Here is a 72089-nt window from a genome sequence, read left to right as displayed (position 1 = left end):
TTTTACTTTAATCACACACAGGAGGCTGGTGTATACTCGAGCAGACAATTAACAGCTTAGAAGATCAGAAATTGTAAATTAAACTCATATTGTCATAAGGAAGCTAAGAAAAGATTTGCAAAAACAGTTGACTTCTCATGCTTAAGACAGCATACAATATCCATTTACATTCTGCCACGGTCATGTGGTGCTATTCAAATACTGTAACACATCAAGACACTGACACACATACACAGATTTTTGTGTAAGCCATATTCATTCACATTCGCAATGCTTACATTCACTCTAGGCTTTTTCAAATATATATAAGCAGTCTGTCATCCAAACACCCAAAATGCTCAGTTAACACATATCCACTCTCTAAATTTCAACTAATTTATATTATTTTTTTTTTTTGTAATTTCCAGATGGTAGATTTAAGAGAACTACACAAACTGTCTAAGAGCATACTTTAAAACCCATACTTTATATTTTTGTGGAAATGAAATGGACTTACTAACACGTGTAATATAGCTGCAGACACCTTGTTATTCACATGATAAAAAGAAATATGAGTCACTCATACCAGTTAATGGAAACATCTTATCTATTGATAGATACAAGCGAATTAAGGAACTTGTTTATTTGTAATATCAGATGCGGAGAACAAAAAAGGTTATTTTATTTTTTTTAGAGGCTGTGATCAACTCATTTATAAAATAAGGTAAGCTTGCAGGTTTGTATCATCATTTGATCATTTCTAAATAAAAAGATAACAATATGTAATTATGTACACATTGCAAACAGCCTTTGCTTCTTGGAGTTAATTTCAGATGAGTTGCAAAGGCTTCAACCAAGGAGTGATTCTGATCATGCATATTAACTCAATTAACAGCTCAATGAATATTTATGCAAAAGCATCCATAAATATACATGTGGTAAATGCAACATCTGTTGTATCCTATAAAGCAAACAATATGTTTTGATGAGATGACATAAGGTACATAGATATAATAGAATTAATATCATCGTCACTGATTTATATTGTCTTACTGTGCAGGCAACACTGAACAACCCATGTCTTATGTGTGACCTTCTAATGAAATGACAATACAACAGTGAGAAATGCTATTCTATCCGTGTATTACTCACCCTTTTCTATTTCTAGCTTTTACTGGAATATACTAAAAATCTCCAAGAGCATACAAATTAATCTGGACAAATTTGTGATTAAGGAATTTTATTTTCAATCAATGCCATTATGTTCTTTCTGAGAAAAACAGAAAATCATTCCGTTAAAATCTTTCATTTTCCTTCTTATTTATTTTCAAGTGCTATGTTTATACATTACATTCTTTAAATGGTGTTTATTGTACATAATTATAATATTGTAGATTAATGTAAAGGCTTGTATTTTCCATGTATTGCTAACATTTTATTTTTATTTAAGACATGTTTAACCCCTTCACTGCCAAGCGGTTTGCAGAGAAGCCATCCCCAGAACTTATTTTGGATGTTCAAGATAGTAATATTTAAATGTATTTCTCATTTCAGTATGCCTAGATAGCACATTATTTAATGGCTACAAAAAGATAGGAAAATATACTAGTAAGTATTACATTTATTCCTCATTGTACCTATCCATAAAAGTTGTGACAATACTTTGGTATCTATCGCCTGATATCATTGCTCCCTGTATTGTCAAAAATCTTGGAAAAATGTGTCCATACTCAACTATGTGAATATTATCCACGATCAAATTATCTGACCCCTGATCAATCAGGCTTTTGTCCAAGTCACTCAACTTTGACTGCTCTCTTAAAAGTTTGCAATGACATCCAAATTGGCATGGAACAAGGAGACTTAACTGGAGCTATTTTCCTTGATTTTGCCAAGGCCTTTGACACAGTAGACCGTGGCATTCTTTTGCAAAAACTTAAAAACTCAGGCATTGGTGATCGTCCGCTAACCTGGTTTCGATCGTATGTTTCAGACTGATTGCAATATGTGGCCAATTCTGATAGCGCTTCCCTCCTTCTTCCAGTCACGTGTGGTGTTCCCCAAGGCTCCATACTCGGGCCCCTGCTATTCACATTATTTATAAATGATCTACCTAACATCTGCGAATCCTCAACTGTACATATGTATGCAGACAACACTGTAATCTACGCTTGTAAACCCAAGCTGCAGCTTGAGGCTGTGCTCCAAAACAAATTCACAGAGGTAGAAAAGTGGAGAGTAGATAACAAACTCTTCCTAAACACTGACAAAACCATTTCAATGATCTTTGGAACTGTACCTAAATTACATAAACTACAAAATCAACAATTGTGTATCTGAAGAAATTCAAATAGCACACTGACAGCAGTCTGCTCTTAAATATCTAGGTATGTTACTAGACCCCAATCTATCCTTTGGCCTTCACATTGAAAATATCTCTTCAAAACTTTACCCAAAACTAGGTGCCCTGTATAGAAACAAATCCTGCCTAAGCCCTACAGTATAGAAACAGATACAACAAATGCTAATGCTGGTCATTGATTATGGGGATGTAGTGTATGCACCCGCACCAGAAACCCACCTGTGATGAACTACCCTTCGCCACTGGCTTCTGGAGGGGCCTGATTGCCAGCCTCCTGCCCCAAGACTATGGGCCCTGCAAAAAGACATGCTAAAAAGTAGCCTCCATGGGAAAATGTGCATCTTCCCTTCCCCCCCCCTTTTTCCTGTCCCAGGGACACTGCCAGACCAGTTTAAACTGGCTGCTTTGTCCCTCCTCAATCCCCCATCAGCCCTTGCTATTTTCTGACCCCACCCTTATTTGTACTATAGGGCACTTTTAACATTGGACATATTGAGCGCTCAGATCCAAGATATCTATGGATATGTTGGACATATAGGTTAAACATTGTATTAGAAGAGTTATGTATTGTTATATGGTTTTTGTAGCAGTTTTTGAAGAGATATTTCCTGTTCCTGGAGATAATTAAGTTACCACAGCCACTTATGCCAATTATCTCCAGGATAGAGGAGAAGATAGACCGGCCGCACAGCCTAAATCTGTGGGACTATTTTGGGCATGAAAACCATGCTTGCGCTCAGTACATTATCTGGGAGTGCCTAACTGTACAAGATTGGTTTGATTGGCTCTGTAACTTTGCGTAACTTTGTGTCCTGTGCTCAAAAAGGTCCACATGGGTGGTATCCTTGTGGGAAAACTTGTATAAAAGAGACAATAAACCCTCAGTTCATTCTGTTCTGCTTCACCCTCAATACGTAGCCTTGTCTTGTTATTGTAGGGAACTTCTGTATTCACACTGGGGACTGCTATATTTTGTATACTCCCCTGAGCTCTAATCACGTAGCTCTTTTAAGAGCTGTTCCTGATACATTCTCCTGGAAGAGAGGTCTTGATCCAGGGTGGAAGGAAGGTGGCGAGACTACAGTTAAGCTATGCCGGTTGTGGAGTCTGCGGTTATTGTGTTGTCAGGTGCAGTGCTTATGGACCTCGGTGTCAGCTAGGAAGCGTCCGTCAACAGAGGTGCCAAGTCGGGGTTCCAGGTGATCACACCACCATAATAAACTTTATACGTTATATAATTCATTCTGCCGCTTTGTACTAGAATGTACAATTACTTTACCCACCACTGTTACATGTTAAAAGAGTTAAACTGGCTGTCGCTGGAAACCCGACACACTCTTCATCTTTCCAGCCTTGTGCATAAAAGGGAAGCTCCCACCCTACCTGAGTAGAATGCTCACCCCGGCTGTTCCCACCTCCTATAACCTCCGATCCAGTACTAGCCTGATATTTAGCATACCGCAATACAAAAATAAAGTGACTCGATCCTCTTTTCCTACAGAGCACCGCAATTATGGAATAACCTCAGGAATCAAATCTCCATTTAATCTAAAATCTTTTAAGAGATCTATGGCAATATACTCCAGCACAGAATGCACCTGTCGTGGGTAAATATATTTATTACCTGTTATGTATTAAATTGTTTGTATATTGTATTTTTGTAATATTGTATCTTATTGTAATAATGCAATGTTTTGTGGACAAAGACCTGAAGACAAGAGAAATCTCAATGTATCCATCCTGGTAAAATATTTTATAAATAAATAAATATAATCTATAATCGTCTCACCTATTCAATGTCAAATATGTTCTCAGTTCTCAGTTGTGTGTGTTTGTATTTGTATACACGTGTATATAGAGCAGACATTAGGCTGTTAGAGTAGGACCTGGCAAAAATAGGGTACATTGATGTTGTGGCATGCAATGTATGGTCATATACTGTAACTAAACCCCATTGTGTTTGCCTAGATTAGGTGTTTAAAAAAATAAAATAAAAATGAATTAAATCTTTGAGCTTTGAAGTTGCTGTTTAGTGGATGAGTGAATGCGCTTGATCTTGTGTATTGTATAATTTGGCCCCAGCAGCACCCCATTTATGCATGTTCAGGTGAGTGCTGCCCCCAGGTGTTATATATATATATGTATATAACTGCAGAAGCATACAATAAGGATTGAGGGATACCATTAGTAGCAAATTGGTCGTGGTGTGCAAAAATCAATGAACAGGGTAGGCCTGGAAAAGAGGGCACATCTATTGAAAGATTAAAAAGGGAGAGGTGAGTGGATTTATAAAAATGTAGGCAGAACGTCAGGAGGAGGCTAGAAGGAGGGAGTAGATGTAGGCTGGTAACTCCTCCCACAATTTCAGGCATTCTGCCTTATATATCGGTATGGGATCAACTGCCAAGGCAAACAATAAGGATTGAGTGTGCCAAAACCAACAAACATGGTAGGACTGAAAAAGAGGGGGAAAATATTAAAACTACCTAAACTCATAACTACATAATAACAAAAGCCATTTATGGTGTAGGTGTAATTGTACTTAGCTTAATACTGTAACTATACATATTGCCAATACTTCCAGGTTGTTAGGAAGAAAGCATTGAGGAATTGAACATGTCAATATGTTAAATTAGTAAATTGAGACTAAACGTAGAAGATATGGAGCTATGCGAGCTATAAGAAAATTAACTGTTGGTTGTGAGCTGTGCTCCATACTAGTTGTTGTAAGGAGATGATGCTTCCTAGGGCTCATGTCTCTCTATATGTTCCTAATTTGGACCTGAAACTGATTATCGGAAAGTTTATAGACCACTAAAAACCCTTATTATTTGACTCCTTCCCTCTGCCATTCCTAGTGTTATAGCATCATTTACAGTCATACCTGAAAGAGAAAGAATATGTTAGTGGGAGCAACTGTATAACATTCCGGGTACTGGCTGACCTATGTTATGCTAAGTGGTGAAACAAATTAAGCTAATTTGGTGTCTTCAGAACCTAACTAATTGCCAAGTGGTGATGAAAGGCTATACCTGTGATGTGGCCCATTGGGTAGCTTTATGACAGGGTGTTGGCCTCTCAGTGAATATTAAAGAGACTCAAGAAAAGTTGGCCATGACAGGTGATTCCCTAACTGCTTTGCCAAGAGGGCAGTGGTTCAAGTCTCAAACTATGATTTGACCCAAGGGGTGAATTACCTCCGTAGATGAGGATGGTAGTTGACCTCACGGGACACTAGAAGCTGAAAATCTTCCTATGACCACCTAAGGAACTGTAACAGCCAGACCAAGCTAATGGTAATATTCTTATAGAGTAAGTGGCTGTTGTAACCAGGAAGGTAGTAGTTTAATGCGAGTCACTAGCGTGAAGACTTGAAAAACATAACTGCATACCTTATAGAATTAATGAAAGGAAGAGAACGAGAAGCTGATAGTAAGAGTAAGCGAATAGAAGTGGAATGCCAAAAAGAGTATAGTAATACAATAATCTAAACATGAACCAAAAGAGACAGCGGAAAGTGTAGTGTTCATAGCACAGTATAAATATATGAATGTTGTAAAAGCAGAAGAGTGATTGCTGGTAAGACATTTAAAGTAAGAACTATGATCCCAGAACACAAAATACTCTAGTGATACAGTTGTGCTCAAATGTTTGAAGTATATTGATTATATGAAGCCATTTATTATCACATAGTTGTTTGTCTCCTTTCTAAATCATAATGATAATAGGAATCACCCAAATTGCCATGATCAAAAGTTTGTATACCCTTGAATGTTTGGCCTTGTTTCAGACACAGGTTAAAATGGCAATTACAGGTTAAGTTCCCACACTTGTGACTTTTTAAATTTAAATTAGTGTTTGTGTATAAATAGTCAATAAGTGTATTAGCTCTCATGTGGATCCACTGAGCAGGCTAGATACTGAGCCATGGAGAGCAGAAAAGAACTGTAAAAAGACCTGCGTAACAAGGTAATGGAACTTTATAAAGATGGAAAAGAATATATAAAGATCTCCAATACTTGAAACTGCCAGTCAGTACTGTTCAATCATTTGTTAACAAGTGGAAAATTCAAGGATCTCTTGATACTAAGCCAAGATCAGGTAGACCAAGAAAGATTTCAGCCACAACTACCAGAAGAATTGTTCGGATACAAAGAAAAACCCACAGATAACCTCAGGAGAAATACAGGATGCTATGGAAAAAGATGGTGGGGTTGTTTCAAGGAGAAAAATACAATGATACACAAACAAAAATGAGCTGCAAGGTTGAGTTGGCAGAAAGAAGTCTTTACTGCACCAATGCCACAAAAAAGCCCGGTTACAATATGCCCAACAACACCTTGACATGCCTCACAGCTTCTGGCACACTGTAATTTGGAGTGACGATACCAAAATATATGGTCACAACCATAAGCACTATGTTTGGATAGGGGCCAACAAGGCCTATAGTTAAAAGAATACCATCACCACTGTGAATCATGTTGGTGGCTCACTGATCTTGTGAAAATTGATGGCAAGATGAATTCTCCAAGGGTATGCAAACTTTTGAGCACAACTGTATATATATATATATATATATATATATATATATATATATAAACATGAACCAATATACATACTTATATACTGTGAGAATTCTAATGGCGAGAACATAATATATATTATAAAATTGAAGAAGATCTGAGGGAAAAAGCAGAAAGATGACGTGAGGCTGAAACATGGCCCTGTGTTTACCAACAGAAAAACTGGTCAGATGAAATGACAGTATACTTAAAGTTGTTTAATCAACTGTGGCTAAATAAGAGCCATACATACATAATTATAAATGGCTGATGTTGAAATAAGAACACCATGCTTATATTATATAATGTTTACTTTCTAGTATTATTACTTGGCAATTTGTTGACATTTGTTGGATATTGTAAATCTAACTATGTATTACATCTTAAACCTATAATTTTTTAACGATAAGGAATATATATATATATATATATATATATATATATATATATATTTAAAGATAACTATTATAACGTAACAAATGCTTAACAATACTCGTCATTCTTGTGAATAAACCAATATACAGAGACTAACAGTGCTGGGTGTGTTAATATATTATAGCAGATACCACAGTGAAGTTTATAATATATAGTGTATGGTACTGCAGTAAGTTGTGAAGTATAGAAGTATAGAGTATTGCAGTATTGCATAGTAGCATAAGTCAATGCTGACCTTTAAGAATGCTCCCTTCTGTCTGACTCACTGGCACGTTACTTCACAGACAATGGTAACCACTCTTTGCCACATCACACGATCTGGCAAGCTCATAAGGCCATCGCACGGGGGGCTCCTCATACGGCAAGCGTCATACCTTCAACGTAAGTCGCAAGCTCAACTGTTAAACTGGCAAACAGAACTTTATGTCCTAACAGCCCAAAACCAGGTCCATCCGACCTATAAACTGCGGGAACAAATATTCCCTGTAAGCCGAAAACTCCTCCAAAATGCACTTCACAAAGTGGGGTACCCTCTGAAGAAACTTAAAGCGGCTCACTAAACCCAGGGGAACAGGGCCGGTAAATTATTGACACCCCGGCTAAAAAAGAAACAATGGGCACATAAGATAGCATATCTAAACTCCGATGGGGGGGAAATACTGACACCTACAGACATTAGCAATGAATTTGCAATCTACTATTCCAATCTCTACAATCTCCAAAACGATCCAAACACACACACGCCCTCGGACTCGGACATATCTGCATACTTAGACAAAATAACATTGCCCACTCTGACGACACTACAGCATGACACCCCGTCCCAGCCCATCACCCTGGAAGAGGTTATCTCTATGATAAAAACCTTGCCAAAAGGCCCCGGGCCCGGATGACTTCGCCAACTCTTACTACAGCAAATTCTGTGAAGTCCTCGCACCTCGACTAGCGGAAGTCTTTAACGAAGCCATACAAGCAGAGTCACTCCCTGACGAAATGTAATTGGCCCATATTATTAGCCTCCACCAAGCAGGGAAGCCACCGACATGCCCACAAAATGTTTAGACCGATATCACTCCTCAATACAGAATCCAAACTCCTAGCCAAACTCTTTATCCCCCATATTATACCCCCCCCCATATTATACACGATGACCAGGTGGGGTTTGTAATGGAACGCCAGGGTGCTGACAACTCCAGAAAGGTCCTCAGCATAATGCATAACCTCAAGACATTTAATGGAGAAGGGCTGCTGCTATCCCTAGATGCGAAGGAAACCTTTGGCTGCCTGGGAAGGAAGTTCTTGAAGGCAGTTCTACATAAGTTCAGGCACCCTGGGAGCTTCATCTCGGCGGTCAGGGCCTTGTACTCAGCACCAGCAGAGCGTGTTTTAAACTCTGGATTTGTCTATGAGAAATTTACCATTACTACTTGTACCAGACAGGGCTGCCCCTTGTCACCCCTACTCTATGTGATGGTGTTGGAACCGCTAGCAGTGACAGTCTGGGCGAACCCTTCCATTCATGGAGTGCACATAGGTAACAAAACATACACCCTGAACCTCTTCGCAGATGACCTACTATTGACATTGACACAGCCACATATCACACTACTTAACCTAATACAATGCATAAAGGGACTACAGACTCAACTTAACAAAAACACAGGCAATGGGGGTTGGCATCCCTGGGCGCCTTATGCAGACCCTAAGGACATCCGTTAACTTTGATTGGAGGAAAGACTTTGTAACCTTTTAAGGAATACAAATGAGAAAATTGACACACCTACTGTTTAAATATAACTATGAGAGACTATCACAGGAGATCAGCCAAACGCTCCAATCATGGGGAAAGGATTTTTTGTCCTGGCATGGACAAGTGGCACATTTAAAATGTCCCTACCTTACAATATCTGCTAAGAACTCTCCAGATCCCCATCCCTAAACAATATCTGGTGGCCTTACAAAAAGCCATTACATGATTTGTGTGGGTGAACCAAAAGCCAAGGGTCACAATTCACACACTTAAGAAGGGCTTCTTAAGTGTGTGAATTGTGACCCTTGGCTTTTGGGGGGGGAGGAATGTACTTTCCAGACATAAAATTGTATCATAAGGCCGACCTCCTCTCCACAGTGGCAACGACACACATAACCTATGAATCCCAATGGGTGGCCACTGAATCTTACAGGGCTCCCTGGAAATCATGGGCATGGGCCACCCGATGGGTCCTCTGGAAATCATGGGCATGGCCCACCCGATGGGCCCCTTGATGTGCAGCCCCAGCGATTTGCCGTGCAGGGCTGCAAAATATGATGGCTGGTATCCGGTTGCAATGGTCCGCAGGGCAGCTGGGCCCCCTGGAGTGATGGGCCCTAATGCAGCTGCAACCCCTATATATACGCCACTGACCCCAACTACCCACCCCTTACTTTTGGTACCCCTGCATACTGTTATAAAACAATAAAAAAAAAAAAAAAAAAAGAATGCTCCCTTCTGGGAGGGAGCATTTGCTAAGCACTGCCGGTGCTGTGTGTGGTGGGCTAAGGGGAAGCACAGCCACTAGAAAGGTTGTGCCAGCTCTGCCATCAGCAAAATCATTGCAAATAACATTTGATTGCAATTAACACAGTTAATTTGTAATGATTGCATTAGTGTATACATAATTGTGGGGTCTGGTCCAAACTCTGACATTCTTGTATACATCAGTGGCAACATGCAGGGGGTTAAAAAAAGGTGTCAGGAGAGGACGTAAACAACACACAGAGGTAAATCACAGTTCATGAGGTAGAAGGGAGAATAAATAAGTACGTACTACCTGTTCTTAATGGTGCCCAGCTTAAATAATAAAATAGATAGAGAAATAGGGAAATCATAACACAGACCGAAGTTAAGGATTACAGAAGTACACAATATTGAGAGACTAGCCAAGGTCAGGAAGTCAAGACAACTCAAATATCAGTAAACCGGGAACCAAAAATAGCTAAATAAACATACTCCAGGATAGGCTATGGATACCATGACAGGGCAAAGACTGGATCAAGAGGAGATTCTTAAATAGGCACACGGACACTCCAATTGGTTGGTATCATATATGTAACACCAGAACATGCAAAAACAGCATTGCACTGATGGGGATTGCATGTTTTTTAATGTGACTATTGGCAGAGTCAAAAAATTAGGCATGGCAGCAGTGTTCCACATCAGAAACAATGCTAGAATGGTTACAGGGAAGGTACCCAGGCTGTCAACACAGCAAATTATGGTGCCAGACGACCATCTAGTCCCCCTGGGCCCCTCACGCCTCCATAAATATAGCAAAATCTTACTGTATTCAAGCCAGAAGCTGTAACTCTGCATGCTGTTTGCCTAAAAAAAACAAGCAGTCTGCTGACATCATCAGAAGGGGTAGCCTGATCCAATCACAATGCTTCCCCATAGTATTGGCAGAGACTGACAAAGAGGCAGATCAGGGGCAGAGCCAGCATGATTAAAACACAGCCCTGGCCAATCAGCATCTCCTCATAGAGATGATTTGAATCAATTAATCTCTATGAGGAAAGTTCAATGTCTGCATTCAGAGGGTGGAGACACTGAATGTTGGGATGCATTTTAGGCAGCCATGACCCAGGAAGGATTTCTAACAGCTATCTGAGGAGTGGCCAGTGAAGTTATCACTAGGCTGTAATGTAAACACTGCATTTTTTTCTGAAAAGACAGTGTTTACAGCAAAAAGCCTGGAGGGAATGATTCTACTCACCAGAACAAATTTAATAAGCTGTAGTTGTTCTGGTGACTATAATGTCCCTTTAAATATACATGTAGAATTTTAATATATATATAAATATACATATATATGTATTTAAATTCTACATGTATACTTATATAATCATTTATGTAATTATACATATATCTATTTATGTATATTTGCGGTTATTTGTATTTGATATATAGATAGATATATATAGAATGTCATTCTAAGTGTATTTTGTTACCAATATATATATTAATAACAAAGTATAGTTAGAATGAAATTACATATGTATATATATTTAATTTCATTTTTTTAATGTTTTCTTTTTTTATTCATTATTGTAATTATACGTAGATATAAATATATATATATATATATACAGTGGTGTATTTTGGATTTGTGCTGCCCTAGGCAAGACTAAATTCGGGCACCCCCAAAATCTAAATTTGCCCCCCCAATTTGTGTCAAGGCTACTTTTTTGACTGACAGACACATGCCCTCATTGATACATGCACTGATATGCACTCACTGACAGATACACAGTCATTGGCACACACATACAGTCATTGGCACACACTGTTTAACCGACACACACTTTCACTAACAGACACACACTGACAGGCACACACTCTCAGCTACAAATAAAATAACACACACACACTCACAGGCACACCCATTCTCACTGAAAGACACATATTTTCACTCACTCACAGACACACACTGACAGCTACACTCACTCACTCACTGTAAGGCGGACAGCCCCAGAACATGAGGCAAACAAGGCATTTGTCTGGGAGCTTGGGCTTGCATTTTTTGGCGCCCCCCCCCTGAAAGTGCCGCCCTAGGCAAATGCCTTGTTTGCCTTGTGGTAAATACATCCCTGTATATATATATATATATAAATACTTCATTCCAAGTGTATTTTAATACTAATATATGTACTTATATTAATATTAAAATACACTACGAATGACATTACATATATAAGATATAGATATAGAGATATATATATATATATATAATAAAATAATGCTCTTGCACTCATGCTTTAATGATCGGGTGCTAGCAAGCCAAGGCTGTATTATCCATTCTTCCAAAAAGGTAGCTGCACTCACGGGTTTTAAAAGTCCAAAATGTATTAATAAATGTTAAAAAAGACGATCAACGTTTCAGTCCTGCATAGAGGACTTTCATCAGGTTCAAATACAAACATATAATGAACATTCATACTTTTATACATGACAATTTTAGCTAAATTGACTTACTCCAAGGTGAAACCTCCATCTAACTGGCGTTCTGCCGTGCCCTGTGCGCATGTGCGACTATGCTCCGCCCCCTTAGTGATGTCATAACGTGAAGACGATGCGTTCGTTTCCATAGCGACGCGGGTAACCACAGCATCGCTATGGGAATAATGAGAAACAAACATGCAGTGAAGCAGACAGGGACGGACTGACAGCTTTCTGGGCCCCCGGGCAAAATTACATCCTGGGCCCTTCAAAGACCAAATATTAACTATTAAATAGGACACTATAGTCACCAGAACGACTACAGCTTAATATAGTTGTTCTGGTATCCACAGCCAATCCTTGCAGGCTCTTTTATGTAAACACTGCCTTTTCAGAAAAAAAAATGACACCTTAGTTAAATAATAAAAAAAAATCCCCTATAAGTGGAAAACTTCCAAATTTATGATAAAAACACACACAGCACAAAAAATACGAAAACATTAAGAAAAACAACAACAAAATAAATAAACAAAAACAAACAAACCCCTGAGTTGTCTCACCAACATCTTACCCACACCTCTATAAACCCCTGTGTGCCTCTGCCCTGTCTCACCCCTACATATGTTTCTGCACTTTTAACCCATAGCTTGCTTACCTGCACCAGCTTGGGAGGATCTGCTGTGCCAGGCTCCTGTTCTCACTCTCCATCCACGCTGTGAGTGCTCCGTGTGAGAGGGGTGCAGGGGGTGTGATGTCACTTCCTGCCCCCTCCCATCCTCACACTGTGCACTGAGCACTAGCTGCAGGGAGAGAGCGAGAGGAGACCTGGCAGTGAGAGCAGGTAAGCTGCCAGGTCTCACACTGAGTGGGGGAATTAATTTGCTGAGCGATATGTTGCAGAGCCCCCCTGTATCATCCTGGGCCCCTGCAACCTTCCTTCTGACTGTGGAGATCAGAGATCAGAAGCATGGCTTTGCTGCCGGGCCCCTGACTGCCTCGGGCCCTCGGTCCATGACCGAACTGCCTGAGTGGTCAGTCCGCCCCTGGAAGCAGACCTATAAGGTCAAGAGCATGATAAAGTGACAGATCGTGAGGATGATATTAAGAGGATGAGATTAAGAATACCATGTGCAGCCATGTGGTATGCGTATTCCTGTGTGTAAATGAGATAGTGCAGACTGGTAATTTCTCATAAGCAATAATAAAGTGCACTATTAAAGTGACAGGCATCTAAGAAAAATAACAGGCATCTAAGAAAGATCTGTGCCTGTAAAATAGTGTTAGAAGTGATCATCAATACAGTGATCATAGGAAAGTGACATATAAAGTGCTAATAGTGATAAACAGTCAAAACTAACACATAATCCAAAAAGTGCTTAAAGTGCCATCATATATAAAGCATATCAATTAATCACTGATTATATGTACTATAAATGTATTAACCGGTATAAGTGCATATGGATTAAAAATATACATAACTATCACTATTAACTAAACACACACACACATATATATATATATATATATATATATATATATATATATATATATATATATATACACATATATATATATATATATATATATATATATATATATATATATATATATATATACATATATATATATATATATATATATATATATATACATATATATATATATATATATATATATATAAATATATAAATAATATAGCTATACACACATATCTATATACACACACAAACATTCTAAGATATACAATCCTTTCCATACTAGTGTTGTCTTATAAGTCATATGTTAGTCTGTTCAATTAAATACCACTTTATAATGTGGTGTGAACTATATGTACTATATCTCTAATTATATGCCATGCTAATTGCCATTATGTGTTGACATCAACAATAGTATATCGTATGTCTAGGAATATGTATCCTAAAAGAAATTAAATCCAAGCTGGAGCTCTAAAACTAAGACTATTATGCATATACTAAAATTCTATGCAGAAAATATATTTAAAGAAGTATTTATAAAAAAGTTTATAAAAAGGAGTGGAAGGAAATAGTTTCGTTCAAGCCTCTTGGGGACACTGTGTCTAATTCATAGATCCAAAAAGTCTCTCTATTTAACAACTTTCTCCGGTCTCCCGCTCTTCTTGATACAGGGACGTGGTCAATAGCTATAAACTTTAAGGTGGCTAATGGATGTTTCTGCTCTAAAAAGTGTTTAGAAAAAAACTGGTTTATCAGACGCCTCGTCTCTGTATGCCAGTCTAATGCTAGACCGATGACCTCTGATCCTCTCACACAGTGCTGTTTCCATCTTTCCAATATAGACAAGGCCACACGGGCATGTAAGCTTGTATATGACATGTGTGGTCTTACACGTGATAGTGCTTTTTATGGAATATTTCTTGTTAGTATGTGGATGTGAAAAAGTTCTCGATGGTGTCATGTGTCCACACGTTACGCATCCGAGACAGCGTACACTACCTCGGTGTCTGTATGGACCAAGAGATCTTTTAAATTCCTATTCCTCTTAAAGAAAATGTGAGGGTGTTCTTGGAAGACTTCAGGGAGGGTGTCATCTGCAGCCAAAATTCTCCAGTTTTTTTTCTGATGGCTGAGGAGATTTGAGTGATAGATTGGTGGAACTTGGTACGAAAATTTTTTTTTTGAAATGTCGCTGCCTCCCTGGGGGCTCGAAGAGTCCTAGCTTCCTCTAGAGCCTTGTCAAGGGTAGAGCGGTGGTATCCATGTTCCAAGAACTTTTCTGTCATTTCCAACAGTTATTCCTCATAACCCTTAGGTATTTGGGCTTTTGGGAGTGATTTTTTTTAGTGCTTGAGGGTGAGCAGTGTAGTAATGTATTACAATCAGTTGTTTTTGCTACATTTATATATATATATATAAGAGCCTAGAGAGACCCCCGGGACGGCCAATAGTCTCGGCAGTGGGTGGCCTATTAGAACCAATTGCAAAATATTTAGATTTTTTGTTCAAATCACCTGTCAATGGAATTCCTACGTGCATTAAGGATACTGCTACTCTAATAGGAGAACTGAAAAAAATTAAAAACTTAGAAGGAACAGTCACATTAATGACTTTAGACGTGTCTAGCCTCTATACGGTAATACCCCATGAAGGGGGAATAGAGGCTATGAGAGAGTTACTATCCGAGACAACACTTTATTCTGGACCACCAATTGAATATACCCTTGAGCTATTATCTCTGGCATTGAAGAATAACTATTTTAGATTCGAAACAAAGTGGTACCTACAAAGGGCTGGCACATCCATGGGGGCTGCTATGGCCCCCATGTATGCGAATGCCTATATGTACCAGTTTGAAAAGGAGCATATTCTCAACAGACAGCAAGATAAAATTATTAAATACTTTCGTTATATTGATGATATCTTAATTTTGTGGAAAGGAAGCACTCAACAAGCGATGGAATTTGTTGGAGATCTCAACAAGTTGCCAACTCCGATAAAAGTAACTTCGAATATCAGCAGTCATAGTATTCAATTCTTGGATTTGGAGATACTATATGACCAAGGAAATATAGAATATCAACTCTATACAAAACCAACAGATCGCAACACGTTACTCCATTACGAGAGTGCACATCCTAAACACGTGAAAAATTCCTTACCATTCTCGCAATTTTTAAGAGTAATGAGAAACAACTCTAAAGAATTCCAATGTGAGAAACAGCTACAGGAAATGTATGACAAGTTTCTACAGAGAGGGTATACTAATAAAGTGTTGAGCAAAGCACTGACTAAAGCAAGAGATCGAAGGGGGGAAACAGAAAAGAAAACTCAGGAGAAGAGTTATAGGATTCCATTCCCAATGACTCACAATTCAGCAACAACAAAAATTTGCCACTCGATAACCAAAAACTGGCACATTATAGAGAAAGACAAGAGTCTCCCCAAGGGTCTACACAATAAACCAATGTTCTCATACAGAAATAATAAGAACCTAAAAGATCTGTTGGTCCACACTGATCCAATCAAGAGCTACACTTCTACAAGTAAAAATGTGACAAATTATGGGTGTGTAAGATGCCTAGGCTGCGTGACTTGTGGACACCTGATACCCTGTAAGAGCTTCAACCATCCCCATACGGGTCAATCTTTTAAAATACAACATAGAATCAGTTGCCGCACAGAATATGTGATTTACAAGCTGTCATGCCCTTGCGGATTGAATTACGTAGGCAAGACGGAAACGGCCCTATGTGAAAGAATAAGAGGACATAGGTCCAGCATTAGACTGGCCTATAGGGATACAAAATCAGATAAACCAGTGGCACGACATTTCCTAGAGAAAAACCACCCGCTGTCATCACTTAAGTGTATAGCGATTGATCATCTTCCAATCTCCCGAAGAGGTGGTAACAGACAACAACAATTATTACAAAAAGAGACTTGGTGGATCCAGAAGTTGGGGACTTTGGCTCCCAATGGCCTAAATGAGAAACTTTCATATATGTCTTTTCTCTGATACGATATATGCTATAGACAGTCTAAATATGGGCTAGTTAGAGATAGCATATGGGAAGAGTATGGTAGAAGAATTGGGTGTTCCTTTATTTTAAATTTCACTAATTTTGGATGAATTCCAAGATTTTTTTAAATTTTTTTTTGAGAAATCAGATGTATTTCATTATAGTAATCTCGAGAGCTCCAGTTATGATGGGGAAGGAAATAGAAATCATGTTGCAATGTGCTCACTATGAGTAGTTTGTAGAGCACATAGAGAGAGCGCTTGACTCATACTCAAAATTATCCTTCTATTGTTTATTTTCTGAAAAGGGTAGGCACAAATGCGCAACATTGTATGCTCCTCTATAGGAGTTTGTAGTAAGTTCACATCAGAACGTATATTTTTGAACACTGTATATCTTTTTACAGATGATGCAGTATCACTTTGAAATTATGATATCAATATGCAAGCTTTTCCACTTTAAATTTTTGACAAAAAGTTTGGTACACTTACTTTTGTGGACACAGTAATATAGTAATGTCACACACTAGACTGATCACTTTTTCAGTGTTCTCTTTTTTTAGCAGTTATAAATAGTCTATATAGACCTTTTTCACTATATGTGGATTTAAATTTTCTGACTATACATATAATCAGATGGAGTTTGAGATACTATTGATAATTGTCTAATGTATTAATATGTCACTTTAACTATGGTCACTCTGTTTTCTGTCACTTTAAGGTTATTTATATACTTGACTTATGGAGGCTTTTATTCTTATTTAGGAGGATGGATTTATGTTCCCCCGGTAAGAGGGAGTTCATTTTTTTATTTTAAGCGCTCTCCTGCCTCCGTGCGAGTGGTAAGGTGCAGAGGAAGTTTTCATCTGCAAGTACGCATGCGCCCGACGTCCCCATGGTGATGGAGGACGCACGCGCCCGACGTCTCCATGGGGATGGAGGACGCGGGCGATCAGTAAGCAGAGATAGATTTCATTAAGCAATCGCGCATGCGCCCGACGTCTCCATGGTGATGGAGGACGCGGGCAATCAGAAAGTAATCTGAACGCGCGCTTAGATCTATTGAACCGCCCTGCACCCGCCCAGAAGCTCGGAGGATAGGTTGATTGATTCCTTGCAAACCTGAACTGTGAGTAAAGTTGATTACTTCCCTTATTTAATTCGATTGATTTTATTTGTATTTTGTATTCTGTCCTGATGAAAGTTCCCCAGAGGAACTGAAACGTTGACTACTGGAATAAAGAAATAACATTTCACTTTGGATAAATCCTGGGAGTGCTGATTTTTCCTTGTTTGTATCTATTCTGTGCAATCAAGCACCGGGTCCGTATTGATGTGAGTTGGAGTGCAAGGCATTTTTTTCTTTTTTTTATATATATATATATATATATATATATATATATATATATATATATATATATATATATATACACACACACATACACACACACACACACACACACTTTTAATTTATTTTACATGTTTAATAATTATTTTTTTTACACTTCCCACCAGCAAGAGGACTGTGACAGCCCAGATTACTCCCCTCCTGGCAGATCCACACCCAGCTTTAGGGGACCATGGGGCCTGATTTGCCGGGGAGGGCTGCCTGGGTTGTCAAGCAGTCCTCCCGAAGAGGATTGCGGCAGAGGTAAGTACCGCAGAGCTCCTGGAGGCTTAAGCCGTTACGGCGTTCTATGCTGCCCCAACGGCTTCAAATCCTATTATAATAGGGACAGCATAAAACGCTGTAACGGCATTAAGGGGTTAATTATGTTACACCTGTTGTGTGCTTTTAATGTATGTGTGAGTTTGAACTATTCCTGGAAAATGTATATGATTTGTATTATGAAATGAATGTTTTAGGAGCCAACATAATTCTCAGCTCCAAATGTCATATTATGCATTTACTTTTTATATTGGTTCTCTAGGTGGTCATAATGTGATCTTAGTGGACATTATGGCTACTTGCAATGTACTCCTTTACAGTATTAATACATACTGGTTGTCTACCTGTAAAAGGATTTTTTTTACTGCTACTAATTAACTGTACGTGTCTCCATTTTCCTCTATACGATGGGTTCAGGCTCACTACTTGCATTTTTTTAATATATTCTCATGACAATAGTTAAGTTTTAGAAGCAACAATACTAATAGCGTGCTGTTTTTACAATAGAATATGCACTTTATTTTTACATAGCACATTAACCAACCTAAAGACCATGCTTAATGGACTCATTACCTATTAATACATATTTTATTTTCAAACATACTGCCTCCTATCACAGCAATTATAATGTGTATTATGGAAAAAATTAAGTTTAATCAGTTAACTATTAAATTCAACACCATTTATTCTTCTCTTAGATTATATTTGTACCTTGTTATTTATAAGGTGTTGCCTATGTCTTCCAAAAAAATGTAAACTTGCTCTGAAGCAATTGCTCCTTATCTGATGAACTGACTCCACATACTGGGCAGCATTAATAATGGAAGTTTGCGCCCCTAATGTTTGCGAATTGTATACATCTATATCAGAGACTTGCCATATATATATAACCTGGAAGTTGTCCCCTATTTTTTCTCATTGTCTGAACTCAGTTCGGGATTACTCATAATCAGACCCCTATCTGGGCTGGAGTTTTGGAACTAAGGGGATCCTCACTGAGCTAGAAGGCCTACTCATGCTACACCCTCTTACCTAATGGAAAATGGTAAACTACACTTCTATTGGTTATAGATCACTTTAGGAGCTCCCTTGTGGTCCCCTGGGGCTTCTCAATGATTTCTAATTTTATAGTTTAACCACTCTATTTTCCTATTTGCATGCATTATTGGCTTCCTTGTATCATATGCCCTTTTCTTATTTTTAATCTCTTGATTTACTGTCAAACTAAGTCACGTAGGTTTCATTTTTTTTAAAATATATTTATTGCCCAGTGGTACATGAGAAATGCACCTTTACCATACTGAGAAATGCACCTTTCTAGTATTTGTTTGAAGATATTCCATTTATCCTTAGTGTGTAGGCCAGTCAATATTCTGCAAAGCTCCATATTGAAACTGGCCTTTTAAAAATTATATGTTTTAGTATACCCTATTTGCTTATGCTTTTTTTACTTTATTTTAAAAGACACCATATTGTGATCACTATTTCCCAAGTGCTTTCCTGCTTGAATATTCGTCAAAAGATAAAAATTGTTTGTTATAACCAAATTCAGACAAGCTTCCTTTCTAGTTGGTGCTTGTACCAGATATGACACTAAAGTGTAATTTAACAACACTTTAGTGTCATAATTAACAAAAAGCTTGATATATAAATACGGACAAAGAAATTGAAGTGAATTGAAGAGAAAGTTAAATAGTACTATAACACAGAAAAAAAGGGCAGATCTCCTAAACTAAATCTCAAAATCCTTAATAAATCTACACTATATGGTATTTAGGAAACTTCAGGAATTATAATACTGAACTGCAGGACATATAAGGACAAAGTAACTGGAACGAGGTAGCTACTAAAACATTGGTGAATAATTTGAAAGGGAAGAAGGGAAGAGAGAGTCGGTGGGAAGAAGCATCCCTGAGGGGAAAACTCAACCAGCAGACAAGAGTGAAATGGGCTATTAACCAGCTGGGTAAGAGCAGTAAAAGTTTGGCAGCCCTGAGTTGAAGATAAACAAACCCTTTGAGAAACGCAGCAGAGATCGTTGAAAGTGTATATATAAGCTATCAGACAAGTAAAAGTTATATTTTTACTATCTGTGTTTATCTTTAGATTATACTCTTTCCCTTATACAATTAGAAGGGAAGAGAATATACTGGCTGAAAATGAATAACGAGAGATTTATGCAGATTTGCTTAAAAGATATATAAGTTATATTTCCATTTCCAGCGGTATTTAAATTTATTTATTTTTTTAATCTCCTCAAAAGCTCTATCTATTTACTATATAGAGTAAAAAGCCAGACAAATAAATATGGAACAAGAAAATTGAAAATAATTGAAGAAGAGAAAGTGGAAAAATCATGTAATAAAGGATAAAGGGGCAGAGCTCATAAATTAACCTCAAAAACTCTTAATAAGTTCTCTGTCCGTGACAAGCAGGAAACGTAACGATGAAACAGAGTGAAAGAAAGGAGAAGAATATATAGCTTGGGTGCTGCTTCTAAGTGTGTGATTGGAGATATTCTGGAGAGTTTTACAGAAGCTTCACTTGTCTAAGAGTTTTCTTTTTTTTACTGTTACAGGTAAGATTCATCTATAGGAAAAGGTTACTGATTGCACAAGGTTTGATTTCCTGTTGGTCCAGTAATTGGTAAGGCATTTGATTTGATTAGCTAGGTACTTCCTATTGATTGTTGGTTAATTAGCTATTGTTTGCAAATAAGCATAGGCCTACCCAAGTGTTAAACATTCCTAGTGGGTGGTGATTTTAGGAGTTGTTGTCATTAGCTTGGCTAATATAGCTTGGGTGCTTAATCTGTGGTGTTTCTAAGTGTGTGATTGGAGATATTCTGCAGAGAAACTGGAGGTAATCTGAGGTATTCAAAAGGACAAAAACATTAAAAAAAATTAAGATTTGTTTGATTTCAATTATTCACCTCATTAAAATGGCAGACTTAGCTCAGTGTAATAGTTGTTATGCATTTGTTTCACGTTCCACTTTTTGGAGATTTGGATGCTGTCTAATCTGTAGACAATTCTCCATATTGTGGCAGGAGATTTCATTTTTGAAGTCTGAGATTTGTAAATTATCTGGTAAACAAACTCAGGCTGGAATTGCTGCAAAGCCACTGCCGCAGAGACGTACTAGGAATGACAAATGGATTACTGTAAGATCTGGTAGACTTAGAGTTGTGAATAAAAGGCATATTGCACAGTCTGTTGCTCTAAATAATTCATTTTCTGCACTTTCATAGTGTAATGGTGTTATGAAGACATTCTCAGGCACCAGGTGTAGTGGTGTTATGGAGACAGGCACTGAGGGTAGTGGTGTTGTGGAGACAGGCTCAGGCACTGAGGGTAGTGGCGCTGAGGGTAGTGGTGTTGTGGAGACAGGCTCAGGCACTGAGGGTAGTGGTGCTGAGGGTAGTGGTGTTGTGGAGACAGGCTCAGGCACTGAGGGTAGTGGTGCTGAGGGTAGTGGTGTTGTGGAGACAGGCTCAGGCACTGAGGATAGTGGTGCTAAGGGTAGTGGTGTTGTGGAGACAGGCTCAGGCACTGAGGGTAGTGGTGTTGTGGAGACAGGCTCAGGCACTGAGGGTAGTGGTGTTGTGGAGACAGGCTCAGGAACCAAGTGTAGTGGTGTTGTTGAGACAGGCTTGGAGACTATGTTGAGGCCTAATTGAAAGAGCCTGTCTCCATAACACCACTACACTCGGTGCCTAAACCTGTCTCCACAACACCACTACACACTGTGTCTGAGCCTGTCTCCATAACATCACTACACTCTGAAAGTGCTGAAAATGAATTATGTGAACAACAGAGTGTGCAATTTGCCTTTTATCCTCAACTCTAAGTCTACCAGATCCTACATTAATCCATTTGTCATTCCCACCCACAACTTTTTGAATTGCCTTGACTACCAATGGCAGAGGCCATTCTAACACTGCTTTCATCCTGTTTGGGTCAATTTGGGTCAACAACAGTTGTTGTTGTTGTTGTTGTTGGGGGATTCCATCATGAGGTGTGGAGATAGACAATGGTGGTCTTGTGAGATGTCTTCCCCGAGCTACTGCTCACAGAGACAGGAGACATATTTGTAATATTGTTAAGCAAGCAAAGCAGGAAGGGGAATTGGATGAACTTGTCCATGTAGGGACAAATGACTTCGCTTGCAGTGAGGTTTCAGAGGTTAAGGAATTTTTGATATATGCAGGTTGCTTCCACACTGTCATTCTCTGAAGTTCTGCCTGTGCATAAAACTCAGAACGACAGGTGGATGTGTATTAGGGACTTTAACTTGTGGCTTTGTGAATGGTGTCGGGAGGAAGGATTTGGTTTTATTTCTCATGGTAGCTCTGCTTGGAATGGAAATAAACTGTACAAAATAGATGGTTTGCTTCTTTCTGAAAAGGGAACAAATGTTCTCAGTGAGCAGTTCAGAGGTTTTGCTAGGATGTATTTAAACAAGGAGGGGGGGGGGCAAAAGGGTGATAAAACATCAATACAATTGCCAAAACAAGAACAGAAGGTGCCTGTAGCAAGTGTGTTAAAAATTGATAAGCTTACTGTCAAGTCTATAAATGCTCACAGTTTGGGGAATGAAATCAATGAACTTGTGACAATAATGGCAACTGATAATGTAGATTTGGTCGCTGTTACTGAGACATGGTATAATGAGATAAATGACTGGACATAACAATACCAGGGTACTCTTTATATAGGAAAGACAGGGAAGGCAAAAAAAATGGGGAGGGGTGGCCCTGTATGTGAAGGATAGCATAAAAGCTAGCCTAATAAAAGTTAGGCAAACACAGAATCTGTTTGGGTTACGTTAGAATATGGTAGTCACACAGTAACTCGTGTAGGTGTTATTTGTAGGCCCCCAGGACAAACAGAAGAGTTCGATACTCTACTAGTTGAGGAAATAGCTAAAATGGGGGAAGTTATCATCATGGGTGACTTTAATATTCCTGATGTGAATTGGAAAACAAAAATAGCTGCTTGTGCCAGGAGCACACATATTCTAAACTCCCTACTGGGATTGTCTCTAAAACAAGTAATTGAGGAGGCAACTAGTAAAGAGGCCATACTAGATTTAGTGTTAACAAATGGAGATTTGGTATCAGATATTACTGTAGGTGAAAGTTTAGGATCCAGTGATCATCAGTCAGTGTGGTTTAATATAAGAACAGTGACTGAGTCACACCACACAAAAACAAAAGTTTTAGACTTTAGAAAAACCAGACTTATGTGCGGACGTGCGGACGTACGCTCGCCGGGATGACGGAGTAGGAGGGGGAGCCCGCCATGCACTGCCGAGGAAGCCGCATCTGAAATGCCTCTCTCTGCCGTGTAAGTGAATGACTACATAAAGTGTCTCTCTCCCTAATTGATCGTCTACAGGAAGGTATGGCGGCGAAAGTTTGGTGGCAAAAGAAAAAGAAATACACACTACTTGGCTCAAAGTTCAAAACTATACGCTCAGGGTTCTGAGTGCTCCACTCCGAATTAATTAATTTTTTCTTCTCTACTCCGCAAGTTTACGGAAGTGTCGTTTGGAGAGAGCCACGTGTGTTTCCATACAAACGCCAGGAACAACATGGTGAAGTAGATTCCTCCACTTTATAACCTAATCCTTCACACTCTGGCTGTTTTTTTGCGGCACTAAGTGTAACCATACATTGTAAACTGGTGAAATTAAACAAAAATTTTAATTGGTGACATTTATATTCACGGGCCTTCATTTAGGCCAATTGTACAATATCTCTTATATATATAAATATATAAGTGGAATACAGGGGACAGTGGAATATAACTTGAATTTCACAAAAGAAACTAAAAGAAGGGAGAGAGAAAGAAGCAAAACAAAAGGAGAAGGAAAGAAAGGGGGGAGGGTAAAAAAGGGCAAGAAAAAGAGAAACAACGTAAAGCAAAGTGGCTCCAGTGATCTTGATTTAGTTGAGGCGCTCATATCTGTGCAAACAGGGCTTGAAGGCTAAAAGAAATAGAATACCTAATTATACCACACTAAATAGAAAGAATCAAGACAACACTAAAAAGAAAGAAAGAGGGAAGAGAAAGAAGGAAAAAAAGATAAAAAAAGAGATGGAAGCAGAGAGAGAGAGAAAGAAATAAGAGATAAGAAGAGAGAGTCCAATAAAGGAGGAAGAGAGGGGAGTAAGACCCAAAAGACAAGGGGGGGAAAGGGAGAAAGAAAGAAGAAGGAAAGAAAAGGAAAACAAAAGGGAAAGAAGGAAAGAAAAGAAAAAAAAGAGAAAAGAGAAAGGGGAGGTAGAAAAACTGGTGGTCGATCAAATTGTATACTCCACCCCATCTGAGATTGGACAAAAGTTTAACCAGTTCTATCAAGACTTGTACAATTTAAGGTTGTCCCCAGAAATAAAGGACATCAAGGGATATTTATCAAGCTCCCAAATTCCGAGAATCTCTTCCCAGGATCTGACCAATTTGAATAAAAAAATTTCTCCAGAAGAAGTGCAATTTCAAATTGATAGATGTCAGGGTACCTGTGGTCTCTACCTCCAAAAGAGGTAGAGACTTAGCTGTTCCACCATCCAGACGGTCTGATGACTCCCTTCCCCGCGGTCTATCCGGTCATGCAAGGCCGGCCGCGAGGGAGTGACTGCCTTTTACACCATCTAGGCAGGAAGTCATCATCAGGACACTCCCCCGGATCGACCTGTCAGTCAATTGCTGCAGGACCAATCAGGACATCTCGGAGGTGTGGTTACTGCTCTGAACAGGGTATTTAACAGAGCTTCCTTCATTAGCTCATTGCCCTGTCGTGGTTCTAGCTTGTTCTAGTCACTCAGTGCTTGTGTATTCTATTATCCCTTTTGGTTTTGACCCGGCTTGTTTACTTTACTCTGCTTATCTCTGTTACCCTTGATTCGGCTTGTCTCTCGCTTACCTGTCTTCTGTTACCCTCGACCTCGGCTTGTCTTTGACCATTCTATACGGTACTACTTACGTTAGTCCGGCCATTCTAAGGTCCGGTATACGTATCTGGCTACTGCTTGTACTCTGCGTGTTGGATCCCTGTCCCGATCCTGACATTACGACAGGGCCAATGGATCCTGCAAGTACAAACAGTCAGCTGGCTTCTCCTGATCCTAGGTTTGAAGCCATGGATCACAGAATGGATCAGATGGCGCTTGCGCTACAGGCTCTATTATCTCATGCCAATAACCCACCAGAGGAGATGCGTAATACCCCTGTTTCTCCTGTCAGTTTAGGTCTAGAGGTAGCCACAGTGGATGCTTCTTCTCGCATTACCCCCCCAGTACGCTATGGTGGGGCTCCTGAGAAGTGTCGTGGTTTTTTAAACCAAATTAGTATCCACTTTGAATTGCAACCCCGCTCTTATCCTACAGATAGGGCAAAGGTAGGATTTATTATCACCCTACTTATTGAGAAAGCTCTGAGATGGGCCAACCCACTATGGGAGAACGATAACCCATTAGTGTATAACTATAACGCATTTGTAGCTGCTTTTAGAAGAACAGTTGATCCTCCAGGTAGAAAGGTTAATGCAGCCAGATTACTGTTGCGCCTGAGACAGGAGAACCGAACACTGGTGGATTATGCACTAGAGTTCAGGTCTCTGGCGTCAGAAGTCAAGTGGAATGAGCAGGCGTATATGGATGTATTTTTGAATGGCCTATCTGAAGTAATCCTTGATGAGGTTGCTACCAGAGAACTCCCTGAGAATTTAGAAGATTTAATTTCGTTCATCTCTCGTATAGATGAACGTTTAAGAGAGAGACAGAGGAACCGGAGACCTTCTTTTAGGTTAGCCCCCGCTTTTCCAAGTCCTGACTCCACGGTATCTTTGCTTCCTGAACCTATGCAGATAGGTTATACCCGCCTCTCTGAGGAGGAAAGACAGTACAGGAGAAGAGAGGGTTTGTGTATGTATTGTGGAGCCAAGGGTCATTTACTCTCGAACTGTCTTAACCGTCCGGGAAACGCTCGCACCTAAGTCTCTCTAGAGGACAAGCCTTGGGTGTTTCTATTTTGTCCTCTACTCCTAATTATAAAGATCACAGGCTTCTGCTACCAGTTTCCTTAACTTGGGAGAAGGAAGTAGTAAGGGCTATGGCATTGATAGATTCCGGTGCTGCTGAGAATTTTATCGACCAAGCCTTTGCTATTAAGAACAATTTCCCATCCCAGCAAAGGGAGACACCCTTGGCCGTTGAGGCCATAGATGGTAGACCACTACTAGACCCTGTTATCTTTCGTGAAACCATACCCATTAGTTTAAATGTTGGTATCCTACACGTGGAGAATTTATCTCTTTTGCTCATTTCATCCCCTTCCGTTCCCATAGTTCTGGGGTACCCATGGTTGAAGAAACATAACCCTATTATCGATTGGGAGTTAGGGGAGATACTCTCGTGGGGCCAGGGTTGCCAGGATAGGTGTTTATGCAAGGTTTCTCCATTAGCTAATGTTAACATACTTGAGACTCCTATTCAGTCCACAGAAAGACAGATACCAGACCTTTACCTAGACTTAAAGGCAGTATTTGACAAGAAGAATGCCGATTCTTTGCCGCCACACAGGCCATTTGATTGTAAAATTAAGCTCCTACCTGGGACTATGCCTCCGAGGGGCCATGTATATCCGTTGTCTGTTCAGGAAAACTTGGTTCTAGAGGAGTATATTCGGGATAACTTAGAAAAGGGATTCATTAGGAGGTCTTCTTCCCCGGCCGGGGCTGGGTTCTTTTTCGTTAAGAAAAAGGATGGCACGCTAAGACCTTGTATCGATTACCGAGGCTTGAATAAAATAACTGTCAGAAATGCCTATCCTATTCCACTTATTACCGAGTTATTTGATCGTCTTAAGGGCTCCAAAATCTTCACCAAGTTAGATCTCAGAGGGGCATATAATTTGGTGAGAGTCCAGCAGGGACACGAGTGGATGACGGCGTTCAATACTCGGTACGGTCACTATGAATACACAGTTATGCCGTTTGGACTTTGCAATGCTCCTGCAGTATTTCAGGATCTGATTAATGAGGTACTTAGGGAGTTTCAACATGATTGTGTCATTGTCTACCTAGATGACATACTGATACACTCTAGGGAGATTGAAACTCACCATAGACAGGTCAGAGCGGTATTACAGAAACTTCTGCAACATGGTCTATACTGTAAATTGGAAAAATGCAGCTTTGATCAGTCTCAGATAGATTTTCTTGGTTACGTGATTTCTGGGGAAGGTTTTAAGATGGACCCTGACAAACTCCAGTCTATTTTAGATTGGCCATTACCTAAGGGACTCAAGGCTATTCAGAGGTTTATTGGTTTCTCCAATTATTATAGGCGCTTCATTAAGGGTTACTCGTCTATTATTGCGCCCATTACAATATGACCAAACAGGGGGCAGAAACTAAGACGTGGTCTCCTGAAGCTCTCGCTGCTTTCAAGAGGCTCAAAGAACTTTTTGCTTCTGCTCCAATATTAGTCCATCCTGATACGACTTTGCCGTTTCTACTCGAGGTCGATGCCTCTGAGACAGGAGTAGGTGCGGTTCTGTCACAAAGATTAGCGGTAGATAAACCATTACACCCGTGTGGTTTTTTTTCCAGGAAACTTTCTGGGGCTGAGAGCAGATATGACATCGGAGACAGGGAACTGTTAGCAGTCATTAAAGCCTTAAAGGAGTGGAGACATTTGTTGGAGGGGACCCTACACCCTATTACGATTTTGACAGACCACTTATCCTCTAGACAAGCTCGTTGGTCCTTATTCCTGACTCACTTCAATTATGTACTGACTTACAGACCTGGTTCTAAAAACTCTAAAGCCGATGCATTATCTCGCCAATATGAACCTTCTACTGTACCTGAACCAGTTCTTTCTTCTATAGTTCCGAAGTGCAATATCATTGCTAATACGAATCTCAGGATTCATTCTCCATTACTGGCCGAGATCATTAAGTTGCAACATCTCGCACCTAAACAGACCCCTGCGGGTCGTCATTTCATTCCTCCTGCTTTTCAACTGGAACTTTTACAGTGTTTACATAATAGCAAGATGGCGGGACATCCTGGTATTCGCAAAACTTACGCCTTGATCTCTAAGGACTTCTGGTGGTCTACTTTACGGAGGGATGTTGAGGAGTTCATCGCTGCATGTGAAGTTTGTACTAAAACCAAACAACCCCATACGCTTCCATGTGGACTCCTGCAACCCTTGGAGGTTCCAGAGAAACCATGGTCCTGTTTGGCCATGGACTTTATTGTCGATCTACCTATCTCTAAAAGACAGACTGTTATCCTCACCGTGGTTGACAGGTTTTCTAGGATGGCACACTTCATTCCCCTGCCTAAACTTCCGTCTTCTCCCGAATTGGCAGAGATATTCGCCAAGGAGATTTTTCGCCTACATGGGATACCCTCTCAAATTGTATCGGACAGAGGCTCCCAATTTGTTTCCCGCTTTTGGAGGTCCTTCTGCTCTCAACTTGGTATTAAATTAAACTTTTCTTCTGCCTATCATCCTCAGTCTAACGGAGCTGCTGAACGTACCAACCAGAAAATTGAACAATATTTACGATGCTTTGTTTCTGAACACCGGGATGATTGGGTCGGTTTGATTCCTTGGGCGGAGTTTGCACACAACAATCTCGTTTGCGATTCTACTCATTCAAGCCCCTTCTTCATGAATTATGGTTTTCATCCGTCTATTCTTCCTTCGGATTCTCCTTCCCAGGGGGTGCCGTCGGTTGATGTTCATCTTGCCAATTTGAGGAAGTTGTGGGATCAAACTCGACAAATCCTTGTGCACAACTCTATGTTGGTCAAGAAACACGCTGATAAACGTAGAAGGGCGGCTCCGGTCTTTGTTCCAGGTGATAGGGTATGGCTGAGCACGAGGAACATCCGTTTAAAAGTGCCCTCCATGAAGTTCGCTCCTCGGTATATTGGACCCTACAGGGTGCTGACCCGTATCAATCCGGTTGCGTATCGTTTAGCTCTTCCTAATACCTTACGCATTCCGAACTCGTTTCACGTTTCATTGCTGAAACCACTCATATGTAACAGATTTTCCTCCACAATAGCCCCTCCTCGCTCCGTTCAGGTGGAGGGTCAGGAGGAGTATGAGGTTAACTCTATTATTGATTCTCGAATCTCCCGGGGGAGAGTACAATATCTGGTTGATTGGAAGGGATATGGTCCTGAGGAGAGGAGTTGGGTACCTCAGGAGGATGTTCATGCTCCCCGTCTCCGCAGGGCGTATCACTCTCGCTTCCCATCTCGTCCCGGTTCATTCCGCCCGGTGGGCGTATCTGAGAGGGGGGGTACTGTCAGGGTACCTGTGGTCTCTACCTCCAAAAGAGGTAGAGACTTAGCTGTTCCACCATCCAGACGGTCTGATGACTCCCTTCCCCGCGGTCTATCCGGTCATGCAAGGCCGGCCGCGAGGGAGTGACTGCCTTTTACACCATCTAGGCAACAAGTCATCATCAGGACACTCCCCCGGATCGACCTGTCAGTCAATTGCTGCAGGACCAATCAGGACATCTCGGAGGTGTGGTTACTGCTCTGAACAGGGTATTTAACAGAGCTTCCTTCATTAGCTCATTGCCCTGTCGTGGTTCTAGCTTGTTCTAGTCACTCAGTGCTTGTGTATTCTATTATCCCTTTTGGTTTTGACCCGGCTTGTTTACCTTACTCTGCTTATCTCTGTTACCCTTGATTCGGCTTGTCTCTCGCTTACCTGTCTTCTGTTACCCTCGACCTCGGCTTGTCTTTGACCATTCTATACGGTACTACTTACGTTAGTCCGGCCATTCTAAGGTCCGGTATACGTATCTGGCTACTGTTTGTACTCTGCGTGTTGGATCCCTGTCCCGATCCTGACAATAGACTAGCCACAAATAACTCCTGGCCCTGATGGCTTCACAAATTTATATTGTAAATATATGAAATCTTATCTCTTAAAACCCCTTACTGAAATGTTTAATCAAGCTGCAGAAAATGAGGTTATACCAAAGGAACTATTACAATCAAATATTGTCCCTATTTTAAAACCGGGTAAAGACAGTTTGGACCCAAGAAATTACAGACCGATTGCATTAATTAATGTTGACATGAAAATATATTCCGCCATTATTGCTGAGAGATTGAAAACTATTATTACTACACTTATTCACCCAGATCAAATAGGGTTCATCCCCGGTAGATGGGCATCAAATAACACCCGAAAGCTCATCGATATTATTGATCTAGCTAAAGTTCATAATGAGCCCCTCCTGGCCCTGTCTCTAGACGCAGAAAAAGTGTTTGACAGGGTCGGGTGGGACTATTTAAGAGAACTCCTTAAGGCATATGGCTTTAAGGGCTGGATATACACTGCAATTATGGTATTGTACTCTTCTCCTTCGGCCAGAACCGTAGGCTCCAATATTACTTCGACTTGGTTCGATCTTAAAAACGGAACAAGACAGGGATGCCCCCTGTCACCGCTTCTCTATATCTTATCTCTTGAACCTCTCGCTGTTAATATTAGAAATAGTTAATAAAGGGGGTTCATATGAAATTTCATGTTATTAAGATTGCACTATATGCCGATGATGCTTTGGTTACTCTGACATCTCCGGAAGATTCATTAGTAGCACTAATTTAGGAAATTGATAATTTTTCAAATATTTCTAATTTTAAGTTAAATGTTTCAAAATCTACTGCTTTAACTATCAACTTATCTTTGACCCAGGTCAAAAGGTTATCCCATGTGACGAACCCTGCTGCATAGACCTGTATTGCTGGTTCGTCTGTTTTCATTGGATTCGTGGATTTCCTGTCCGTACGCTGTTGTTCGTACGTTTTCTAAAGTACCGATTGAAACTACCGAACATCGGCCACCCAGGAGAGGAGTGTGCGGCTCATTAACACCTTGACCACAAATTAGAACGTTGTGGTTAACCGCAAACACCTCTCCATTCCATTTCGTACGGGTGGTCGTCGTTCGTATGCCGAACACGAGGCGGCGGCCATTTTGGACACGAGGCGAATCAGCGGTGTTCGGTGTAAAACCCATGGATCTAAAAACGGACTCTTTATCTACCGAACACCGCTGGAGACGGCCGTCTCCCCTTCTATTCCCTTGGAGGCATACGAACACTGTTCCGTTTGGGAGTTTCTTTCATCCGTATGAACTTACCCAGATAGCCGTCCCATGGAGTCATTCGTATACCGAAGGACTTATGAGAGACTTTGACTCCATGGCGATTGGACTGTGTACATCGGACCTGAGCGCTATTCGGTAGGAATATGCCCTCAGATCCAGGCTATCTGGGGATACGTTGCACGAACACTATATATTCGGTACTTCTGATTTTATGTATTTTATTGCATTTTTTGTGTTTGGTTTTAAAATGGCGATGGTTCCTATCCTCGGAGTTAATTAGGTTTCTCCCTAATTATCTCCAGGATAGGAACAGATGTATTATGGGTAAAATGGGAAGGGCTTGTGTTATAGCCACTGTGATTGGCTACTGTTTAATATATTTTACAGTCTTCCACCAGGTCCCCTAGGGGAGTGTCTACCTGGTGGAGACCTGCATAAATACTGGGCAGGTAGCCCCCATTAAACACATTCTGCTTGACCTTCAAAACGGAGCTTTGTCTCGTTTGTGGAGGGATTGACTATTGGGACAGCGCTTTCATTTATTTCTAGCTGTGGAAGGATTTCGGATGGATTGCTGATCGGGAGTTACCGCATTCGTATGCTCCGTTCGGGAGTTTTATGATCGGTTATACTGGAATTGCATTTCTGGAGAAAGGGGATTATCGACTCTCCAGGCGGTGAGTGTCGTAACATCCCAAAAATATAAATTTATTTGGACTGATACAGAAATTAATTACTTGGGTCTCAGTTTCCCTGCTAACGCCTCCCATATAATGGAGAGGAATGTTATGCACTTAATGAAAGATATGAATCAAAACTTAAAAAAATGGAAAAACTTAGAAACTTTATGGACAGGCAGAATTAATATTATAAATTCTTATATTTTACCAAAATGGATGTATTTGTTCTCAATGGTCCCTCTTAAAATCCCTTAGGTGTGGCTATTAATGATCCAATCTGCTATAAATAAATTTATTTGGAAAAATAAAAAGCCTAGAATAAGTAAAAAAAAAATCTCTAAAAAACTGTCCCAGGGAGGGCTAAATTTTCCAAGAATTATTAATCTTTATTATGCCAATACCATACGACATATATACATTCTGCAAGACCCTCACTTTTTTTCTGAACCTTGGTATATTATGGAATCTGAAGCTTTACATGCTTCTAGTCTTTATTCTTATATATGGTCAGATCCTGGGAAGCTCTCGAGGGACTTGCCTAATTGTTTAATATCACTGGCTCAGTCTTTGGAAACATGGGCCGAAATTAAAAAAAAATTGGGTTTAACCAATCTAATTCCCAGAACATGTAAATTAAATATACTAGAAAATAATATAGAGGATATATCATTGATACACTGGCCTAACAAAGACACACTAACTTTATCAGATATTATGCAGGGTGATAATATTCTACCCTTTCAACAGATTGTGGATAGTCTACATTTACCATCTAAAGAATTATTTACTTACATCCGTATCAAACATTATATTCAGAAACATGTTATTCAATTTTCTTTTCCTTGGGCTAAAGAGTTGCAAACTTTCTTTTCTTTTCAAACTGTACCCAAGGTTATTTTGGTTGCTAACTCGCTTTTTAAAGGCTTAGATACCTTTCCCTATAAACTGGTTAAAATATGGGAAAACGAACTTAAGTTAGTGATTTCCCCAAATGACTGGTTTTCTTCTATAATTCTTGTAAATAAATCTGTGCATGGCCTAAATCTGACTGAGTGCCATTATAAGCTATTCCACAGATGGTATTACACTCCGACAAGATTGGCCAAAATGTATACGTCTCAAGATCCTACTTGCTGGAGATGTGGTACCTACTCTGGTACATATATCCATATATGGTGGTCTTGTCCAGCACTTAAGTCACTATGGGCCTGGGCTTTTAATATCTTTTCCGAAATATCTTTAAATGAGGTATCATTTAAAGATATAAATAAAAATCCAGATTTAGCCCTTCTCCACTTGAACTGGCCTTTTAAATCAAGTAAACATATTTGTTTAGCTATTCACTGCTTTATTGCAGTTAAAATTATCATAGCGAGACAGTGGAAATCTTCTGATTCTTTTCAGAAAATGTCCTTGATTAATCAAATTAAATTCCAACTGACAATGGAACATGATATTATTAAAAACTGGTCAGTGGTCTCCAAAAAAAGAGACTGGTATTCAATTTGGCTAAAAAAACTGTTCTCTACTTTATGGTAACTAATAAATCTCTCTGGTGACGGGGTAATGCAAGATGGAGTTCTATTTGGTTAGTGGAACCTACCTCATGGACAACATGCATTTAAAGTTGTGTTTACTTCCATTGATACACTTCTTATTAATTTTCTATAGACTCTTGCCTATGCCATACTAACAACTTCCTGTTTGTTATTTTTTTGCCATGTATTTTTTTTTCATATCTGGTTGATAGATTACTATATCTTAAACAATTTATTCTTTCTTCATCGAATTATTTGTTTATATCAATCGGATGTATTCTGTATGACTGTATGTATGTAGTTTTTGAACTGTTTTATATATATATATATATATATATATATATATGTAAAAACATTTCTTAATAAAAAGTATTAAAAAAAAATAACAAAAACAGACTTTTCTAAATTTAGAATATGTGTAAAGGAGTCATTATCAGACTGGAGCAATTTAAATGGAGTCCAAGAGAAATGGGATTATTTAAAAGTTGCAATGCTGAAGGCAACAGAAAATTGCATTAGGCTTGTTAATAAAAGCAAAAAATTCAAGAAACAACTGTGGTACTCCACAGATGTGGCCAAAATAGTAACAAACCAAAAGTTAGCATTTGGTAATTATAAAAAACCCCAGAGTGAGAAAGACAGAATGATCTATAAGATTAGGCAGAAAGAGGCTAAACAAGTTATAAGAGATTCCAAATCACAAACAAGAGAAAATAGCACAGTCAGTAAAAAAAGGGGACAAAACATTTTTTATATACCTACATGAGAAAAGGAAAGTAAAACAAGGATTACTTAGATTAATAACAAAAAAGGAAGGTATGTAGAAGAGGATAAAGGTCTAGCTGACTGCCTTAATGAATGTTTGCTCAGTATTTACAGATGAAAATTAAGGAAAGGGGCCTCAGTTAGGAAAAAGGACAAATGAGTAATTTGTTACATGTGAGTTTACAGAGGAAGAGGTTCTATTTCAACTGTCAAAAGTAAAGACAAATACATCAATGGGACCTGATGGACTACACCCAAAGTTATTAAAATAACTTAGTGGTGTACTAGCAAAACCATTAACAGATTTATTTAACCAATCATTGCTAACAGGACTTGTCCCAGAAGTCAGGAAAATATAGGCCAGTAAACCTTACTTCGGTAGTGGGGAAAGTAATGGAAACTATGTTAAAGGATAGGATTGTTGAACATCTAAAAACACATGGATTTTGATATCAGAGACAACATGGATTTACTTCAGGGAGATGATGCCAAACTAATCGTATTGATTTTTTTGATTGGGTAACTAAAATAAAAGATTAGGCTGGTACAGTAGATATTGCTTACCTAGCTTTCACTAAGGCTTTTGACACTGTTGCACACTGAAGGCTTATCATTAAATTGCAATATTTAAATTTGGATTCCAATATTGTTGAATGGGTAAGGCAGTGGCTGAGTGACAGGCAACAGAGGGTTGTAGTCAATGGAGTATATTCAAAGAATGGGCTTGTCACCAGTGGGGTACCTCAGAGATCTGTACTTGGACCCATTCTCTTTAATATTTTTATTAGTGATATTGCAGAAGGTCTTGATGGCAAGGTATGTCTTTTTGCTGATGATACTAAGATATGTAACAGGGTTGATGTTCCAGGAGGGATATGCCAAATGGCAAATTATTTAGGTAAACTATAAAAAAGGTCAGAGTTGTGGCAACTGACATTTAATGTGGATAAATGCAAGATAATGCATCTTGGATGTAAAAACCCAAGGGCAGAGTACAGAATATTTGAGTCCTAACCCCAACATCTGAGGAAAGGTATTTAGGGGTGATTATTTCTGATGACTTAAAGGTAGGCAGACAATGTAATAGAGCAGCAGGAAATGCTAGCAGAATGCTTGGTTGTATAGGGAGAGGTATTAGCAATAGAAAGAGGGAAGTGTTCATGCCATTGTACAGAACACTGATGAGACCTCACTTGGAGTATTGTACGCAGTACTGGAGACCGTATCTCCAGAAGGATATTGATACTTTAGAGAGAGTTCAGAGAAGGTCTTCTAAACTGGTTTATGGATTACAAGATAAAACTTTCAAGGAAAGGTTAAAGGAACTTAACATGTATAGCTTGGAGGAAAGACCAGACAGGGGGGATATAATAGAAACATTTAAATACATAAAGGGAAACAACACATTAAAGAAGGATACTATATTTAAAAGAAGAAAAACTACCACAACCAGGGCCGGACTGGGATAAAAATTCGGCCCGGGCATTTTTTTTATCACAGCGGCCCACTAAGAAGGGGCGGTGCAGAGAGGGTGTGTTTTGTCGTCACTAACGACAAACACGCCCCCTTCTCAAAGTGCAGGCCAGGGCAGACCATGCGCAGAGCTCTGCTAAAGAGCTCTAGCATGAGAAAAAAGCCCTGTATTTGTTCTGCACAGTGCAAGCAAATTTAATAACATGCTTGCACTGTGTTTCCTTGCAACTTGTCTCTGGTGTCTCTATAAATGGATACCAGGAGACAAAAATGCCAGGAAAGAGTATTGTGCTGTGTTTGGAGCCTGCTTGTGGGATTGTGTGTGTGTGTGTGTGTGTAGAGTGAGCTGATTGTGGTGTGGTATTGTATAATAAGGTCGGTTTTAGTCGTGTTGTGTTTGTGGTGTAATGTAATGCATATGTGGCTAGGGTCTGTAAAGAATGTGTATAGGGGATGTAGCAAGTGTGTGCATACAGGCTATTGTGTGTGTGTATATATGTGATGTAGTGTTTGTAGAGAGTGTGTGTTTAGGGGTGTAGTATGTGTTTGCTTACAAGGAATCTAGTGAGTGTGTATAGGGTATCCAGAGTGTGTATGTCAGGAATGTAGTGTGTGTGTGTGCGTGTGTATATGTATGTATGTATGTATGTGTGTGTATATATATATATATATATATATATATATATATGTGTATATATATGTGTATGTGTGTATATATATGTGTATATATATATATGTGTATATATATATATATATGTATATATATATATATATGTTTGGAAGTATTGTGTATGTGTCTGGTGCAGTGTGTTGGGGAGGTTCGGTGTGTATGTGAGGGGTGCAGTATGTGTGTGTGAGGGTGCTGTGTATGAGGGTGTTGTGTATGATGTGTTTTGTGATAGTGCTGAGTGTGATGTGTGTGAGTCCTGAGTGTGATGTGTGTGAGAGTGCTGAGTGTGATAGTGCTGTAGATGATGTGTGAGAGTGCTGTGTGTGATGTGTGTGAGAGTGCTGTGTATGATGTGTTTTGTGATAGTGCTGAGTGTGATGTGTGTGTGAGTCCTAAATGTGATGTGTGTGAGAGTGCTGTGTGTGAGAGTGCCGAGTGTGATAGTGCTGTGGATGATGTGCGTGAGTGCTGAGTGCGATGTGTGTGAGAGTGTTGTGTATGATGTGTTTTGTGATAGTGCTGAGTGTGATGTGTGTGTGAGTCCTAAATGTGATGTGTGTGAGAGTGCCGAGTGTGATAGTGCTGTGGATGATGTGTGAGAGTTCTGTGTGTGAGAGTTCTGTGTGTGAGAGTTCTGTGTGTGAGAGTGCTGTGTGTGAGAGTGCTGTGTGTGAGAGTGCTGTGTGTGAGAGTGCTGTGTGTGAGAGTGCTGTGTGTGAGAGTGCTGTGTGTGAGAGTGCTGTGATAGGTGTGATAGTGCTGTGTGTGATGGGTGTGATAGTGCTGTGTGTGATGGGTGTGAGAGTGCTGTGTGTGATGGGTGTGAGAGTGCTGTGTGTGATGGGTGTGAGAGTGCTGTGTGTGATGGGTGTGAGAGTGCTGGGTGTGAGAGTGCTGTGTGTGATGGGTGTGAGAGTGCTGTGTGTGATGGGAGTGAGAGTGCTGTGTGTGATGGGAGTGAGAGTGCTGTGTGTGATGGGAGTGAGAGTGCTGTGTGTGATGGGAGTGAGAGTGATGTGTGTGATGGGAGTGAGAGTGATGTGTGTGATGGGAGTGAGAGTGATGTGTGTGATAGTGCTGTGTATGCTGTGTGTGAATGTTAGAAGGGATTGAGTGTTGGGGGGGTAAAATAAAAAAAGAGCAGGCATTATGTCCCCCCCTCCCTTCTTACCTTTAGCCTGGAAGGGGGGACCGGCATGCTGGTGAGTGGGAGGGGGGGACCGGCACTCCGACACCATCCCTGGTGGTCCATTGGTGAGTGAACTCTAGCCTGAGGGCTAGAGTTCACTCTCTCGAGATCCGGTTGTTGCCATGGCAACGCGCCGGATCTCGCGAGAGGAACCCGGCGGAGCTGCAAGATAGAGCTCCGCCGGGTCCTCTACCTCCCTCCCCAGCCGCATGTGCCGCATGTCTCTCCAAGGGGGCCGGTGAGGGAGATCTCTGATCTCCTCACCGGCCCTTCATTGAAAACAGCGGGGCCGGCGCTCTGATAGTGCCGGCCCCGCATAGACCGGCAGGGGAGATCCTGGTACCTTTCCCCTGCCGGCCTCGGCCCATGGCAAGCGGCCCACCGGGCATTTGCCCGGTGTGCCCGATGGCCAGTCCGGGCCTGACCACAACAAGAGAATATAGTCTTAAATAAGAGGGGCAAAGGTTTAAAAATAATACCAGGAAGTGTTACTTTACTGAGAGGGTAGTGGATGCATGGAATAGCCTTCCAGCTGAATTGGTGGAGGTTAACACAGTAAAGGAGTTTAAGCATACGTGGGATATACATAAGGCTATCCTAACTATAAGATAAGGCCAAAGACTAATGAAAGTATTTAAAAGATTGGGCAGACTAGATGGGCCGAATGGTTCTTATGTGCCTTCACAGTCTATGTTTCTATGGCGAAAATAACTTTTCCACTGGGTTTTGGAGGAGCCTGCTTGCCAGCCTTTTGCCCCAGGATTATGGGCCCTGCAAAAAGACATGCTTATAAAGTGACTTCCATGGGAAAATATGCCTCTTCCCCTCCCCCTTTTTCCTGTCCTATTGTTCTCCAGCAGGGTATTGTCCCAGGGACACTGCCAGACCAGTTGAAACTGGCTTCTTTGTCCCTCCTCAATCTCTCTTCAGCCCTTGCTATTGTTTAACCCCATGGCGATCCAACTGTATTTGTGAGATCTGAGCGCTTCTCTGACAAATTGAGCTAAGAGATCCAAGCTATCTGGGGATATGTTGGACATATAGGTTAAACATTGTATTATAAGAGTTATGTATTTTTATGTGGTTTTTATAACAGTTTTTGACTTAGAGATAGTTCCTATTACTGGAGATAATTAAGTTACCACAGCCACTTAAGCCAATTATCTCCAGGGTAGAGGAGAAGATAGACCGGCCGCACAGCCTAAATCTGTGGGACTATTTTGGGCATGAAAACCATGCTTGCGGTCGGTCAAATGTGACTTCCATAAAACTTTTGTACCCCTCCTCTGATCTGGGTGATTATTGGATATGTTCACCCAGATCAGGGCTATCCAGGGATGTAGGATTTGTGGGGATATGCAGTGTTTTGGGGTTTTCTGTGTTTTCTTTGTTTTGTGAAAAATGTGTGTTTTCTGCCTGTGAGTTAATTGAGTTAGTCCATTGTCTTTGTTAATTGTATCACAGGCAGAGGGGAGGGTTTGTGTACATTATCTAATTGTACACGTATGTCCTGATTGGCTTTGGGTGGTAACCTTGTGGAAAAACCTGTATATAAGAGACAATAAACCCTCGACTGCTGAGTTCCTGTTTTACCCTCAACATAGAGCCTTGTCTCATGTGTGGGGAAAAAGCCTGCATCTACACTGGGGATTGTTATACGCTGTATACTCCCCTGGCTATAATCACTAAGCTCTTTTAAGAGCTTGTTCCTGCTTCGCTCTCTGAAGGAAGAGAGGTTCATCCACTGGAGCCTGGAGCCTTGTCGTAGGTCCAGGGTGGGTAGGAGACGGCGAGACCCCAACCAAGCTGCGGTGGTTCGTGGGGTCTACAGTGCTTATGGTGTCGAGTGGAGTCCTTGGAAAGCACTAGGAGCATGAATCTACCGAGGTACCCAATCAGGTTACCTGGTGATCCGTTACAGTTTCTATGTAAGATTAATAAGAAAAAAAAAAAAAAAGATTTAAAAAAAAAAAAAAAAGAAGCGGAAAGAGAGAAACCCTACCACAAACACCAATAAGAAAGTCCAAAGGGGATCAAAACGATCAAAGAGGAAGGGGGAAGGAAGGAAAAAAGAAAATAAATAACTTAAAAGAAAAGGGAGGGAGAGGGGAAAAGGAAGGAAAGAAAGGGAAAATTAAAAAAAGAAAGAAAGAGACCACCCCCCCCCCCCCCCCCCCCGAGAAAATCCAACATGGCAGGTAAAAGAACATCTGAAAATAAGTTTCCAAAAAAAAGACTAAAATTGAAAAAGAGATTATCCTTTTTCTTCCCTCATTCTGCAGGTATAGAACTGGAAAAATTGACAGCAAACAAAATGGAAGATAAAACAACACACTTGACAGATGTCCTAGGAAATGCAAATGCTGCCTCTTTAGTAAACCAATCTATATTACAAGAGCAACTAATAACATTATTAGACACACATTTTGAAAAAATAAAACATGTTATTCAAATTAATATGCAGGATTTAACCCCTTAAGAACGGAGGGCGTACTATTATGTCCTTTTTAAAGCGACTCTAAACGCCGCAGGACGTAATAGTACGCCCTCCGGGTCGCTGCGATCCCATGCCGGTGATCGCGGTTGGGGGGACTCCCAGGGAGCCCCCCGCGGCACCTCCGTCCTCTTCAGCCAACCCGGGCCATGTGAGAGTGAGGTCCTTGCGAGGACCTCACAATCACATGGCCGGGATAGCTGCCTGGTGCATTGCCAGCAGGGGGACTAACTGTAATGACAGTTAGTCCCCCTGCTGGCTGAAATCAAATAATAAAAAGTTAAAATAAGTGTAAAAATAAATAAATATATACTTAGATCATATATATATATATATATATATAAAAAACCAAATAATCTTGCACTCCACCTGATCCGTAGTCCAATGCCCGGTCCTGACGAAAGCTTGAGGGGATCAAGCTGAAACGTTGACACCTTTGATGTTTTAGTGAGAAAAATAAAAGTTACATTTTATTAAGTCCCTGGAGTGCTATCTTTGAATTGTTCGTTATATATATATATATATATATATATATATATATGTATGATCTAAGTATATATATATATATACGCATATACACACACACATACACTGTCTAGGTGTATTTTAATATTAATATATATATATATAATTATATATATATTAATATCAAATTACACGTAGACTGATACTGATTAAATATATATATATATATATATATATATATATATAATTATTGTTATATATATATATATTTATATATACTATAAAATAAATAAATATGTAAATACGTAAAAAAATAAAATAAAAAAAATAATTAAAAATAAAATATTAAAAAATATATAGATGTGTTTTATTTCGTTCTAACTGTATTGTGATATTAATATATATATTTATATCAAAATACACGTAGAACGAAATAATATATATATATCTATATACATAAATATATACGTATATATTACTATATATATACCTATATATAAATAAAAATATTTTTAAAAAAAAATATATATATATATACGTATATATACACATATGTATATATATACATACATTAATTCTACACATATATTTATGTAATAATTTTACATAATTAGGTATCCTAATTAATTACAATTAGCGGGACCTGTCTGACAACCCATGCCGAAAGTATAGGGAATTTAATTTGCTAGCACTATATTTAACCCTATAACTTTCCAAGACACCATAAAACCTGTACATGGGGGGTACTGTTTTACTCGGGAGACTTCGCTGAACACAAATATTAGTGTTTCAAAACAGTAAAATGTATTACAACGATGATATCGCCAGTAAAAGTGAAGTTTTTTGAACGCACAAACAGCACTTACACGGACAATATTATTGCTGCAATACTTTTTACTGTTTTGAAACACAAATATTTGTGTTCAGAGGGGCGTGGCCGACCACTGAGCTGAATGGACGCACACTAGCTTAGCTCCAGCGGACCCGGATTCCAATCCACACTAATCGGAGACAAAAATACAAACATGGGCAACCACAAGAAGCAGGGTCCTTCTCATGGACACTCAGGGAAAACCCCTACCACCAAATCGGGAGCGTTGACCCGATATTTTAAAGAAAACTCGAACCGCGAGGATGAGGCCGCGACCACGACTAACGTAATGGCGGAAAACGACCAGCAACCCACTAGTCCCTCAGCATCAGAAATCTCACACACCTCGGCAGATATAACATATGAAGCTGATATAAAAACCATCCTAAAAAACTTACCTTCCAAAAACGATCTGTACAACATGCAACACGACCTTCAAAACTCGATGGGTAAGCTGGAGGCCACATTCCACAAAAAAATGGAGGCGATAGGCTCGGAAGTCCGCCAGTTAAACCTCAGAGTGTCAGACTTGGAGGAAGAAAGGGACACCACACAAGCTTTAATCACAAATATATCATCAACGCTTAATTCTCATGCCTTTCACATGGCGGCCACACAAAGGCACATAGACGACTTGGACAACCGAGGGAGGAGAAATAACCTGCGAATTAGAGGCCTGCCAGAATCCCAAGGTGAGAGCTTAGACTCCATATTAAATGAGCTTTTTAATCTCATTCTAGGGGAACAACAGGAAAACAATATCCTACTTGACAGAGCCCACCGCTCACTACGCCCCAGAGGCCTGTCAACCGATACCCCAAGAGACACAATATGCCGACTACAATATTTCTCCACTAAAGAGAACATACTCAAAGCTCTTAGGGAAACCTCACAGCCCTTACTATTTCACGGCAACCCAATACAAATCTTCCCAGACCTCTCTCGATACACTCTACAGGCACGCAGAGCTCTGAAACCTGTCACTGAACACTTAAGAAACAGAAACATTAGATATCGCTGGGGTTTCCCATTTGCCTTAATTGTCAATAATAAAGGCACAATACTATCGATATCCTCTATCCTAGACGTTCCCCCGTTCCTTCAAGCACTAGACCTGCCACACACCACGGTACTGGATTGGAATGGGCTACAGTTCCAGCACGAATCAACCAGCCTTCCACAGAGACAAAGATGGGTTACACCTGCTAAAAAACGACGAAACGACCAAAGATTTGTCTCACCACAACAAATTTCAAGAATTTCCTCGGACATCGCGGATCAACAGATCCTACAATCTCCGGTATGATAGGAAGCCTCAAAGCCTTACATTTTCCCAAACTCTTCGCTTCCATGTTTCAACTACTACAGGGACTAACTAGAGGACAAATAAACCAATGGCGGACAACAACCATCACCATCAATATCCAGAACATTGATTATAACTACTCCTGATATCTTCTCACTATGGTATCCCAGACTGCTTTACAGAAGGTAGTTTCGGTTTGTTGGGACGATCAATATCGGTATAAGACTCTCACGAATCAAGCAGACTATGTCAGCGGGACGCACTGCATTCGCCTAAATTCAACCCATCAGATAACCACACGTAACTCCTAACATTCTATTCCTTCCACAGGTGTATCACTCATGTTATGCTATGTTAGGTATATTGAGCTGAACCCTCGGGTGAAGGGACTATATAAGTTTAGATTATGACACTAAGATACAATGATATTGTCAATGTTCACTGTAATCTCAATGTGACAAATATGTTAATGGTATAGATATATAATACTACCTACCTATATAAATATCCTCTTAACTTCCGCCACCCTCCACTCCCTTTCCCCCTCCTTCCCCCCCCTCCCCCTTCCCCCCCCCTCCTTCCCTACCCCCCCCCCTCCTTCCCTACCCCCCCCCTCATTCCCTCCTCCCCTTCCCCCCCCCCCTTCTCCCCCCACGTTGCCTTAAACATCCTATAAATCTGAGACTTCCGTCTTTAATTACTTTCCCACCTGTTGTATTACTATTGATACCTCTAGTTCTTGCCCCCTCATTAAGTTCATCAACTGTCTCAAAAATAATTTAAATTACTTGGCAAAATAGGATTGCAGATCCGGGACCCTTGCTTATGCCACAAGGTTCTCCCCAATTTTCTTAGGTATCTATCGCTGTGTCCAGATAGATCACCTATACTCTCGCTAATTGAGAGATACCCCTTCAGAAGGGACTGTTGTATAAATCTACAGTTGTTATAACCTTTCTTTTGTATTTTATGTTATTTTAGTTCATCTCATATTAATTGTATAACCAACTACGCTTCACTCTGTTATAATTGCAGGAAAACGCGCTTTTGAAAAGGAAATTGTTAGTGATTGCTAATAATAAATTGAGTTAAGGGAAGCCAAAGTTATAATCTCTTCATCATATACCCAAGGTCAGGACCACAGGCATTCTCTCCCTCCCCACCTATATAATAAGATCTGTGTTTTACAAATAATATCGCAACACAGTCCATTCAAGTAACAATGAATTCATTAACATTATTAACACAAAATGCCAAAGGGCTGAACACCCCAGAAAAAAGATCTCTTGCTTTGTCAGATTTTAGTAGACAGAAAGCTGATATAGTTTTCGTCCAAGAGACACACTTACGTAAAGGTACACAAATTAAATTACGCAATAAAGATTACCCACAAGGCCACTATAGCCACTACTCTGAATCCAAATCAAGGGGGGTTGCAATCTTGATTGGCAGAAATACTCCATTCACCCTCCAGGAACAACTCACTGATGACTCCGGTAGATTTTTATGCTTGAAAGGGAAATTGGGCCCCACTTTAATAACACTGGTCAACCTATACGCACCTAACAAAAAACAAAACCAGTTCTTGGGAAAAATCCTACAGAAGGTTTCAGACTTCCACGAAGGTATACTAATAATTGGTGGAGACATAAACATCTCCCTAGACGGAAATTTAGACTCCACCGCAAAATTAAACCCACAAATGACACAAATTAGAAACAAGATAAACTCTACACTCCTTACAGCACAACTTTATGACTGCTGGAGAGCAATAAATCCCACACGAAAAGATTTCTCATTCTATTCCACACCCTCAGGCACATATTCTCGGATCGACACGATCTTCCTCCAACATAGATACCTACCTCTAGTAACAGCGGCGTCCTACGGCCCAATTACTTGGTCAGACCATGCACCAATGACATTGAAGTTAAACATACCATTAATGCCCCAACCATCCACACAATGGAAACTAAATGATTTACTCTTAAACGACGCAAATAATGTTAAGCTTATTGAAAAAGCTATTACCAGTTATCTTGAGGAAAATACACATCCAGAAATTTCACCTCCACTCCTATGGGAAGCTCACAAAGCAGTACTAAGGGGAGAGTTTATCAGAATTGCCTCCTCAGCCAAAAGAAATAGGGAACACAGAATTTCACAACTCACACGTGAATTAAAATCACTAGAATCCCAACATCATGACTGTGACTCTTCCCTTGATACATACAAACTAATCCTATCCAAAAGATCAGAACTCCAAACAACACTACTTTTACATGCAAAACGTAAGGTTACCCTGACAAAACACCGCTATTACACAAAAGGAGGTAAGGCAGGGAGAATACTTGCACAATCACTGAAACCAGAAAAGCAATCTACCTTCATTCCGGAAATTAAACTGGAATCGGGGAAAACAACTAAAAATATGCCAGAAATCATCAATGAATTCCACAAATTTTTCACAAACCTATACAACATTTCGAAAGACCATCCATCTAGGGAAGATATTATTGCATTTTTACAACCGAGAATTAAAAGGACAATCCCTTGTAATGAGATAGCATTTTTGGATGAACCCATTTCCCAAGAGGAATTTTACAATGTGGTCAAATCACTACCCTCAGGTAAAAGTCCCGGCCCAGATGGGTACACAGGGAAGTACTATAAGACCTTCTCATCATTACTAACGCAACCATTCATTAAAGCATACAACACTCATAAACTCTCACACCTCATCCCCAAAGCCTCCCTGGAAGCAACCATCACACTTATCCCGAAACCGGGCAAAGACCCAACAGGTTGCGGAAACTATAGACCAATATCCCTAATTAACATAGATCTTAAAATACTAACAAAAATAATGGCGAACAGACTAAAAATTTTCCTTCCAAATTTGATTCACCCAGACCAGGCAGGCTTTGTTCCCGGTAGGGAAGCAAAGAACAATACAACGAAAGTTCTCAATTTAATCCACTGGGCTCAAATCCACAAAACCCATAGCTCACTTCTTGCTATAGACGCCGAAAAGGCATTTGATAGAGTCAGCTGGTCTTTAATTAAACACACTTTACAAGCCCTTGGCTTCGGACCACGCTGGATGGAATGGTTAGCCGCTATTTACTCGAAACCCACAGCACGGATACGTGTTAATGGCCAATTGTCACAACAAGTCCAAATCACTAATGGGACGAGGCAAGGTTGTCCCCTCTCGCCTCTCCTGTTTATACTTATTTTGGAACCCTTTCTACAAGGGATCAGGGATAATCCACAAATTAAAGGTATCAAAGTAAAACATCATGAATATAAAGTCATGGCATTTGCTGATGACCTCCTCTTCACAATAACAAATCCACTATCAACCATTCCATCTATCATCTCTGAAATGGCCCTTTATGGCACAATTTCTAATTTTCAGGCAAATCTTTCCAAATGTGACCTGATGCCCATCTACTCCACAAAATACCTAAACACTCAACTCAAACAAAGATTCCATTTTACGTGGCAACCCACCTCAATCAAATATTTAGGAGTCCACATATCACATAACCTCAAACTGTTATACAACCTTAATTTCAGCAAACTTCTAGATAACATCACCAAAGACCTCCAAGGATGGCAAAGACCTTGTTTTGGATGGTTCTGTAAGATCAATATTATCAAAATGAATATCCTCCCAAGATTACTCTACACTCTCCAAGCCCTTCCAATTCAAATAAATGAGACTTTCTTCTCAAAGATTAGAATGACACTCACCAGATACATATGGTCGAACTCCCAACCAAGAATAGCCCACGAAACTCTTATTAGAAACAGAAACAAGGGTGGTTTGAACCTACCTGACATAAAATCTTACCATACAGCGGTCCATTTGAGTAGGATATATGAATGGACAAGACCCACACCAGCACACCACTGGGTACAAATAGAGAACGAATATAGTACAATACCTTTGGCCGAATGCCCATGGCTACCAAAGGCAAGCACACATACTCCACTTCTCAGTGGAGCACACCCTACAATTAAACCAACCATCCAGCTCTGGTATAAACTAATACGTACCACAAATATATCCCCATTCCCCTCGCCACTCTACCCACTTACTAATAATCCAAATTTCCAGGGAGGTCACTCAGGGAAGGCATACCTCAATTACCATAGTGGTTCCACACTAAAATTACGAGACATGGTTTCACACAACACATTAAAAACCCTCCAACAGATTTTCCCCTCCACCTCTCCAACCAACAACCAATTACTCCAATACTCGCAAATAAAACACTTCATTAACTCTAATAACCTACTACCTGGAGGAACCCGCCAACTGACAGAATTTGAAAACATATGCTCACATCATAAACTCACAAAAAAACTTTTGTCCACCCTATACCAAATAACCAGGGATCTACAACAAACAAGAATGCCTAATTATACACAAAAATGGTCACAGGAACTACAAATTGATATTTCAGTGGACCAATGGCGAGATATCTATAAAGCCATCCACCAAACATCTACCTCTCTGATGGCCCAAGAAAGTAACTATAAACGTATCTCGAGATGGCACTACACCCCTAAGAAACTTCAACAAATACATACTCTAGACAAAGTCACATGCTGGCGATGCAACAACACCTCAGCAAATCACGCCCACATCTGGTGGCTATGCCCGATCATAAACAAATTCTGGAATAGAATTCACACCCTTACCCAATCCATTTTAGGTATAACATTTAATATGACACCTCTACAATACCTTTTTCAAGTATCTCCGTCTAGCCTTGCCCTAAATAGGGTACAGAGTTCACTTTTCAAGCTTTTGACTATGGCCGCTGCACAATTGATCCCCAAACATTGGAAAACACCTCAAGCCCCTACGATTAGGGAATGGATAACAAGAATAGAGAACATAAGACAAATGGAACAAATATCACACGCTATCTCCAAAGACCTCGGTACATATTACACTATTTGGGAACCTTGGACAAGATTCCTAACCGGAACAACAACACTCAAATATCCACCTCAAACCTACATAGGTACATCACTTCACCTACACACACAGTGTTAGGACACAATCATAAGCAATGATTTCACGCTACTACCACCCCTCTTTAATTAGGTTTCTTTAACATCTACTCTATATACCTTTTGTTATATAATTATGACTTGTGTAAACATGTATATCTTAAACACACCTGAATAATCTAATATCACAACACACAGTAAGAACAAGATTGTATACTATTGTCCAATTTCTCATCATATGTCAAAAATCCTATAACTTGCAATTCCCTTTGATGTATTTGATACTAAATATTATACTCTTATTTCTGAACATGTATAACACTCATACAATATGATTGTGCTTTGTGTTTATCTTTGTATTTCACACCATACCTATTTACTGTATACTCACCACTTACAGAAAGAACAAGAATGTATGTTAATGTTAATGTTAATGACTATTTCCTTCACGATTGCTATGAATCCTGTAATATGCAATTTCTTTGATGTATTTCTTACTTGTTACTCACAAAAAGAATAAAAATCTTTAAATTAAAAAAAAATAAAAATATTTGTGTTCAGCGAAGTCTCCCGAGTACAACAGTACCCCTCATGTACAGGTTTTATGGTGTTTTAAAAAATTACAGCGTCAAATATAAGGCTTGTGTTCATGGGCGTAGGAAGCCAAAACAATCTGGGGGGGATAGCATTTTTACTCGCCGGGTGTATTCTTATTCCGTAAACGAGGAGTTGTTTATCCCATTGTACAGCGCTACGGAGTTTGCAGTCGCTATATAAATGATTAAATAATAACATTAAAGGGTCACTACAGGGAAGGGGTTTTACTTACCCGGATACAGCGCCGGGATCCTCCTGATTAGAACCACCGCTACCCCTCCCATGAATATTAGAACCACCCCTACCCCTTCCTTGCACAAAAGAACCCCACCTACCCCTTCCACGCATATTAACCCCCTACCCCTTCCATGCATATTAGTACCCCCCTAACCCCTTCCATTCATATTAGTACTCCCTAAACCCTTCCAATAATTTTTCTACCTCCCCCCTCCTCCCATTCATATTAGTAGCCCCCCTAAACCCTTCCAATTATTTTTCTACCTACCCCTCTCCCCCTATCCTTATTAGTAGCCCCCCTAACCCTTTCCAATAATTTTTCTGCCATGTTAACTAACACCAGTGCTGGAGTGCCGCCGTGTTTACATTAAAAGGCCTGCAGGGACAGGCTATAGACACCAGAACCACTACATTAAGCTGCAGTGGTTCTGGGGACTATAGTGTTTCTTTAATGTGAGGTAAATTAGAGATTAGTGCCACGAATAATATGCTAGATTGCCTATTTACAACCAGATGAGGATGATGATGGGCTCTAGCTGCAATCTGGCTCCACTGGTCTGGTGTAGAACAGGCTCTCTGGAGGCTGTTTGTAACTGTGGTCACAAAAATCAATGTTCTGGGAGAACGGTAAGCAGCTCCATTTTTAGGGGGCCCTTTACACAGGTCAAAATCTGGGTCCCAGGGTCCACCTTCATGTTCCACCAATGAGTTTGTTCACAGGGGGTGGAGTGTGTAGGGGATGTCCTGATATGTGTGTAAGGAATATATTGTGTGAATCTGTGTTTGTATGTGTAAGGGCTGCAAGGTGTGTTTCTGTGTATGTACGGGATGCAGTGAGTGCGTCTGTAAGGGGTGCATTGAGTGTGCGTACAGGGTGCATTGAGTGTGTGTAAGGAATGCATTGTGTGTTTCTGTGTGTGTGTGATGGATGTCAATCTCTCACCCTCCCTTGTCACTCTCTTTCTCCCCCTGCCTACCTCCCTTGTCACTCTCTTTCTCCCCGTCCCTCCCTTGTCACTTTCTTTCTCCCCCTCCTCCCTTGTCACTCTCTCCCCCTCCCTCCCTCCTTCCCCCCACCCTCCCTCCCTCCCTCCCCACTCTCCCTCCCTCCCCACTCTCCCTCCATTGTCACTCTCTCTTTCTCCCCCTCCCTCCCTCCCTTGTCACTTTCTTTCTCCCCCTCCCTCCCTCCCTTGTCACTCTATTTCTCCCCCTCCCTCCCTCCCTTGTCACTCTCTTTCTCCCCCTCCCTCCCTCCCTTGTCACTCTCTTTCTCCCCCTTCTCCCTCCCTTGTCACTCTCTTTCTCCCCCTTCTCCCTCCCTTGTCACTCTCTTTCTCCCCCTTCTCCCTCCCTTGTCACTCTCTTTCTCCCCCTTCTCCCTCCCTTGTCACTCTCTTTCTCCCCCTTCTCCCTCCCTTGTCACTCTTTCTTCCCCCTCCATCCCTCCCTTGTCACTCTCTCCCCCTCCCTCCCTCCCTTGTCACTCTCTCCCCCTCCCTCCCTCCCTTGTCACTCTCTCCCCCTCCCTCCCTCCCTTGTCACTCTCTCCCCCTCCCTCCCTCCCTTGTCACTCTCTCCCCCTCCCTCCCTCCCTTGTCACTCTCTCCCCCTCCCTCCCTCCCTTGTCACTCTCTCCCCCTCCCTCCCTCCCTTGTCACTCTCTCCCCCTCCCTCCCTCCCTTGTCACTCTCTCCCCCTCCCTCCCTCCCTTGTCACTCTTTCTCCCCCTCCCTCCCTCCCTCCCTCCCTCCCTTGTCACTCTCTTTCTCCCCCTCCCTCCCTTGTCACTCTCTTTCTCCCCCTCCCTCCCTCCCTTGTCACTCTCTTTCTCCCCCTCCCTCCCTCCCTTGTCACTCTCTTTCTCCCCCTCCCTCCCTCTCTTGTCACTCTCTTTCTCCCCCTCCCTCCCTTGTCACTCTCTTTCTCCCCTCCCTCCCTCCCTCCTTCCCTCCCTTGTCACTCTCTTTCTCCCCCTCCCTCCCTCCCTCCCTCTCTTGTCAATCTCTTTCTCCCCCTCCCTCCCTCCCTTGTCATTCTCTTCCTCCCCCCTCCCCTACCTCTATAGTAGCGTGGCCGAGCTCTGTATGATCCGTGGGTACAGGGAGATTTTGTTTCCTGTACCCGGCCGGACTAAAAGGAAGTGCACACTCAGTGTGCACTTCCTGTTAGTCCGGCCGGGTACAGGAGACAGATGCTCCCTGTACCCGCTGACCATACAGGGCTCAGCCACGCTACAGTGAGGGAGTGACAGGAGGGAGCGCTGAGCGCTTCCCTCCCGTCAGCCCCTCTCCTCATGCTGCGCCTGGGCGGTGCGCCCTCATGGACGCACCAGCCCGGGCAAAGCTGCAGCCGCCTGAGGCTCTCTGCAGAGCACTCGGGCGGCTGCAGCATGAGGGGGGTCGGTGGAGCTGGGGGGGGATTTCTCCATAACCTGTCCCCCCCGCATGATTTGCTGGGGGGGATGCGTCCCCCCCATCCCCCCGGTTCCTACGCCCATGCTTGTGTTTAATTTTTTTACATTAAAATTTGCCAGATTGCTTATGTTGCCTTTATGACCCTATGCTAGACCAAGAATGAAAATTACACCTATAATGGCATACTATTTGCAATAGTAGACAACCCAAGGTATTGCAAATGGGGTATGTCCAGTCTTTTTTAGTAGCCACTTAGTCACAAACAGTGGCCAAAATTGGCGTTTTTTGCATTTTTCACACACAAACAAATACTAACCCTAACTTTGGCCAGTGTTTGTGACCAAATGGCTACTAAAAAAGACTGGACATACCCCATTTGCAATACCTTGGGTCGTCTACTATTGCAAATGGTATGCCATTATGGATGTATGTTTATTTCCTGGGCTACTATACAGTCTCAAAGGCAACATAACCAATCTGGCGAATTTAAATTTCAAATGTAACACGCTATATTCGACCCTGTAACTTCCCAAAACACCATAAAACCTGTACATAGGGGGTACTGTTTTACACGTGAGACTTTGCTGAATACAAATATGTGTATTTTATTGCAGTAAAACCAAACAGTATTATGACATTGACAGTTAAAATGTCATGTAGAACTAAAAAAATAAAAAAAATCTTATTTTCTCCCATTTTTTTCATATTAAATTGTTTCATAGCTAAATATTTGATATTAAATGAAAGCCTTGTTTCCCCTGAATAAAATTATATATAATAAGGTGGGGTGCATTTAATATGAAAGAGGTGAATTACGGTTGGACAGACATATAGCGCAAATGCCAGGTTTTGTTTACATTTTGTTTCGTTCACAACTTGTACATTTGGCTGCGGTCTTAAGGGGTTAAAGAAATACATTTCTATATTAGGCAATAGAGTTAAAGATCAAGAGGACAAATTGGAGATACTGGACGTCCAAGCCAGGATGTATAAAGATATAAATAAACAAAATGACAAGAAAATGAAAGAAATGGAACAGAAAATTGTGGAATTCGAAGATCGTTCCAGAAGAAACAATGTGAAAATATGTGGAATACCTGAATCCATAACTAATGAAAATCTGGAAAATTCCCTCTCTGAAATCCTTATCAAACTAGGAGTTTTACAAGCAGATCGGCCATATATCTGGGAAAGATGTAAGAGAACAGGGTAACCCCCTGTTTCAACTAAAGATCTACCAAGAGATGTACTTATGTGTCTTTCTACATCAAGAATTAAGGATAATATACTCAGAGCTAAACAAGAGAAAATTCTACAAGAGCCATATGATAAGATTAAGATAATGCTTGATTTATCCTTCTACACACAATTTAAAAGAGGATTATATGCAATATCTACTGGAATGTTGAGAGAAAAGAATATCAGTTACAAATGGGGAATACCTACCAAGCTCACACTTACATATGAAGATAAGACCTTTTCCTTTGGCTCTCCTGAACATCTAAGTACTTGGATAAGAGAAAACAAAATCTCTAATCTACCATACCCATATTCAATGGATTTTTTCTCTCTTTTTTGTTGTTGTTTGTGTTATACATAAGAGTATAATATATACTTAAGTCATTAGGTAAGTTAGGGCTTGTGTAATTTAAAAAGTATATCCTAATTAAAATAAAGGGCATGTAATATAAAAAGAACACACAACATAGATAAAATTGAAGTACAAGCTAATGGGGTTAAGTTTATGTGACACAGATAATATGTATATGTAACACAAAAAGACAGCACAAGTTTTTTCTGTCATGATATAAAGTACCACACATACCTAAGATATATTACACTTTAAAATTCACTTACATTTAAGTATACTTACGGTAATCATATAAAATTTTAGCACAAAAATGAAAAATCACCCTGATAGGATTGTACAGAGGGAAAATGTAAGAAATTAGGGATTGGAACAAATAACAGCAAATAAAAATCTGAAGTATTGATATACTGATTTTTTTTTTTGTACCTGCAAATACTTTTGTGATTAGACTTGTGTGACTTGTATTTGATTCCTGATATAGATTGCAGAAATGGGGGGAAGGGGGAGAAAAAAGGAAATAATTTAACAAATAATATATACCTTAGGCATCATCAAATTTAAAATAGGCGACTAATGGCACACCAATTCAAATGTCTCTCCATGAACGTCAATGGCTTAAATAGCCCATTCAAGAGACACTCGGCGATGAGAGAAATACACAACTCCAAAGCAGCCATTGTTTGTCTTCAGGAAACTCACCTTTGTATAAGAAAGCCTCCGAAATTCAGCCCTCCTTGTTATCCACAAATATACCATGCGCTCTCACCCCACAAGTCTAGAGGTGTCTCTATACTATTTCACCAAGACTGGGTATTTCAACAGCCTGCAATATATCAGGATACACAAGGCAGACTATTAATTTTAGTAGGTACACTAAATGGGATTATGGTGACAATAGCCTCCCTCTATGCCCCCAATGAAGCTCAAACCCCCTTCCTGCACAAAGCGCTCAACAAAGTAGAAAACCTCAGGCAAGGCCATACCATCGTTTGCGGGGATTTTAATTGCACTTTAGATCCCGAATTAGATATCCAGAGAACTCACAACAAGCAGCCTTCACACCAAGCCACATCCCTTAGCCGCAAATTGTCCACACTCCTCCACACGCACAACCTTTATGACACTTGGCGCAATCTATTCCCGAGTGGGAAAGACTACACATATTTCTCGCATGTACACCACGCATATTCGCGGATTGACATGTGTATAGTAGACAACATAACACTTCAAAACGTAGCAGATGTAGAAATTGGTACTAGAACATGGTCGGACCATGCCCCGGTCATCACCACGTTCAAAACCTTATATCCAGTGAGGGGCAGAAGTACGTGGAGGCTAAATGACTCCCTTTTAAACGATGTCCCACTATCATGCAAAATAACCAATACTATCAAACTATTCTACGAAGATCATGCTACAGATGGGACGGATGTCCCAACACAATGGCTGGCCCTCAAAGCGGTAGTTAGAGGTCTACTCATACAAGCGGGGGCAATACGCAAAAAGAGAACCAACCAAACCAGGGAGCGCCTGCTAGAGGAGCTCAAACAAACCGAGACTAAAAACAAACATAACCCCTCTAGAAAATTAACTGCCTTAAGTGACCGAATAAAAGCAGAACTACATGCCATGTCCCTACACGCTATGGAACAGACCATGTGCAAACTAAACTTAACTCACTACATGCAAGGCAACAAGGCCGGCAAATTATTGGCACGCCGACTGAAGTCCCGCAGCCTACAATCTAAACTCCCATACATGACCTCATCAAACAACACAAAACTCTATAATCCTCAAGACATAGTGGAGGAATTGGCATCCTACTACGATTCACTATATAACCTTGGTAGTGCAGAGAACACTCACCAGCCCTCCAACTCGGAAATCCGAGATTTCCTCGGACTAGTAGACCTCCCCTCCCTAACAGACGCACAAAAAAACCTCCCTGCTGGCACCATTCACGGAAGATGAAATACTTCAAGCCATTAAAACGCTTCCCAAACACAAAGCGCCGGGACCTGACGGTTTCTCAAACTCCTTCTACATTAAAATGGCCACACACCTCCTACCACATCTTACAACCCTATTCAACCACATCAAAAACACGGGGAACATGCCGACTGAGATGCTCCTAGCTCATGTCGTAACCTTGCCAAAACCTGGAAAACCCCCCACAGAATGTGCCAACCTGAGGCCGATCTCATTATTAAACGCAGACACCAAATTGTATGCGAAACTCCTGGCGACACGTATAAAGCCAATGCTACAAGATCTAGCCTCCTCTGAACAGGCAGGATTTGTCCCATCTCGACAGCCAGGAGATAACACGCGACACTTCCTGAATTTAATTCAATGGGCGCATACTTCCCAGCAAAAGGGCTTACTGCTGGCACTTGACGCTGAAAAAGCGTTCGACCGCCTACATTGGGGGTACATGACAGCAGTACTGACCAAACTAGGGTTTCCTGAACCATTTCAAAAAAGCATATTAGCTCTATACTCAAACCCCACAGCCAAAGTTTACAACACCGGGTTCCTCTCAAGGCCGTTCCCAATAACCAATGGCACAAGACAAGGCTGCCCTCTCTCCCCGTTGATCTTTATACTATGCTTGGAACCGCTGATCACACACATAAAACAAATGAACGACATCAAAGGGATTCATACCCCCTTAGGACCCATGAAAATTGCACTGTTTGCAGATGACATTTTGCTGTAGATCACTGAACCATCTCACTCCCTCCCTCATCTCCTAAACTTATTAGACAATTACGGCAAAGTGTCATACTACAAAAACAACGCAAAGAAATCGCAGGCTTTAGCGATTCGTATGCCACACAACGAACTGCTATCCCTCCGAGCCAAATACCCCTTCGACTGGCGTAAATCCTCAATCTCATACCTGGGCATCCAGTTGCCTACTTCACTCTCATTAGTCACTAAAGTAAATCACGACCCCCTTGTGCAAAAATTGGACCTCCAACTCAAACAGTGGGACGACAAAGGGGCCTCATGGCTGGGTCGCATAAGCACAGTTAAAATGATGATATTACCACATATCCTATACCTCTTCCGCACCCTCCCAATAGCGATCCCAAACACGATAATAAAAAGACTCCAATCCACAATTAACGCTCACATATGGAAGAGAAAACCTCCACGAATTACACAAAGATTAACATGGAGGCCATTCTCAGAAGGGGGCCTTGGCATACCAAACATACAGCTATACTATAAGGCAGCAATCCTGGCACAGGGCATATCGATTCTAGAAAATAAAACACCTCCCTTATGGTTAGCATTGGAAAACGCCTGCATGCCAAGAAAAACGGTGGCTGATGCCCTATGGGCGCGCCAAGAACAACGAATGAAAAACACCTCTATACTACCCCCAACGGCGAATCTACTCCGCATATGGGATCAGACACTGCTCCACCTAGACATCTGTAAAGACCTTCTGTACGTAGCGCCCCTAAAAACACTCACTCACCACACACCAGACTTGAACCTTGATCTGTGGACAGGGCACGGCATCTACCGTATCAGCACCCTTTTTAACAAGGAGGGCATAATACCATATCCAATTCTACAACAATCCTTTAACCTACCATCTAGGGAACTATTTACATATCTTCGCATAAAGAATATCCTACAACTTCACAAATTACATAGAGTCAGGCCCACACGAACACCACCATTTGTTCGCAAATGCCTAGGCAGACTACAGAACGCCAAAACACTTTCCCTATGCTATAACTCCCTCATGAACGCAGGGACTAAAGATACACCCTCCTACTTGAAAGCTTGGGAGAAAGACCTGAACATACAGGTAGACCAAGCCTCTTGGATGACAACACTGGGCCAGGTAAAGAGAGCTACACATAGCGTAAGCCACAGGGAAGCGTTCTGCAAACTAGCGATGACGTGGTATCTAGTGCCCGCACGCTTAGCACATATCTACCAGAGTGCCTCCCCAACTTGTTGGAGGTGTCACAATGAAATAGGCACGCTCCTCCATATGTTTTGGTCCTGCTCGATCATAGAGAAATTCTGGTCCGAGGTGGAAATACTTCTAGTACAGAAGTTACACATAGCTGTCCCAAAGTCACCGGAAAACTACCTCCTACATATCCTCCCACACTCTCTTAGGTAAGACGATTTACACATATTCACCCATTGCCTCATAGCGGCAAAAACAGCAATAGCCTATAGATGGAAAACACCACACAGCCCTAACCTCTCAGAAGTCATCACTCGCATTGACACGACGAGTAGGTATGAACAGATGGCCAGCCGCCTTGACAATAGGGAACATACATACTCTGCACGTTGGCACAGATGGGTTCAATTCAGAGCTCAACAGGAGCCTTCCGAGGGCCTACCACCACACACCAGTAGCTAATCGCACTACAGATGGATCTCTATCCCGAACTGGGCAGACGACTCTCCTTCACTTACAGTATATGTTGTTTAAGTTTTAAGTGCATGTATTGATCTGCCCACAGAATTAAGGATTAATGACACAATATCTGTTACTGTTACAATATTTGTCTTGCAATATATTTCTATGTATTTGGACTCGATTGGTGCCTCCTGCAAAGGTTCGCACACACTCTGAATACTTGATCTGCGTTATCAAGAACCAATGTTGACTTTAATAAAAGGCTGTATCCCCTCCCCCCCTCCCTTCTTCCTTTCTGTACCCCATCATCTCCCATTTTATGCTGAATATGTGAAAAAATGTCAATAAAAATTTAGACATTGAAAAAAAAAATTTAAAATAGGATTGCATTTTAACCATAAAGGTATGTAATTTAAAAAGGATACTAGAAATTTAAGAGATATCTCCCCGATATAAAGGTAAAGTAAGTGATATTTAGAATTATGGATATAATAAACAAAATAAAACCAATTTTAGATAATTTAGTATAGAAAAAGGAAGATAGAAAGAGACTTAAAGAAGTGACAGAGCCTAGGTACGGACCACCTGTTTTTGCTCCACTTCCATAGATTTATGGTACCAACCACAGGTGTTTGTTAAGCAAACTTATGCAGAAATGGATCTACACATGGGGTGTGTATTATTGGTAGGGATGTTTTTTATTATGTGTTGTCTGTAATCAGTGGTGTATCTTGGTTTTGTGCTGCCCTAGGCAGGACAAAACTCAGACACCCCCCCCGCGCGCGTGCGCCACCCCCACCCAACCCTTCCCCCCTGCCCCGCCTTCTAAATACACACACATTCACTGACAGATACGCATACACTAGCTAACAGACACACACAGTCAGACACACACAGTCGGACACACACACACACACTAACAAACACACACAGTCGGACACACACACACTAACAGACACACACAGTGAGACACACACACTAACAAACACACACAGTCGGACACACACACTAACAAACACACACAGTCTGACACACACACACTAACAAACACACACAGTCAGACACACACACTAACAAACACACACAGTCGGACACACACACACTAACAGACACACACAGTGAGACACACACACTAACAAACACACACAGTCGGATACACACACTAACAAACACACACAGTCGGACACACACACACTAACAAACACACACAGTCAGACACACACACTAACAAACACACACAGTCGGACACACGCACACTAACAGACACACACAGTGAGACACACACACTAACAAACACACACAGTCTGACACACACACTAACAAACACACACAGTCGGACACACACACTAACAAACACACACAGTCGGACACACGCACACTAACAGACACACACAGTGAGACACACACACTAACAAACACACACAGTCTGACACACACACTAACAAACACACACAGTCGGACACACACACTAACAAACACACACAGTCGGACACACACACACAGTGAGACACACACACTAACAAACACACAGTCGGACACACACACACTAACAGACACACACTGTCGGACACACAGTCAGACACACACAGTCAGACACACACACTAACAGACACACACACACACTAACAGACACACACACACTAACACACACAGTCACAGACACACACTAACAGACACACACACACAGACACACACACACACACACTAACAGACACACACACACACTATCAGACACACACAGTCAGACACACGCACACACTCACATTAACACATTTTTTTTTATTATTTACTCCCCCCCCTCCCTACCTTTGGGAATGCTGGGGGTGGGGGGGTTCTCCTATTCCCTGGTGGTCCAGTGGCTGCAGGACGGCACTGGCGGGCAGGCTGGGCGGCCGGCGAGGGAGCTCTTCCCCTGAGCTCTCTGCTCAGCTCCCTTGCGCGCCGCCCGCAGCATGAGGCTGGGAGTCGGAGCCGGAATATGACGTCATATTCCGGCTCCCAGTCTCACTCTGCGGGCGGCGCGCGAGGGAGCTGAGCAGAGAGCTCAGGGGAAGAGTTCCCTCGCCGGCCGCCCAGCAACCAGCAACCAGCCCAGCATGTCTGTTAGCCGCAAGGCTAACAAGACATTTGCCTTGGGCATTTGGGGGCGGCATTTTTTGCCGCCCCCTGGAAAATGCCGCCCAAGGCAAATGCCTTGTTTGCCTCGCGGCTAATACGCCCCTGTCTGTAATGTCTTTTTCTGGTGTTTCTTGTAAGTCTGGCAGTGCAGCTCTGGAGAGAGGAAGTAATACACAGAGTAAAGGAACATTAGAATAACAACTCTCCAAAAAAGAGATGTCATTGGTATATGAATTCTTAAAACAATCAAATATACAGATATGTGCTCTCCAAGACTCACTGGATAACGGGTGAGGAGAAAAGAATGATATCTAAGGATTTCCCGCTGATATTTAGTGCAGCCTTGGAGAGCAAGAAAAAGAGATAAGTGGCAATCCACTTTTCAAGAAATATATCCCCAGAAATAATATATCAGGAAAGCGATATGAAAGCTAGATATGTGATATTGATTTGTGAGACTGGTATAGAGACTTTTACCCTGGCTAACCTTTATGTACCAAATGAATATCCAATTAAGTTTATAAAGAAGATCCTCGTTAAGATTGATAGAATAAAACAAGTAAGTCTGTTGCTTACGAGAGATTTTAATTGCACAATGGGCCCAAAGCTTGATAAAAAATATGTACCCCTAGGAACGTAGATAGTAATGTGATTAACAACTCAAAAACACTGAGGGAACTTGTGGAAAAACCAACTTCGCCACATTGCATTGGAGGAGCCTGGTCGCCCGCCTGCTGCCTTTAGATTATGGACCGGCAGCTAAAGGGTTAATTTTGCTGTGCAGAAGGATTTATTTCTCCCTTTCTGCACAGCAGTTCGGTAGATTCCATCTACCGAACAAACAGCCTGTTTGCAACCTCCCCAGAGCCGTGGGAAGCCGGCCGGCGCCGTTAATTGGCCACCCAGGAGCTGGAGTGTGCTGCCGATTTACCTCCCTGAAGCTGCGGTTAACCGCAGCTTAATTGATTGTTACTGGGTGGCCGCTGTTACACTTAGCGGCCGCTAGGTGGCAGTGTTCTGGAGCTCCCCGGGCAGCCAGCGCTTTTCTGCCCGGCTTTCATGCACCAAACTCGGACACTTTTACGTGCAGGCACCGCTGAACCTCCAGCCCCTGGTTCTAATTCGGATGGATTGGGCGAATGCATGTAAATTCGGTAGTTTGTTTTATGTGAATGTTTTAACCCAGATAGCCATGCCATGGAGCCTGTTTGTATAATTAAAGACTTTAGCTCCATGGCAATTAAACTGTGTTTGTGTGGTCTGAGTGCCATTCACCTAATAATGTGCACTCAGACCTGAACTATCTGGGGATATGTGACATATCTGTGTTTTATGTATAAAATGTGTCTTTATGTATTTTAAAGTGATAGTCTGTCTTTGTGTCCCCACGTGTGTAATGGAGTCTTGCCTTTGTCCTGGGAGATAATTGCATTACTTCTCTAATTATCTCCAGGACAGAGAGGAGGAAGCCAGGATGCATTGTGGGAAAGTATTGTGGCTGTATGTACTAATCTGATACATGTCTGTCTGTTGTTTCAATCTCCCATTTGGTCCCTTAGGGGAGTTTCCACCAGGTGGGAGACCTGCATAAATACTGGGCAGGTAGCCCTCAGTAAATCAGATTCTGCTTGACCCTCAAACCGATGTGTCGTCTCGTTTTTGGGGGAATTGGATTGTGTGCTGACTGCCAGGAGTGTAAGCGGATTGTATGCTTTTCCTGTTCGGCTGATTCCAGGGTTCATGTGTTTCCAGATCGGGAGTTGGAAGATTCGTACAGTTTGAAGTTCGGGAGATTGGTGATTGCAGTAGCTGCTGGTCTATGGAAAAGGGGATTATTGCCTAAACGGTTTTTATCCTCTTGTAAATGAAACGTTCCGTTACAGAACTTATAAGGGATAATGCTTTGTTAGATATTTGGAGGATTATACATTCCGAGGTTTTAGATTATCCTTGTTTTTCAAAAACTTAATTAAGTTATTCAAGGATAGATATGATATTTGGAGATAGGGACTCATCTAAGCTAATTAAAAAAATAGACATCACAACTTTAGTGTCCACAGTGCTGGAACTAAAAGAAACTAAAAAAAAGGGACAAAATAATTGGAGGATAAATAATATTGTATTAAATATCAACAACAATTGAAAAAAATAACAGAGAAATTCTTTAAACTGGGATAGAGAGGTCGCTGCCCCCATGACATGGTGCGCGTATAAATGTCTGATCAGAGGTGATTTGATTAAAATAGGAGTAAGAGAAAAGAAGAAAAATCCCTATGGATTAGCAGATTATTATTAAACTTGAAGAGTTAACTAGACAAAATAAACTATAGAGGAAGTGGGAAAAAAACATAAAAGACTTACTTATATATAGAATTATCAGAGCATTAGAATATTTTAATATGAAATGGTACTATCAAGGGAACACGGTTAATAAAGCAATGTCTAATAAATTAAACAAAATAAAAGCAAAGAAAAACATTATTTTAATAAGGTCAAAGAATGAGATATTACTGACACCAGAAAAGATAGGGATAGCCTTCAAAAACTTATATTACCAATTGTATAACCTTCAAACCAAACCTATGCAAGTACAAATAACAGACTATTTGGATAAAACAAAAACTACCTCATTTAAAGCAAAATCAATCTAAAACATTAAATACAAAGATCTCAGAGAATGAGGTAGAAAATGCTATAGACAAGCTGAAGGAGGGAAAATCACCAGGCCCGGATGATTTTAATAACTTGTTTTATAAAATAATGAAAGATGTTATAAAGCAATCCCTGACCAACACATTTAACATGATAGTGGAAGGAAAATATGTATCTAAAGAACTATTGCAAACAAATATTATAACAATACCAAAAAAAGGGAAAGACCCCAAACTGATTCATAATTATCGACCTCTCGCTCATTAATACCAAAATTATAGTATATTCTGTGGTATTGGCAGAGCAGTTAAAGCAGGTTATCTCCACACTGATCCAGGTGGGTTTCGTCCCTGGAAGATCATCCATAAATAATGTCAGGAGACTGATAGACATTTTGGACGCAGTGCAAATAGAGGGTAGATCACACTTGACCCTGTCTTTAGATTCTGAAAAGGCATTTGACAGGGTCGGGTGGGGTTTCCTCAGAGAAGTCTTAAGGAAATTTGGTTTCAATGGGTGGATTTGGGAAGCCATTATGGCCCTGTATTCAGCTCCAATTACTATGGTACTCGAGGGTAAAGAGGGTGCTTCAACTCTGACTGGTTTGATCTGGCAAATGGAACCAGGCAGGGTTGTCTGCCCTCCCTGATTCTATATATAATATCACTAGAACCGCTGGCTTCTCAGATTAGAGAAAATAAAAAGATTAAAGGGTTCATAACAAATTCTGGCAAACTGAAATTTAACCTTTTGTAACGGCTTACCTTGGTTGGGAGTCTGTAGCGCAGATATATGCTCACCCTTGCAATTAAACACAGGCCAAGGTGGTCAGGTAAGAACTCACCTGGCCTGTGAGTCTGTGCACGGGGGATGTGCAGGTTAATGCTCCAAGTCGCATTACAGAAACGGATAAACCAGGAGAATAGTCGTGGGTAAGCCAGAGGTCAGTGGGTGCCAGAAATCAGGATAAACGAGTAGAGAGCGGAGGTCAGAGGATGCCAGAAGTCAGGGTACACAAAATAACAAGCCAAGGTCAGGAATCAACAGGAGCACACTGGAACACAAACAGCAATATGGAACCAGAGTCAATGAACTGACACTGCCCTCAGGGAGAGGCAGTGTCTTATACCTGGCTAATTGGTGATCAGCCATAGGTATGCTAAGAATGTAGGAGCAGCCACAGAATAACGTCCAGCCCCCAGTGCTGGATACAAGGCAAGATTATACTTCAAGCAGTTACTAGAGCTGTATATTGGCTCAGAGGCAACAAAGCAAGTCCAGGATTGTTAAGTACCCAGGTTCAAGTCCCTCATCGGGCACTTCTGGGACGACCTCGTCTGGCCGTCTGGATGTTGCAGTGAGAACTGTGACACTTTTATGCAGATGATGTGATAATGACCTTAGAAGAACCTGAAAACTCCTTAGCAGAAACCGATAAGGATCCCGGACAATTCTCTGAGGTGTCTGGTTACATGCTTAATTTTAATAAAACAACAGCTTTAATAAACAATGTTTCGGTACAAACTAAAGAGCTATTGAAAACTAAATACAGATTTATTTGGTCATCAAGCATGAAATATTTGTTTCTTAAACAAACGTCTAAACAGTTGAAAGATTGGGGAAAGATGGAATTTTCATTCTAGGGAAGAATAAATATTTTTAGATCATACGTCCTTCCCAGATGGTTATATCTTCTCTTTATGGTACCCCTTTTAGTCCCTAGCAGCTGGCTTTCTATGATTCAGGCAGCATTTAGGAACTTTATCTGGAGTAGTAAAAAAACAAGGTTAAAACTAGATTGTCTTACACTGAATCCTGCTCAAGGTGGTCTTTCTATGCCAGATATATATGAATACCATAATGCAAGCATGTTGATGCATGCATTTATGACACAAAAGGAATCATCAAGAGAAGAAAACTGGTATAAGGTGGAAAAAAGATCTAACACAATAGAAAGGACTTACGGTATGAATTATGGACAACAGAAGCATCAAAAATGCCAATAGTTGGAAGGTGTTTAATTATGAGGCACATTTTAACTAATTGGCAGAAATTTAGGAAGAAAATAAAGTTAAATAACAAAGTCCTAATAAATACTCCTCTGGAAAATTTAGTGAATAATATAAAATACATTCATTTGAGTAAATGGTATAGAAGTGGCTTAAGGACAATAAATGATTTATTAGTGGATAAACATATAAAAGCTTTGATATAAATTTCTCATAAAAGCACAAGAACATAAAGGAGAAATTTGTAATTACTTACGAATAAAAGTATACATTAGGAAACATTTATGTCTAGGACCTAAAGAAAAAAGAAAAAATATACAAATAATCCATAGAAAGATCGGAACAAAAGGTACACTAGCTCTATGTAAAGAACTGCTAAGACTGGGGGGAAAGGGAGGGAAATAAGCTCAACTAGTGCCGCAGAGAAATGGAAAAGGGACATACAAGTTAAAATCACTTAAAAAGAATTAATAAGAGCTTTTCAAAAATTTGGTAAATCAGTAAAATGCCTGAATTTAACAGAGATGCAATTTAAGCTCAATAATCATGTTTACCTGGTTCCGAGTCGCCTCAGCAGGATGTGGTCTGTCCATTCTGATAGGTGTTGGAGATGTGAATCGCAGAAAGGTAATTTATTACATATATGGTGGAATTGTGAACTGATTCTGAAGTTTTGGGGACAGATAAAGGACAAAATCCAAACAAAGTAAGATTAAACTACCACTGAAGCCAGAATCCTATTTACTACATTGGATTGAAGTAAAAAATCAACTCCTCTTCCAACTAAATATGGAAATAGGAATAGAGAAGTACCAACATTTTACTCAGAAGAGGAATTATAAATGGGACCTATGGATAAAATCGATCCCTGAGTAAACATGATAAATAAATAACCTTAGAAAAAGATGAGACAATATTTAACTTCTCTAGGAGCTGTCCTGCCGGACATGTATGTTGTTTTATATGTTACTCCCTTTCAATAAAATTGTATAGGGTATATTAGGAATGTGAGGTTTTACAGGAAGGGAGGAGTATTCTATAATTGACTGTTAAACATGAACCATATGTTTTGTACGGTTGATTTTTTTTTTTTGGGGGGGGGGGGGTTTATGTCTATTTCTGTATTTTTTGTTAATAACAATCTAGAAAAATTTACTAAAGAATAAATAAATGAAAAAATAAGTTTAAAATGTTTGTTTTTTTGTTTTTTTCTGTGTACGTTTTTCCTTAATCTGTATTTTGTATACATTTTGGTCTTAATGGCATCACCACTCCTGAGAAATGCATGCTCTGGATGTGCCCCTCAATCCTACTTTTTTTATTTTTTTTAAATTCTTTATTTTTGAAAAGTTTGTTCAGCTTTAGAAAACGCAAGATTTTTCTGTAATAAAAGTTGTAAATTGATATACATTCGGCATATGATATCATTATAATACAATACAATAGAGCTGTACACATAGTGGCTAGGTGCCAGGTGCTTATTTGAGCATTTAGATAGCGTTGTGGTTACCCCTCAGGGTGGGTTTATGGTTTGTTCTGCATGTATTCCTCAAGTTATTTCTTTGAACTCTTGTTTAAAAAGACAAATTGAACATGGGAAGAAATGTTCAATTAGCATATTCACTTACCATTGTGGTAGGTATAATTAAAATGGGTGTATTCACTTTTTAAGATATCGTATATACTCGAGTATAAGCCGACCCGAATATAAGCCGAGGCCCCTAATTTTACCCCAAAAAACTGGGAAAACTTATTGACTCGAGTATAAGACTAGGGTGGTAAATGCAGCAGCTACTGGTAAATTTCTAAATAAAATTAGATCCTAAAAAAATTATATCGATTGAATATTTATTTACAGTGTGTGTATATAATGAATGCAGTGTGTGCGTATGAGTGCAGTGCGTGTATGAATGCAGTGTGTGTGTGTGAGTGCAGTGTGTGTGTATGAGTGCAGTGTGTGTGTATGAGTGCAGTGTGAGTGCAGTGTGTGTGTGTATGAGTGCAGTGTGTGCGCGTATGAGTGCAGTGTGTGTACGTATATATTAATTGAATATTTATTTCCAGTGTGTGTATATAATGAATGCAGTGTGTGTGTATGAGTGCAGTGCGTGTATGTATGAGTGCAGTGCGTGTATGTATGAGTGCAGTGTGTGTGTATGAGTGCAGTGTGTGTATGAGTGCAGTGTGTGTATGAGTGCAGTGTGTGTGTATGAGTGCAGTGTGTGTGTATGAATGCAGTGTGTGTGTATGAATGCAGTGTGTGTATGAATGCAGTGTGTGTATGAGTGCAGTGTGTGTGTATGAGTGCAGTGTGTGTATGAGTGCAGTGTGTGGGTATGAATGCAGTGTGTGTATGAATGCAGTGTGTATATGAATGCAGTGTGTGTGTATGAATGCAGTGTGTGTGTATGAATGCAGTGTGTGTGAGTGCAGTGTGTGTGTATATGAATGAAGTGTGAGTCTGTTTTATGCAGTGTGTGTTTATGTATGTGTTGGTGGGGGTGGGCATTTTTATATATTATTAATTATTTTATTAATTATTATTTTATTTTTTATTTTTAATATTATTATATTTTTTTATTATTATTATTTGTTATTTAACTGAATTATAATTTTTTTTTTATTATTATATTTTTTTTTCGTCCCCCCTCCCTGCTTGATACATAGCAGGGAGGGGGGCTCCTTCCCTGGTGGTCCAGTGTCATTGGTAGTTCAGTGGGGGGTAGAGGGGGGCTGGCAGAGCTGTACTTACCTGTCCTGCAGCTCCTGTCAGCTCTCCCTCCTCCGCGCGGTCTGTGCAGCTCCCTCTGTCAGCTCCCAGTGTAAGTCTCGCGAGAGCCGCGGCTCTCTCGAGACTTACACTGGGAGCTGACCGAGGTGCTGAACGGACGGCGCAGAGGAGGAGAGAGCTGACAGGAGCTGCAGGAGAGGTAAGTACAGCTCTGCCAGCCCCCCTCTCCCCGGGTCTGTATTATGGCAATGCAAATTGCCATAATACAGACTCTGACTCGAGTATAAGCCGAGTTGGGTTTTTTCAGCACAAAAAATGTGCTGAAAAACTCGGCTTATACTCGAGTATATACGGTAATCTGATTTCTTGTTTCATTTAGACTGCCAATGATCAGAAAAATAACGATAAAATGCAGTTAAAGTGGTGATATTCATATATCATACCTTTAATTTTCCTGGGATTACTTGGTTTTCACACAGTAATATAATTATTGTTAATAGTATCATTATTAATGTTTATTGATATTTACATTATATTGGTTAAGCGTATGTTGCATAATTATCATTACTAAAGGTCATAGGGAAATGTGCATTAATTTTCCATAGGCTAGGTAGCTAATGAATTTTTTATGGCCCTTCACAATTTTTCTCTAATAGCCATAATTTAAAAGTAAACAGTTAGCAAGTTGGAACAATTAAAATAAACACACACTGCTTGAGGCCGTACATTCTATAATTATTCTAGAGTAATCCATATTTAAATAGATTTAAGCATATCTAATTTCTGCCATGTATTTCAAAAAATTGATAATAGAAGACAGTTTTAATATGTATGTTGTATTACTAATCAGATGTATTCATTTTAATTTATGATGAACAAAAAGAGCAGAAAAGGGCATGCTCATTACAGTAATCAGTTATTGCTGCCATATTCCTATTTTTTAAAATGGCAATCTTTAATGTTAAATGATATGTTACATTTAAGACTATACTGATGACAATTAGGTCGAAAAGGAAAACATTTAGGACTGAGCTGCAAAATGATGTCCTAGTGGTCATGCTGTAATTAGATTTTGGATTTTGTCAGAACTATTGCAACACCTTCATTCTAAATTGCTAATTAATTGCTTTCAGAAGATGTAAATTATTCTAAAATGCCAAATAATTCAAAGCAGAATACATTATTATGACTAATAATGGTAGATTGGGTTCCACTAGAATGCATATAGGGAAAACTTCAGTTCATCTAAATTGAACCAAGCAATTTCATTTGCATCAATTTTCATTTTGTTTGCCCTCTACTTGCTCTTGATAAGAATAGTAACAATCTTTCTGTTCAGTACTTAGCAACATGCTTTAAGTACAACTTTAAAAGCTATTTATTATAGAAATAATGGATCAAATTGCTGTAAAAAAAAATAAAAGTAAATATGACATGGAACTGCACATCTCATAAGATTTTATCTATACAATTTTGAAGACATATAGTTGACAAAAATATAGAAGTCATTGTAATTTTATTTAATAGAAACAGATTATTTCACCATGGCATCTGCAAACTCAAATAGTGGGATATGAAAAGGGTGACAGTATATCTCACTATGTACTAATGATCACTTGGATGTATACATGTTCAAGTAAAGTCAAGAAGGTGCAACATTTACTCTAAATATACACTCATAGGAAAAGGAAAGTACATTCTTTGAATCTTTTTATTTTACATATCAGGACATAATAAGGACATATTTTCCTTAGCTGGTCTTAAAATTAGGTAAATACAAATTCAGATGAACATCAAAACATGACATATTACACCGTGTCGTGATTTATTTAAAACAAATAAAAGAAAAATGAAGAAGCCATGTGTGAAAAAAACACCTTATGATCCAATCGCTTGTAGATCCACCTTTAGCAGCAATAACTTCATGTAAATGTTTTCTGTATGACGTCATCAGTCTCTCACATCATTGTAGAGGGATTTTGTCTGACTCTTCTTTACAACATTGATTCAGTTCATTAATTTTGTCTGACTCTTCTTTCCAACATTGTTTCAGTTCATTAACATTTGATGGCATTGTTTATGCACTGCTCTCTTAAGGTCCCACCACAGCATTTCAATTGAGTTGTGGTCTGGACTTTGACTGGCCGTTGCAACACCTTGATTCTTTTTCAGCCATTCTGTTGTAGACAAGCTGGTATGCTTGTGATCATTTTCAGAGAGAAGAGGCTTTCTCCTGGCAACACCTCCAAACAAACCATACTTGTTTGGTATTTTTATAATTGTACTGTCATTTTACATGCTAACTGAGGCCTGTAGGGTTTGAGATGTAACTCTTGAGTTATTTACAATTTGCTGGAACATTGCACAATCTGACCTTGGGGTGAATTTGCTGGGACATCCACTCCTGGAAAGTTTGGCAACTGTCTTGAAGGTTTTCCACTTCTGAAAATCTTTCTTACTGTAGAATGATGGACTAAATTGTAAGGAATAACCCTTTCCAGTTTGATGGGTAGCAACAATTGCTTTTTAAAGGTCATTTATGTTGTCTTTTCTTCTTGGCATTGCATTAACCCCTTAACGCCGTTACGACATACCATGCCGTCCCGCATTAAATGGGCTTTAAAGCTGTTGCGACGGCATGGTACGACGTAACATCTTGCAGCCCCAGGAGGTGAGGTGTACTCACCTCCACCGCGATCCTCTTCTGGGGGGCTGCCTGAGAGCCCAGGCAGCCCCCCTCCGGCAAATGAGGCCCCCGGGGGCCATGTGATCGCTCTCAAAGAGCGATCACATGGCCCCTTATAGCTGGCTATGGATCTGCCAGCAGGGGGACTGTCTGAAATATCACACAGTCCCCCTGCTGGTGGGAAAGTAAATAAAAATAAATTAAACAAGTGTAAAAATAAATTATATATATTTATATATATATAATGAAGAAAAATACCGGCACTCTAGGTCTTCCAATGATTGTAGTTTAATTTTCAATCCAATGTCAACGTTTCAGCCCTGGTTCAGGGCTTTCATCAGAACACACAAAAAGCCACATATTATATATATGTAACGTCATACAAAGTGTATTTAAATATTAATATAAGTATATATATTAATATTAAAATACACTTAGAATGATGTTACATATATATAATATGTATATATATTATATATATAATAGATGTACATATATATATATTATATCTAAATACGTATAATTAAAATAATAAATTAATAAAATAATAAAATAAATAAATAAAATATTGAAACAAAATTTAATATAAATTATATATGCATATGTAATTTCATTCTAACTGTATTTTGTTATTAATATATATATATATATATATATATTCAAATGGAAAGAGTGCACTCAAAGGTCTTCTTAAGGATATAAACAATTTATTTTGCCAAAATTTCAAAAGACATACAAGTCGACGTTTCAGTCCTCGTGGGACTTTTTTCAAGACAATGAAAGGCAGGAAAACAGTGATTTAAATATGCATTACAGGTGATTTGATTGGAGAGTGAATTATATGAAAGAGAGGCTGTGCAAACGTGGAAAAGATTGTTCAACTTTGAAAGTAGGGATTAACCCCTTGAGTGCCTAAAGTAAAAAAAGCCTGACTGTGATTGTGGTTACGGCCAAGCATCTAATAATCTGCACTCGCAGACATATTTTAAAATTCAAGGATAAGAACTAAGAAATACTGCGGCCACCTTAATTTGACTAAGAGTTTAAGGATCTTTTTGAGTATTTTAACAAATTTTGTTAAACTATGATAGACAATATTTTGCATTTGCTACATTTTTAGCGCTAACATACGGTGGCTGTATATAAATTGGAATTCCCAATATAAACCGAAACATTTTAACAAAACTTCAAAGTATGTTTGAATGCCCCGCCAGGGTACTATATATATACCTAATTATATTACAGTATTACGGCCATACAGTCTATAGAGTCTAACAGAAGCAACCATCAACCAACATATTCTAGAGAAGATTAACATATTCTAGAAAAAATAATATGGATAGTATATAGTTGAAAAAAGTCTCATAGATAAATCGCCCATTTTTCTTTAACCTTTAGTACAAATATATCGATATATCAATTGCTATGCTCTTCTTTATCTTTTCGGGGTGAAGCAGTTGAGTGGGTTAATTTCATTAAGACCCCCCGGGGACAAAGTTCCCAATGTAAAGATCCAGAAGGCTTCTCTTTGAAGAAGTAAGACATCTCTGTCACCTCCCCTGTTCGGGGCCGGAACATGTTCAATGCCCATGAATTTCAATGTGGGCAGTGTGTGTCCTGCTTCCAAAAAGTGTTTGGCTATGGGGGTGGTTGCTATGCCACTTGATAACGCAGTCCTTATAGTAGATCTGTGTCCCCTCATGCGCTCCCTAAGGTCATTTGACGTTTTACCGATATACATGAGTCCACATGGACAGATGATACGATAAATTACATGTGTAGTGGTACACGTGATCCTTTGCCTTATCTTGTATTCTTTGCCTGATCGAGGGTGGTAAAACACTTTACCCGGGGTCATACTATTACAAGCCATGCATTTCAGACAACGATAGCAGCCTGGGTTTTGAACAGATTGTTGTGCCATAGATATATCTGTATGAACCAGGTAATCTCTTAGGTTCCTATTTCTCCTATAACTAATCATAGGAGTGTTTTGAAATATCGTCGGTAGTGTTTTATCTTTTTTAAGAACCTCCCAATTGTGTCTTATTTTCTGGGACATCTCTCCCGATAGTGAATGGAACGTTTGAGGGAAAATCATTCTATTTTGGTTATTTTTGATTTTAGGGCCGTCTGTGTAATTTTTAAGTGCTTTCGAGTATGCACCCTCCAGCAGTTGTCTTGGGTATCCCCGTTGTGCGAACTTTTCAAACATTTCTTGTACCTGATTTGCTGCTTTTACAGAATCAGAGTTGTTCCTCAGTATTCTCATAAACTGAGATACCGGTAACGATTTTATCAGGTTGGGTGGGTGGTGACTGCTGGCGTGTAATAGCGTATTGCGATCAGTTTCCTTAGCAAATAAAGTATACCCCAACTTGTTATCTTCTATGAAAATTCGAAGATCCAAGAAGTCAATTTGTTGATTGTTAATTTGATGGGTAAGTCTTACTGGTGAGTCCAGTTGATTCAATGACCCTATCATATCATGGAGGCTTTGTTCATCACCTGTCCATATGATGAGCACGT

Source organism: Pelobates fuscus, chromosome 4 (genome assembly GCF_036172605.1).
Source record: "Pelobates fuscus isolate aPelFus1 chromosome 4, aPelFus1.pri, whole genome shotgun sequence".
Classification (NCBI taxonomy): Eukaryota; Metazoa; Chordata; class Amphibia; order Anura; family Pelobatidae; genus Pelobates; species Pelobates fuscus.
The sequence above is the reverse complement of the archived record's forward strand: the minus strand, read 5'-3'. Positions refer to the sequence as shown.